At 46.0% G+C, this 70,501-nt stretch overlaps 4 protein-coding genes and 1 long non-coding RNA gene across 12 annotated transcripts; 3 read left to right on the top strand and 2 right to left on the bottom strand.

Annotated features, from left to right (window-relative positions):
- The first annotated feature begins 7,099 nt into the window (after nt 1-7,099).
- LOC120706389 (rapid alkalinization factor-like) lies at nt 7,100-7,901 on the top strand. The gene has a single exon (XM_039991023.1). The coding sequence runs from the start codon at nt 7,238-7,240 to the stop codon at nt 7,640-7,642; it is 405 nt and encodes a 134-aa protein (XP_039846957.1). The 5' UTR covers nt 7,100-7,237; the 3' UTR covers nt 7,643-7,901.
- Nucleotides 7,902-13,641: 5,740 nt separating this feature from the next.
- LOC120706388 (probable U6 snRNA-associated Sm-like protein LSm4) lies at nt 13,642-18,044 on the top strand. The gene is made up of 7 exons (XM_039991022.1): nt 13,642-13,889; nt 13,999-14,040; nt 14,122-14,220; nt 14,409-14,486; nt 16,785-16,827; nt 17,509-17,664; nt 17,756-18,044. The coding sequence occupies exons 1-7, from the start codon at nt 13,887-13,889 to the stop codon at nt 17,776-17,778; spliced, it is 444 nt and encodes a 147-aa protein (XP_039846956.1). The 5' UTR covers nt 13,642-13,886; the 3' UTR covers nt 17,779-18,044.
- A 994-nt stretch (nt 18,045-19,038) lies between these two features.
- LOC120706387 (putative beta-glucosidase 6) lies at nt 19,039-30,018 on the bottom strand. Of its 8 annotated transcripts, none has more exons than XR_005688277.1 (13): nt 29,792-30,017; nt 29,575-29,641; nt 28,910-28,962; nt 27,800-27,875; nt 27,637-27,708; nt 27,018-27,105; nt 26,554-26,806; nt 21,335-21,450; nt 20,984-21,204; nt 20,646-20,668; nt 20,400-20,538; nt 20,180-20,270; nt 19,039-19,582 (listed from the first exon to the last, which is right to left on the bottom strand). XR_005688277.1 is itself a non-coding variant. In XM_039991020.1 (13 exons), the coding sequence occupies exons 6-13, from the start codon at nt 27,858-27,860 to the stop codon at nt 19,255-19,257; spliced, it is 1,230 nt and encodes a 409-aa protein (XP_039846954.1). In that variant the 5' UTR covers nt 27,861-27,875; nt 28,544-28,655; nt 28,738-28,776; nt 28,910-28,962; nt 29,575-29,641; nt 29,792-30,015; the 3' UTR covers nt 19,039-19,254. The 8 variants fall into 8 exon arrangements, 4 of the variants coding, with proteins under 4 accessions (XP_039846954.1, XP_039846955.1, XP_039846951.1 ...); XM_039991020.1 differs by lacking the exons at nt 20,400-20,538; nt 20,646-20,668 and adding exons at nt 28,544-28,655; nt 28,738-28,776 and having other exon boundaries at nt 29,792-30,015; XR_005688279.1 differs by having other exon boundaries at nt 19,463-19,582; nt 20,451-20,538.
- A 19,162-nt stretch (nt 30,019-49,180) lies between these two features.
- Nucleotides 49,181-49,632, bottom strand: LOC120710525. Its single transcript, XR_005689920.1, has 3 exons — nt 49,534-49,632; nt 49,351-49,449; nt 49,181-49,263 (listed from the first exon to the last, which is right to left on the bottom strand). It is a non-coding gene; the product is annotated as an uncharacterized LOC120710525 (long non-coding RNA).
- Nucleotides 49,633-56,385: 6,753 nt separating this feature from the next.
- LOC120706386 (zinc finger CCCH domain-containing protein 4-like) lies at nt 56,386-66,314 on the top strand. The gene is made up of 14 exons (XM_039991016.1): nt 56,386-56,631; nt 57,226-57,412; nt 58,812-58,985; nt 59,106-59,253; nt 59,668-59,979; nt 62,272-62,418; nt 62,506-62,686; nt 63,259-63,536; nt 63,619-63,735; nt 63,935-64,079; nt 64,362-64,630; nt 64,739-64,930; nt 65,199-65,720; nt 65,819-66,314. The coding sequence occupies exons 1-14, from the start codon at nt 56,466-56,468 to the stop codon at nt 66,053-66,055; spliced, it is 3,075 nt and encodes a 1,024-aa protein (XP_039846950.1). The 5' UTR covers nt 56,386-56,465; the 3' UTR covers nt 66,056-66,314.
- Nucleotides 66,315-70,501: the final 4,187 nt, after the last annotated feature.

The raw sequence follows: 70,501 nt of genomic DNA, 5'->3' as shown, positions 1-70,501 counted from the left end.
TTGATGGTTGCGGATCATCACCTCGCCGGCCGCCACGGCCCCTATAATCCTAATGGCTGGAGCTGGAAAAATTAAAGGTGAGCCGACAGGACATGCACCGGACGGCCATTGATACTAGTTGATACCTCGCGTCGCCGATGAGGTCAGCTTGGACGGCGACGTGTGAAGGACTTGCAGGTGCTGCTGGCCCCCTACCGCTGAAGCAGATCCAACTGAAACGGACGGACGGACGGCTGCCGTTGTGCTACGACGACCGAGCCGAGCGATTACAACTAGTTAACATATTATTAGTGTCATGTTTATATATATAATGCATATCTAATGATATACACTCCCTTTAATTTGTTTCAAATCATAAGTCGTTTGACTTTTTAACACTAAGTTTGACCAATCATTTTATTTAAAAAATTTGTGCAAACATAATTAAATTTAAGTTATTTTATAAAAAAAACTTGTATTAATAAAGCAAACTATAGCAAAAGAAAGTTAAATTTAATAAAACCATTGGTCAAATTTGAGATTAAAAAAAATAAACGATGTATAATTTGGAAGTTGGAACGGAGGAAGTATAACCATATATAAATATATGCCATGCATATTGGCACGCAATCCTCCGGTCAGACAACACCCGTGGAGGCGTGGACTAACTAATCCAAACATCGGTAGGTTATTATGGGCAATCAACGGAAAAACAATTGCGGTTGGTCGTCCGTCAGAAGCGGTCAGCTCCGGTCGACCGGTCCCCTGCGCGCACGCAGAGATCACCGCGTGTGCACACGTGACAGTTTCGTCAAGAAGTTTAGCACCCTGAACAGCAGCGACGTAATGCTACCAGACGACGACATTTGATTTGTTTAAGGCAAGATTGCGAGAAGAAAGAAAGCCATTGGAAACCAGTAGTCGTCGCTCTGAACAGGCATGACCACGGCCCAGAATGACCTGCACTGGCCGGACCTGGTTCATCCAGCCACACAAGTAGGCGTAGCAAGGGGTCTATAAATTTACTTTATAAATTTTAAAGATGGAGATTGAAAACAATTGGCTCAGGGTGTGTTTAGTTGGTAAAAAAGTTTGATGTCGGTACCACGATTAGGGACACCCTAATCGGGGTACTAAGATCACCCTAAAAACACAGAACACATATTAGCCAACTAGGCCCACGAAGGCCCACGGCCTCCTTCCAATCCGAAAGAAAGGAAAGGACTCAAAGAATTCCAGCACGCGGCCCATTCACATCCCCCCTCGGATCCGTAGAGCGATCTCCGCCTCGCTCGAGGGCTCCCATCGAGACCCTCGACTGCGCCCCGCATCTCCGCCTCGCTCGAGGGTAGCGAATCTACCCTCGAGCGGGCAAAACATCTCCGCCTCGCTCGAGGGTAGCGAACCTACCCTCGAGCAGGTAACTCATCTCCGCCTCGCTCGAGGCCACCCCTCGGCGTAAAGGACAAACGGCCCTGCCGCTCACCCGCCCGTCGTATGAAGGCATTGAATGCCAACCACTCCTCCACAACGCCCAGGACAGACGGCGTCAGGCCGCCATTCCTCACAGTGGCTGTGACCGGAGTCCCGTCTGCCAACTCCGGTCACAGCTCCGCCATCTCGGATGCTGTGGCAGCACTGTGGGACCTGCGACGCGGGACGAGACGTGCTCGGCACAGCTCCCGTCACTATTCTACCAACTCCGGCTGTCCGGACTCCACCTCACCGCACGTATGGCCCCGGGCCCGCCTCCTGCTCGGGAAGGGGTCAGGTGTCGTCACGTGCCCCTCAAGGAGGGACGCTCGGCACTAGCAGCCGGAGGCCCGGACCTCCCCCCTCGAGGGGTTCGGGACCTCCACGTGACTCCCGGACCTCCTTAGTGCTCACGCCAGCACTCCGTCCGGGGGTCCGGGACCGCCACGCGCCCTGCTACTGCTGGCGCACGTATATATGCAAGACCCTGACCTGCAGGGCCCACAGAACGTCACCATGCCACATCTGGAGGACTGTACACCCTACAGCGACGACCACGCCGCCTGCTGGGGCTGGCAGGACGCCGGCGCGATCTCCGCAAGACCATGGACGATACCCAGGATGACTGCCACGCCCGACGCCATGCCTCACAGTGTACTTCCTACAGTATTCGACCACTGCACCCCCACGATTCGGGGGAAAACGACGACTTCCACGTTCCCATGCGCATGTACACCGTCCCTCCTTGTGACTATAAAAGGAGGAGACGAGCTTCCTTTAAGGGGGACGTTAGCTATCATCGCCACCTCGAACGTCGCAATCATCCCCACGCGAGCACAACGCTCAGCACTCGATATTGGCACTCGCCTCAATCGACTCCTCCTCTAGCAGAGATCTGGGAGTTTCCCTCCCTCTCTCGCCATGCCTGTATCCCCCTACTACAAGCACCTCCGGTGTAAGATAATACAGTGCCCTCGCACTCCCCCTTGCTGGACGTACGGCCCCGCGGCCGGAATCAGGATTAACCCGTGCCTTACTGTGTTGCCTCTTGCATCAACATCTGGGACAAGGAAACACGCAGCATTTACTAGTTGGGATCCGGACCGTCTGGTCGGGACACCGACATTTGAGTTTTGGTATTGTAGCACATTTTGTTGTTACTTGACAAATAATGTTCAATTATGAATTAATTAGGCTTAAAAGATTCATCTCGTGTTAATCAGTTAGACTCTGTAATTGGTTATTTTTTTCAACTACAATTAATGCTCCATGCATATGTCCGAAGATTCGATATAACATGTACTGTAAGAAATTTTTTGAGAACTAAACAGGGCCTCATATTCTATATACTCCCTTCAGATCCTTTTCCTAGCCGCCACCAGTGAAAGATCACATGCAAAATAAACTGAGAGAGAGGAAGCGTACGCTACCAGCACAGTACGCACAGTGTGTCTCATTTACGTGTGTGGTGATTCACTCAGCTTCCAAATATGAATACATACATGCATGTTGACTGCTTCACTTGCTTCTAGTGATTGGTTCTTCTGTAATCGATGATAGCCCGTCAGAGCATGGTTAATAATATTCTCTTCTCTTTTCTTCAACTCATCATAAACATACGTGGCAACAGTTTTAGCCCATTTACATCTTTCTGTTATATTTGCTCTGCACGCCTCAGCGCGCTGGTTCGTCCAATATTTTGGCGAACTGAAAAACACTAATATGATTTACAAATCGCTCTGGAAGGAGGTATTTTTGAACTAAAAGGCTTGATTCATTGCCACCCCTTGAGCCGTTGAGCGACGGGCTGACGGCGCCTCATTGATTCGACTGGCCGCCTACCGCAATTGGCGTGGAGAATCTGTGCGTCCAGTAGAAAGTAGAGAAGAAACTGGCAGAGGAGGCTGATCGCGCCATCGCGGGCACGGTCGACGAACTGGGCGCCCGATCGAGAGCAGAGCAGCTTTGACGCGTTCGACCCGAGCACGCTCGCGCCCGTGCCCCCGCGCCCGCCCGACCGGTCGGTCGCGCGTACGCCACTAGGGTCATCCGCATCTCGCCGTCGCCGGCCGGCCGATTGGTCGTCCGGGCCGGCACGCACCAACCGGTGCACAGTGCACTGGCGCCTCGTTGAATCGGTAGCACGCGACGCGGGCCACCCGGGTGTAACCACCCCTACAGCTCCCTCCGATCACGCAGCGAGCACATCGCACGGACGGGGCTGCCATGCCAGGCGCTGCTAGGCTGCTACCACTACCAGCACTTCATTTTTTTGTCATTTTTTTGACTGGGGAGAGCAGATAGGAGCACGTCGGTCGCAGGGACCGCAGTCCGCAGCACAAGCAAGCGAAAGCGGCATCTCCTGTTCTCCTGTGTCCCTTTATTTTGGCTGTGTTTAGTTTCACGAAAAATTCCTAAAATTTTTTACTGACGCATATCACATCAAATTTTATGATACATATAAATATTAAATATAATTAAAAAATATAACTAATTGTACAATTTAGTTGTAAATGACGAAACGAATCTTTTGAGACTAATTACTCTATAATTGAACAATAATTGTCAAATAAAATCAAAACGTACTACAACAATTTTTTCACGAATTTTTCGCAAACTAAACACACCCCTTGAGAGAGACCGACCTAGCAGCGGCCAGCGGGACTCGGCAGCTCCCACACTGCTCTCATCGTAGATCGAGGACCAGCTAGCGTGGCAGCAAGCGAATGCTCTGCCAGGCACGTGCAGCGCAGGGTGTTGTAGAATGTAAGGGATCCGATTAATGCTCAGTGCGGCGCCATTAATCAAAGGAATTGAATGTTGTACTGCTACTGAACTGTTGCACAAGGTTCCTTAGTCTGTCCTACGGTGTTCGGCCGGATGTGACTAAAGGTAGTGTTGAATCATTTTGTTCGACTGGCTGTGGCTGGTGACTAGTGCTGATTTGTTGTGAGAGAAAAGTATTACTGACTGGTTAGTGGCTGGTACTGATTTGGTGTGAAAAAAGCACTGCTGCTAGTTGCCAGCAGAACAGAAAAAAAAATACTATTGGTTGGCTGGTGGCTGGTGATGATTTGGTGTGATCGAAAAGCACTGCTGGTGGTTGACAGCAGAATATAGTGAGGTGTGGACGTGTGGTAACACCTTTTACTTGTGTAGTTATATGGTCGAGCACAATCCTAACCAAGGTTTAAAATCGCGAGCTATAGAATTTAGCCGGAGGCTCACCAAAACACTATAGGCGCTATAGCGGATGCTATAGCGGCAGCCATATGCAGTAGCGCCAACTGCTTCTGGACGCTATAGCGGTGCTATTTCGACACTATAGCGCGCTATTTTTTACATAATAAGCAAACACCAGGATAAGATGATGGCATTATACTTCATCACTTCATAACAACATATTCCATAAGTTTCATACTGTCATACACTCAATTATTACAGTCAAACATCCATAAACTCATAAGTCTTGAAAAGTAATAAATTGATAAAATAATAAGAAAAATTATTAAAACATTAAAGCTTTAGTTTTGGGCCACAACCTACAAACCAGAAAATAGCGCCACTCATAAGTCTTAAAAAGTAATAAATTGATAAAATAATAAGAAAGATTATTAAAACATTAAAGCTTTAGTTTTGGGCCACAACCTACAAACCAGAAAATAGCGCCGCTATATGAAACGCTAAGCTATTCCCTTTAGCGGTGCTATAGCGCGCTATAGCAGCGATAGCGCCCATAGCGCAAAAATGTGCAATATCGTTGCGACAACTGCTTCTAGCCGCTATAGCGGCGCTATTTCGACGCTATAGCGCGTTATTTTTTACATTGATCCTAACTTACTTAGGATCCGTTTGGATCAATTTTTAGCAGAAATATTATAGCGTGAAGTTATTTTGTAAGCAAGCTAAAATTAAACTATAAACTGGATGAAACTTTTTTTATTTTTACCGATGAAGCGGTTTTGGAAAAGCCCTCCTAAACAATTCCAACCAAAAGTGTTCACCTATTGCTACCACAACGTACAAAACTCCTACTTCACCTATCAAAAAAGAAAGTAAAAATTCAATTTACACCCTTGAATTATCACAAAAATCTTGATTTTCAACATTTAACATTAAACAACTGTTGAGATTGAGCAAGTTTGGTCCTTTTGGGTAGTTTTTTATTTTATTAAAAATTAAAATATTCAAATTTAAACTAAAATTTAATAAGTAATTCATTTTAAATTAGAAAAAGTATGAAACTAGTAGCAATTTTTTTCCAAAAATGTTACATATCTACTGGCACTCTACTTCTCTATTATTCAGATCAAGTTTTTTTCATGTTTCTAGTATTTATTTGCTTATAGTTATGCCTATTATTTATGAATATATAAGATTCAAATGGATCAATAATATAGATAGGTTATATTTTTAGAAAATTTTAGTACTTGATTTACATTTTTTATTTAAAATGAACTAGTTTTGATTTTTACATCTAATTAGAATTTTTTAAAATACAAAACCATCTTTGAAACCACTCTAAGTGCCAAACTTGTTCAGTTTCAATAATTGAAGGGCATATGTTATCCGGTTTTATAGTTGAAGGTTAAAAATCGGACTCGAGTGTGTAAATTGAATTTTTCCCAAAAAGAAAATCCTGCTTACAAAATAGTAGCTTGATTTTTATTTTTACTGGAATTAGTTTAGCCACTCTATTATGGTCGCTCGTAGTTACTCCATATGTTTCAAAATATAGTTAGTTTTAACTTTTTTTTCTTCATATTAAGCGTTTTAAACTTTGACTATAAATAGTAATAACATAAAATAATATTAATTACTATAAAAAATAATATTAATTGATATGTAAAATTAATTATTTTGAAGATATTATTGGTTAGATGAAAATGTTTGATTTTGACCAAATCTAAAAGTTGCTATATTTCAAGATGGAGGTAGAGTGTTATGCAAAAAAAAAAATTGTCATCAGCGCGGCGTGCTTCAGCCATCAGAACGTGCAGTAGCGTAGCTTGGCGCATGCTAAACCGGGGCCGGTAGTCACTGGGCAAAGCCGGTGTCCCCCCACATGCGCCGTGCAGGCGCAGGGCGCGGCACCCGTCGTTCCGGCCGAGGGACCAACCGCCGACGTGCCAGCCATCCGCGCACGCTGACCTCCGCCGTGCGTGTCCTTGGCTCCTAGCGTTCCTCGCTCCCTACGCTACCCCGCCCTACCGGATAACTTCCCTCGAGCACCTGGCCTCGCGATCGCTGCCTGCGCCGCTCGTGATCCGATGCGTGCGCGCGCACCAACCGCACCGCACGCCCGCCCCGGCCGCCGTCGAGGCCACGCAATCATGCCGCCAGTATATTCGTATCTGTACAGGGGAGAGGCGACAGGCGGATCGCCGACCCGACTCCATGTGTGCTGCTGCTGCCGCGCCTGCCATCAACGCCCGGCCGCGCGCGCGCGCCAATGATCAGGTGGTGACCGCGTCGCGTCGCGAGGGCGAGGCTGGGGGAGGAAGAGTGAGCAGCCAGCCAACAGTCGCTGTCACTCCCCACAGCGCCGCACCGACGCCGACGCGACGCGACGCCCCTCCCTCCCTCTCCTCGCCCGCGGCCTCGCCTCACCTACTGCCGCGCCCCGCCATTGCCATATAACCACCCCCTCCCCACCCCCTCGCTCTCCCGCACCACCGGACGCGCGCCATCGCTTCCATCTTGCATCGGCCCCCTCCTCCGCCATCACATCACCACCAAACCAAGCAAGCAAGGCAGGCCTCGCCTCCGCATTGCTCAGCTCGCCATGGCGCGCCTGCTGCTCCGAGCCGCGGCGCTGCTGCTCGCGCTCGCGGCGCTGGCAGCCGCCGCGGCGCTCCCGGCGGCGGCGGGCGGCGTGGCCGGCGGGGACCTCGGCGGCCACCTCGTGGTGCGGCGCGGCGGGCGGGGGGCGTGCCGCGGCACGGTGGGCGAGTGCATGGGCTACTTCGGCGACGACGCCGAGGGCGAGGCCGACGTGGCCGGGATGGCCACCGGCGGCAGCAAGCGCCGGGTGCTGCAGGGCGGGTCCGGGTACATCGGCTACGACGCGCTGCGCCGGGACAACGTGCCCTGCTCCCAGCGCGGCGCCTCCTACTACAACTGCCAGCCCGGCGCCGAGGCCAACCCCTACTCCCGCGGCTGCAGCGCCATCACCCAGTGCCGGGGCTGATGATCGCCTCCCTGCGCGCGTCTTCCAGCTCAAATCATGGCGCGGCAGGATCAAGCAGGCTAATCGGTTGCTGCTAGCTTCATGGTGATGCTTGCTTTAAGAGTTTGAGAGATGGGCTGTGCAGTGGAGATGTGTCGGTTCTGTTCTACTAGCTGAGCTTCGCCTTCAGGGTGAAAGTAAAAGTAATTTATATATGATCGTGTAATTCTTGTGTCTCTGAATCTACCGCCAAATGAAATTTCAGCGTATGTCTTTCGTATGTTTCCTGCATATATTTGACTGAATTTCCTGGCAAAACATGTCGGCTGAACAAACATTTCTGCATTTTCCTCGATCGACAGAGTTGTGCTCAAGAAACTCATTAGTGGCCATGTATTAACTTCGGCCAAAGTTTCAGGAGGCTTGTCAGGAAAGAGACGTCGGGTGTGTTTAGATGCCTCACAAACCCACCCAAAATCCAAATTTTACATCACATCTCCATCATATCGAAACATTAAATATAACAAATAACCCATGCATGGAGTACTAAATGTAAGTAAATAAAAAAATTAATTGCATATTTTTTATGTACGTTGCGAGACGAATCTTTTGAGCCTAGTTAGGTCATGGTATGACAATATTTACCACAAACAAACGAAAAGTGCTACAGTATCCGATGTGACTTTTTCTCCAACTTTTCCAAGGATCTAAACACAGCCGTCAATTCCTTTTGAGTTGAGCTGTCAGTTCTGACTATCAAAGTATCAACTTCAACCCCCATTTTTTTCACTTTTTTTTGGGTGATCGGCGGATTCGGATCAGACCAGGCCAATCTTTAGTCATATTTGGTCTCAAAGGGAAAACGACCCTGTCTTGTTGAAGAGATCAATTCAAATGGGGCCGTGATCAAATTAGTGTTTAGATATACTGTTTAAAATTGTTCATTTGCTGATGCCACCAACTGTGGTTGGGTTGTCATTTTTCACCTTTTGTGGAGTCAATGTACCTAGGTGCTTTATTGTTGGCATAAATGAAAGCACATTCCTTTGCTCTTCAAAGGGACATGTAACTATAGGGAAGTGATAATAAATCTTTACCATGGCCAACTGGGACCAACGACTAAATCCCTATCCATCCTTTTTCGGTGGAATTCATACGTATTGCACAAGATTGTTAGTGGTATTTTACCACGCCATTAGATGTCATAAGTGACATGTCATTTAATCACCAACATGAATCATTTATACTCCCCCGTTCCAAAATGTAGGTCGTTTTGGCTTGTTTGTTATGCATCTAGATATAATGTATGTCTAGATTCATAGCAAAATATATGAACCTAGAAAAATCAAAACGACCTACATTTTGAAATGAAGGGAGTAAGAGGCAGGTCGCTCATGAACAGGTTCTGTGGAAGTTTCTTTGCTGCTCAAACTTGTTTAACCATTCTCTTTTCCTTTTTTGCAGTATGGTTAGAAAAAAGGGGTCAAATGTGTATGTCAGGGACCTTGTCTGTTGACATCTAACATGATGATAGTAGAGATCACAGATCAGGCGGAGTAATAGATTTTGGAAACAGCCGGTTATCATTAATGATGAAGCACAAATAGAGAAACATTAAAGGAAGCGCTATATTCAAAATGTACGGATGGACAACCATTCAGAGGTGTAATATCAAGAAAATTCAAGGTAAATGCAGCTCAATACTAGAAGGAAAATTCGAGACAACTTCAATAATTCGTTGGCACAATGCATAAAACATTGTCTAGCATTGTAGTCTTTTATCAAATTCTTTTTGCAAGTAGTAATTTAGCTCTTTTGGGTGTTCCTGTCATATAAAACAAACCTTAAACAAACAAATATGCTCCGTTTTCATTAACATTTTTTTCTAAGATTAGCGCATACATAGTCTACGTGTCAAAAGAGATGGTGCACCAAATTAATTGTATGATTGGTTGTCACCAAATCAAGGTGACATCACAGCAGTTCTAAAAGATAGGTGTTTAACTTTGGATGATTGGATGAATATTTAGCATGCATTTATCAATAGGGACAAACACCACAAGAAAGAAGAAAAGACAGAGCATCTCAGTTGGAAGAACAACTTGCATTCAGTAATCCAATACGATCAAATAAACGAAGGTCATATCCCCAAGTTTATCAGCCAACACATTCATATGAGGATCTAATCCAAATAGGAGGCGGCCAGTTGAGCCTTGAATAACAGGGCAAGAAATCGGTGAAAAGACACCATTTTCATGGAGGCTGGAAGCAACAATATTGCGCTGAACTGAATTTGTGGACTCCGATAAACCCGCTGTCATGGTACGGTAGAATGTAGATCCAGTTCGCCTTCAACATTGGGAAGCATGTAACTGGAAGCAAAAATGAGCTATCGAAATCAAGGAACAGGGCATATCTGTTGGGGTCTTTGCTTGATAGATGTCCAAATATGGAGCATAAACGGAATGAAAATGACAATAGAAATGGACAATTAATTCTCTAGTAAATAACTAGAAAATTCAACCCTTCACATGGTGGAGGGGAGGGGCTATTTATACCCTTGGCATCAGTTGTGCTATCTCCAAATTGCCTCTCTCCAACTCATTTACAGCTCACAGCCGGTTTCATAGTAAATACACAAGGTGAGAGGTGCACAAATCAAACCTTCTCACGTGTTCACATTTTTCACGCACGCATGCCTTCACGAAGGTTTTAACACTCTTTGCCCATGCGTTCGGCTTCATGATTCTTAACCTTCGGGCTTCATGAGCCTCCGCAGATCTTGATCATCAAGCTTGTGTCTTTGAGTGGTTGTTTGCCTCCTTCGGTTCCGAAGGTGGCCCTTTTAGCATGCCGCACCTTGGCGAACGCCACCAAACCTTCGAGCTTGTCTGTCACCCTGTACCGGAGCCCTGCAGATAGGTTAGAAGATGTATTTTGGAGCTGGGAGTAACTTCCGGGTGCCTTTCTTGAAGGTCCAATCCCCAACAATATCCATGCAGGTCTTTCATTTAAGTGACCTTCTGGTGAACAAAGATCCATCTTGTACGCAACTAGCTTATTAGAGCAACTCCAGTGGAGTGATTAAATGGGCTTCCATATGAAAATTTAGTCGGTGGACATTAAAAATAGATCTCTAGTAGGGAGAGCAAATGGGTTTCCATTTTGATAGCCCTTCCAAATTTCTCCCCCATCCCCCAATTTGATGGCTCTCTATTTGGACTGCCAACTGTAGACCATATCGATTTTTTTTCATTTCATTTCCTGATTCCCTTCGGCCCCGGCCCCCACCCCAGCCACACCGCCGCCGCCGCCGCCCCAGCCCCGCCCCCGTCGATGCCACGCCGCCGCCGCCGCCACGCTTCTTGCCCCGCCATCACATGAACGCCATGGCGGCGCTCTCCTTGAGTGTCTCCAAGAACTGGTCCGCGGGGCGCCACCACATAACGCCATGGCGGCGCACCTCGCGCCGCCGCCGCAGGAGTGGAGGCGGAGGGAGAAGAAGGAGTCTTCCTCCGGCCCGGCGCCCACGGCAGGGCTCCTCGCGGAGATACAGGCCGTGGAGCGCGCCGCGCACGACCTCAACAGCCTGCTCGAGGAGATCGCCGAGGAGGAGGAAGAGGAGGAGGAGCATGGGATCGTCGGCGAGGAGTGCGCCGAGGAGCTGGCGGCGGCGTGCCGGGCGCTCGAGGACGGACTGGCGCCCCTGGAGCGGCAGGTGCACGCGGTGTTCCACCGCATTGTGGCATGCCGCGCCGAGGTCGTCCGCTGCATCGACCACAGCTCGCGCACTGCCACCGCAAACACAGCCGCGGCCGTGTCCGCGTCCGGCGTGCCGCCGCACTGGGGGCGACTCGTCGGCTCCTCGACCTGGGAGCTCGAGCCTCCACCACGCCCGTGAAGAAGAGGCTTCTGCCCATCAGCCCACGGTACAAATACTCTGTTTTTGGGAGTGGAGAATGAAAGGTGGAGCCCAGTTGTCAGTTGAAAAAAATAGAAGTCCAATTTACTTAGTCTGCTGGAGTGGAGGCCCATATTTAGGTGAGTAAAATTTAGAAGTGAGGTTCTAAATAGGTATTTGCTCACCCAAATTTAACAGCTCTACTGGAGTTTCTTAGTGACCCACTCATCATTCTCGTTAACATCATCGTCCCTCGAGACCTGAATGAGGTCACCCCACGGCGCTCTAACAAGTAACAACGTACTTCTTGTTTTTATATACTAGTTGACAACAACTTCCTTGAAGATGATTTTCACCGAAGGAGATGATCCACTGAAATCAATGGTGTGAACCTCTCCAATTCCCTCGTAAGGCAAGAACAGGCGGTCGTCGTCATGGTAGAAAAAAATCTTGGTAATGAGAGAGATGTTCTTCCCCATGGATCCAGGTCCGCTCGGCATCCCCGAGACCCCGGCGAAGTAGAGCTGGTCCTGGAAGCAGTGGACGATCAAGACGACGCCCTGCTCTGGTTGATCGATCTGTTGCAGCTTTTCGATGACGATGTTTGATTTAAGAGTGCAGGATACAGAGAGGTCGTACGTGCCCGCTGCTCTTGTACTGAACTTCTGTTGCAGCTTCCACGATTGAAAGGAAAAGCTCGTGAAGTTTTGGTCCCTCTAGTTTGACGCGCCCATGATTCTCTGATGCTTCAGCATTTTCCAGAGTAGTTATCGCCACGGCGATGACTGGTGAGGCAACCAACAGTGCAGTATCTGTTGAATAATTAGGCAACTGTATGATTAAATTTCGAAATAAATAAATTATGAACATGACAAGATTTAGCATGAACAATTTTATCATATTAGTAATTAGTAATAAGACGCGGCACGATCATAATTTCAGAAAACATGATTAAGCACTGAATTAAATAGCAGCGTACGTACTGAGCTTTTGCCTTCGGGATGACGAACGACACTGACGGGACGAATGCGGTTCTACGAATGGAGTGCAGCAGGCGACGATACGCCGCAGCACCGTGGCGAAGATCGTTGAGCAGTCACGCCGAGCGCTTCTCAAAAAGCTTATTCGCCCTCTCTCAGTGCAGGATCCTAAAGGCGAAAGGTTTCGGAGACCTGCTCTCCCGTTTGCCGCCGGCGCTCGGGATGGAGAATACTATGATGGCGGCACAGCAACGAGAAGAGGCGAAACCCTAACTCGAGTTGGTATGCCCTTTGGTGCAACCTATACATTAGATATATATAGGAGAGCCATATGGTCTCCTCAACTTCCAATAGTAATGTGGGGTTAAAGATTTGCACCATATAGACCTTTGAGATTTATTTGGAATAACTGAAATATTCAATGGATCAAGCCCAAATTCCAACAGTATCTCACTGATGAGGCATATATGGCTGTTTGCCTGTATGGAGAACAGGCATCGATTCTCTGAGTACAAACTGTCCAACTTCACTCCTTTCTTTTCTTCTCTTCTTTCGTTTTGTGTTCGGGAGATCGCCGCTTCGAACCAGAAGGTGGCCACTGGTCAATCTTCAGTCATCTATGGTTTCGTCGGGAAACAAACCCTGCAGTCTTGTACTAGAAAAGATCAATTCAAATGAGTTGGTGATCAGATTAGTGTTTAGATAGATGTACTCCTTAAAATTACACTATTTGCTGATGTCTCCAGCTGGATAGTTGGGTTGTCATTTTTCATCTTACGTGGAGTCAATATTACCTAGGAACTTCATTAGCATGATAAGGTCTCGTTTAGATTCCGATTGACATAGCTTCAGCTTCTCTTGGAACAGCTGGTAAAGCAGCAGCTTCTCTGTCGAAACTGAAACTGTTTTGAAAAACATTTGCCAAAATAGCTTTTTTTTGTGAAACTGGGTGAAGCCACGTTTTTTGTTTCACCTTGCCAGTGGAAACACATGGATAGCTTAAAGCTTAAGGCTAGTTCAAAAAAACTGTTTGGCATAGCTTCATGTGAAGCTGCTGGGTAGTTCTCCGAAAATTTTCTACAGTACCCATCATATCGAAGTGCATTTATTTTGTGACAGAGGGAGTACTGATTTGCGATAAGTCGAGGTCCGAATTTAATTCAAATATCAAAAAGGTAAGGGCAAGAGTCGTACAAACCCGTTTGGTGCGGTCGTTTTCTGTACTCGGCTCGCCAGCTCTTCGCCTCCTCCGCTTCTCGCCGAGAAAGCTAGGGTTTTGCTCCCGGAATCTCCTCTCCGCCGCCGCCGACCGGCCGCGCGCCGGAGGTACCACCGCATCCCTCATCCGATCCGGCCTTTTTTTTATCGCCGGATCCCGGCCAAGATGGTGCGTCTCTACCCCAGTCTCCCTTCCCTTCGCTCTCATCTCGATCCCCAAAACTGAGATGTGGTTGGTTGGCCGCGACTGACTCGATCTTTTTCTTGTTCTCGTGCAGCTTCCCCTCTCGCTCCTGAAGACTGCCCAGGGGCATCCCATGGTAAGATCCCGGAGGCTAGCTTCGCCTTCCGTCGTCTTTGGATTCGCGTTGTTTCTAATCGTTGAAGTTTTGTGATCCCAGCTCGTGGAGCTGAAGAATGGAGAAACGTACAACGGGCATCTGGTCAACTGCGACACGTGGATGAACATCCACCTTAGGGAGGTCATTTGCACCTCAAAGGTGAAATCTCGTGCCCTTCGTATTCATGTCGTAATAGGTTTTAGTGAGCACAAGATTAGTTAAGTGCACTGATTGACTTTGGGGGTAAATCACTTCTCTGAAGAAATTCAAATAGTGATATGATGGGGTTCCAGTTATTCTGGTTTATGTATTTCTTGTACAAAGGTTTAAGATGTCTGGAATTGCAGGATGGTGACAGGTTTTGGAGGATGCCGGAGTGTTACATCCGAGGGAACACCATTAAGTATCTTCGAGTTCCGGATGAGGTATGAATTTCTGTGTTAATGAGCATAGTTAGTCTCTATTTTCAGTTTGTTCAATTGTTTAGATTCTTGAGCTTTTCATTCCCTGTCATTAGGATGTGAACTTCCCTTAGGAATCATTCTTTGTGCTGCTTGAAATTTTGGTCAATATCTGCTTGTAGGCCTTGATTTGGTTTATTTGTTGGTTAAAAATTTGATTGTTTAGACTAAGTTCTATAAGAAAAAGAAGTCAATTTTGTATTACAGAAGACATGACTGCACCGAGTACTTGGTCTTATGTTGTCATTGAGGAGATTATTCAAGTAGGTAGCCTTGACAAGCTGAAACATTGATCATCTGAATGGTAGTAGTAAATCAACGAGCATTTTGTACAAGAACATTAAAAGAAGCTGCCAATTCATGTCACTAATTTTAGTTGGCGTGCATGTCTCTGGAGAAGCACTCTTTGTGCCAGAATAAAGTCTCTGCTATTTGACAGTGATTTTGGTTTCACCAAATTATGTGTATAGAAGTATTTTTATCCAAATCATGACTTGTGAAAATAATTATTTGCGTCAAGTACCTTTTATTTCCATAAAACCATTTTCCAGTTTTTGTTACCGTAAATCATGATAAGGTATAGAGGTCAAGACAAACTGGAATCATTGAGGCCATGAGAAACCTAACAGGACTTTATTTTGGTGAGCTGAGGGAGCGTTTTGGGTGATTGCGGGCTACACATGAGTTGTCGTCCTTGTATTGTTATTGTGACATTGAGTATTTGAAAAGAAATTAGACCAGTGAGCTAGTTGTGATCATTTTTTTTCATTTAAGATCATTACTAGGTATAGCACAAGTAAACTTCCTCTTGTGTTATAGTCTTACTAGATCGGTACTATTGCAAAGCTATGTCCCCCAATCAATGTTCTTACGGCGTTAAGGCGAGTTGTGGCGAGTCACCACCGCCTAGCCGCCTAGGCGGGCTAAAACGCCTAGGCGGGCCAAAACAGGGGAGCGCCTTGTCGCCTAGGCGACGCCATAAGAACATTGCCCCCAATGAAGCATAATGTTAATAAGTTACTTAGGTTATGGGAAACCATATATCTTGCTAATATAGACATCAATAGAAATCAAAGTACATGCAAATTTCTAGTGAACTGCACAAATTACAAGTATTGAGTATGCTTTTTACATAAAAACCTGATTCTGTTGGCATTTGAGGTGTAACTGTTATATTGTAGTTATGTGATACAACTCACAGTACTTGTAGTTTTTTTTTGGGGGAAGCGGAAGTACTTGTAGTTTTCTGTTACAGTGTGATGAAACTTAAGTTTTGTGCAGTACTGCAGTGCACTCTATAATGTCTTATACTGGACGTGATTAAATAAGTTGTACCATTGCATTTAACACATTTCTGAAATAGTTCTGAAGCACTCAAATTAATCAAACTGATGAAAATGCAGAATAAATTATCTATGTTCTCCTCAGTTTCCCGTATTTGGTCCCATGCTAGATTTTCTTATGCGCTTCCTTCAGTCTGTCAACTTTCATTGTTGACCATAAACTTTGGAACTTAAATTGCAATGAAATATGCTCAGCAAATCAGTTCTTTTGTAGTACACTAGGATTTTCCTTTTCTATAATTGTAATTTTTTTCTTCCCATGCCACTATTGTTTATATTCTGTTAGTCAATATCTCTGTTACGTGGATACTCCTAGGAGGTGGCGTATCCGTATCCGTATCCGATACGTATCGGATACGGATACGCCCCGGATATGCCTCGGATACGTTTCTAGCCGTATCCTGAAAAAACGGATACGTATTTGCTTGGATACGCGTATCCGATACTTTTGGGCCAGATGGGATACAGCCCAAAGCAGTAATCAGCCCACCCAAATGTTGTTTTGGTAGTAAGAGATGATACAAAATGATGAACTTGCTGCAATAGAACTGTAGAACTAGATGAGCAGCAACTGAATAACCCCTTGTGGAATCAGTTGTGCTTTTAGAGAATACTAGTTATAGAGGTAATGTTATATGGACATGCAAGTATTGCACATCTGAGTATAGGGGAAGTTACTCAAGGGTAAAATCTCACTTGCTGAATATCTATGTGATATTTATATATAATTATTAATTATCCTAGCCGTATCCCCGTATCAGTGTTTTTTGGGAAAGTGCGTATCCGCGTATCCGATACGTATCGTATCCGATACCCGTACCAGTATCCGTGTAACATAGGTCAATATACTAAGATACATCAGCATTACTCAGTTATCCAGTATGTAGCTTAATTTGAATGAGTTCATTTCCTTCTTCAGGTTATTGACAAGGTCCAGGAGGAAACTTCCAAAAGCCGATCAGGTATGAAGCAGTTAACCAATACTTTGACAGCATACATTTTTTACATGTTTCACTGTTCATTATACACGTAATTTTTTGAATTCAAACTATGTGTTACTGGTATGATCTATGAACCAGTGATTACACCATTTCATAATATTGGTCAGCTTTGATCTGTACAATCTCTAATAGGCATTTTTTTTAGTTTTGTCAGCAATCGTAGTATGTGAATGCATAGTATAATTTTTCAAAAGCATGTTCGATAACTATAGGGACCATTTTCATGTGGCTTACTGGTGTTAAGTTTCTGATCTAGTATAATGTAGACCTCAGTTTCAACATTATGCATGGTGAATGCATCTATGTTTACAGAGCAATATTTTATGGAATATGTATAATTTTATTAAAGAAAATTTTGACTCTAACTCATCTTATTGTTCCCGTCTGTAAGTGCATTCTATCATGGCATGCTTCTCGTGGTTTGTAGCGTGTTGGTATGGTTGTCTCATGTCTGTGCCTGTTTTCCATTTGTCTGTTTCATTTAGGCACACATGCAATAGTCTATTGGCTTTTATTAGTTATATTCTGTCAACAAATGGTTAAATATTGTAATATCTGTTCATGGAGTTTGAGTCATCATTGCATAGCATTTGGTTATTCAGGATATTCAGGATGGAGTTATTGATTCTGTTGTAAATGCAGATAGGAAGCCACCAGGTGTTGGCCGCGGCGGAAGAGGAAGGGGAGACATCGGTGCTAAACCTGGAGGCAGAGGCATTGGACGTGGCCAAGATGATGGAGGTAGAGGCAGTGGTGGCCGAGGAAGGGGTGGAGTTGGTGGGAAAGGCGGTAACAAAGGTATATGTGTCTTTCTTAACCACTTGAAACATGTTTATAGTTTCCCATTTCAAGAGATACTAATCTGTTGCCTGCTTTTACTTATTTGCAGGTGGAGGCCGTGGCCGTGGCTGAAGCTAGTCATCACATTGGAGAATGCCGCTTTTTAAGGCCTGTAGCTGTGTTGCATAGATTGCTTAGGACGTGAACCATGGAGCTGGATTTGGTTGGTTGTTTTCCGTGACAAAAACCAAAATGGTTCGTGTGATCTAAACACCGAGGAAGAGGCGTCAGCCAGGCTTGTCTCTCTTCCTCAAAATAGTTTACTTGATCGAGTAAGCCAATCTGTTCATTTGCTGAGAGGTATCCTGATTAAGTGGCTCATTGGTGTTGACGAGTTTTGAGATAGCTGTGCTTCTTGTGCAGGGTTATGGTCTCAGTTCATGCCGTCCCAAATTATCGCACTTTTAGCATGAGACGTTTAAAAAGTAGATTTAGAATGGTTTAATTCTCGATGCAGCAATGTTCTAGTTTCAAAGAAAATGGAAAGCCAAAGTCTAGAAGGGAAGCTTCAGAGGATACAGTTTAGGGCTTTAGGCTCGCAGGGAGCTTATGCGATCCTGGTCAATTTTGCCACATCAGTGCTGATGAAAACGGACGGAAACGGACAGAAAAATCTCATTTCTACTTCCGTTTCTATATTTTTTGGCGGAAATGGGATCGGGTTCGGAAAATACGGGTATGGAAACGGGATCGGGTTACGCGGAAGTACGGAAACGAACCAATACAGATGTTGAGCCAGAAAGAATAACGCGATCAAATATTCTCGAGTATACATTAAAAAAGTCACCAAATAATATATACGTACGAAGTTATTAGTATAATATTCACTAGTATGTCATGTGTTAACATGTTAACATACATACTTAGTGATTGGTATGTTTTTGAACATATCAATTTTTAAACATATCTTATATCTTATGTAGATTAAAAACGGGATGAAAAACGGAATAAATGTGTCAATTCCATGTAAAAACGGGATTTCTCGAAAACGGATGGAGAAACCTCATTTCTACTTCCGTAAATACGGAAACGGGATCCCACAAATACGGAAACGGACGGACAAAAATAAAAAACGGAACGAGAATATTTCCGTCCTTTTTCAACCCTACACATCAGTTTGAAGGGTTGGTATATACAGGTGCTCAGTGTTTATCGTACGCTAACGGAGCACACATTTTCTTGCGTTAGATAAGGTTTTCAAGCGCGTAAGCCCTGTTTAGCAGAGCTTCTGGGCTGATCCACCATTCCTAGGCTGATTTGCTGAACAGTATTTCTGTGGCGTAATTTCCTATCATGATACGGGATCTAATTTATCTCCCTGCATAAAATCAGTTCACCCATAGAATTTATTCTATAGAATCACTTTCCCCATGTAAGTTATACTAGAGAATCACTTTCTTCAATCACGAAGAAAGGCCAGCCTATTGAACAGAATAGCAGCACAGTTTTCACATTTTCACCAACGCTACCTCGTGAAAAACTGACAATGATTCAAACCCCAACTATCACAAAAGTCCAACTCTAAAAGCAGACAATACAAAGTGCTGCCTAAACAGAATTTGAAATCACAAGAGCATCCAGGATGCTCCAGAAAGAACCGGTTTTGCTACCAGTGCTGCCTAAACCCCTGGTCACTGCCACCGAGGAATCTGAAGATCTCCTGGCCACTGCCAGCGAGGAATCTGAAGATCTCCCAGGCATCGCGGCTCTCCTGCCCTTCAGGAAATCTGCGTACCAAATTGCAGAGCGCCTTGGATATCTCCTCAGTTCCTTGTCTGCGAAGTCCACGTAGTAGAGGCCATATGTAGAGTCACCGAGAAGCTCGTATAGATCCATGAGGGACCAGACGAAGTAGCCCTTGGTGTTTGAACCATTCCTGCGGACAGAACTTCAGTCAGGTTGTTGCCGTATCAATGGGAATTTGTGGCTTTTCGCCCCAGTGATTTTCTCGAACTGTCAGTTTATACATCTGCAACTACAAGTACTTAGGCAACGTTTTTTTATTATTATAACAAGTCATTGGTTCAGCAAATGGTGAAACAGTTTATTATCTGAGCAGAAGCAAGTGCCGCACAAAACCAGCCCGGTGATGTTTCTCCACATAACTTCAATTTAAAAGTTCTGATATCGCATTGCTGACCATTAAACCCCTTTCGGTGACTACCCACTTAATCCAGGGGGCATATCATGGCTAAAACAATACATGCACTATGATTTGTGTGCGCCTGAATGGATATATGCAGTGTTATGCAGAACAACCGGTCCATGCTTCTTGCTTCGTGCAGTAAGGCATGATCAGCTTTTATAATTGGCACATGAAACTTCTAAATTCTAATATCACCTTTGCTGTATAGTAATATTGTATCTTCACACACAATTGATTTCCATGGCATTGCAGTAAACGGTACCAACTGCCAAATCACTAATGACTAAAAGAGGCAATGTGTGACCACAAGGGAAAAAAGGATAATACCTGACAGAATCCGCTAGGCTTGTAAGGTGCTCACTCAAGAATTCCACCCTAGGGCCATCGTCAAATATCACACCCTGGTTCATTGGATAACCTAAAAAAAGGTATTTGGTGAGTCATGTAAATGTGTTGAATAGATGCATATGCAAACTTGATCTTGTAACACTGAATGATGTGTGAGAAAAATAATACTAATAAAACACAAGATGATTTATAAAGGTACCAGATCGACAAGCCTATTTATTCTCAGGATTCAGGAATGGTTACAAGTAACCATTCTCGTGGATGTAGATGGGAGGATTGCCATAATATTGCTTGAAATATTCAAGCACTCCCTGGAGACCATAAGGTGGCACATACTACTGAGTAGCACAACACGTCATCACCATGCTATCATACGTTAGTGTACAAAATAAATTTGCTTGAATACGTTAGTGTACAAAATAAATTTGCTTGAAATTTCCCTTACCTGAATGTTAGAATTATTCGTATCTGCAATGGAGAAATTATTGATTAGGCATGATAAGATGGCATGCATTAGTTAAATTACACTACTAGTATGGCGAAGTTATATTTGATTTGAACAGCTAAAAATGGCAGGTGTTGTACAACAGTACAAGCCACCCAGGCAGTAACTATTAATCAGTACCATATCGCATCATGCACAATGTACTCACAATTAGATTAGCAACGTTATGGACAGGGAAACTATCAGCATGCAGAGTCACAGGAATTTCTTGAATGTCATCAAGTAAAATACAAGTTTGTATATTCAAGTCACTGTACAAAGCCAAGTATGGAACTCACATGTTGTTTTAACAGATATATCAGCCAGGAAATCTCGTTCATTGCTAGAAGCAGCTTGTGGATCATCCTTCACGTACATTATTGAGTAGTAATTTACACCAAGAAAGTCAACAGAATTGATTAACTGTTCAGATTGATTGTTAGAGAATTTTGGCAGCTTGGAACCAGCATTCTTTTTCATTATATCTGGATAGTCTCCATGGTAAAGCGGATCCAAGAACCTAACATAGAGAAACATCAGGATTAAGAAAGATCGACTATTGCTCACCATTTCAGCGCAATATGTCAAGATTAATCTTAGAAGTCTAAGTTCACAGCTGCACAAAATCTATTGATGTTATGATCACGTACCAGCCAGTGTAGAAGGCCATTGCTCTTTCAGTTGCAGCTGTATCCTCTTTTGAGTTGGTTAAAGGTACGAAGTCATATATAAATATATTTATGCCAATAACTCCATGTTGCTTTTCCTGCAACATAAATATTTATTGGTCACTAAAATTATGTATGCTTTTTGTCACAGTTAATGGTGTTTTTTCCATTCATATATAAGGGTCCAGCTTGTTTGAGGGAATAATTGATCCATTCCTCCAATCCTAGAAGGGTGGGTATATATAATTTTTATACATGAGCCTCTAGACACATGGGCTCAATATACACCAACACCCCCCCCCCCCCCGCCGCAGTCTGAACAACCGGCGTAGCGGTGTTCAAAACTGGACAAGAAGAGAGTACAAATGGCTAATACCCCCCGCAGCCACAACTAGCCACCGGCTACGTTGAGGCTGGAGCGAAACTCCGAGAAGGTCGAGGAGGGCAGCCCCTTGGGGAAGATGTCAGCAAACTGGGAGGCAGTCGGGACATGTAGTACCCGAACATCGCCGACGGCGACTCTGTCGCGCACGAAGTGCAGGTCAATCTCCACATGTTTCGTCCGCTGATGCTGGACGGGGTTGGTGGAGAGATACACGGCGCTAACGTTGTCGCAGTAGACAAGCGTGCTCTTGGCGAGCGGGCTGTGGAGCTCCGCCAAGAGCTGTCGTAGCCAGGACGCCTCCGCCACGCCGTTAGCAACAGCCCGGTACTCTGCCTCAGCAATTGAGCGGGAGACAACCGGCTGCCGCTTGGACGACCAGGAGACCAGGTTACCGCCCAGGAAGACGGCGTAACCGGAAGTGGAGTGACGAGTGTCCGAGCAGCCAGCCCAGTCAGCGTCGGTGTAGACCACCAGCTCAGCAGAGGACGATCGGTGAAGTTCCAAGCCGAGGTCCAATGTGCCACGGACCATATCCGGACGACTCGAGTCCACAAATCCCGCTGGCTGAGTGCAGTAGACAGTCTCTGACAGAGTGTCATGAAGAAACGCATTCTTCACGTCCAGCTGGTGCACAGGCCAAGAGCGTGAGAGCGCGAGCGAGAGGACCATGCGCACCGTAGCGGGCTTCACCACTGGACTAAAGGTCTCATCATAGTCCACACCAGGCCGCTGGGTGAACCCCCGGAGAACCAAGCGAGCCTTGTAGCGCTCCAGTGTGTCGTCAGCCCAACGCTTATGCGTCCAGATCCACTTGCCAGTCACCACATTGCAACCAGACAGACGCGGCACGAGGTCCCACGTCTGTTTGGCAAGAAGAGCCGCGTACTTCTCTTCCATCGTGCGACCCCAGTGAGGATCCGCCAAGGTGTCGCGGACAGAGGATGGTGGCGGAGAGAGTCGCGGCTCTCCCTCGGTGGCGGAGAGAGTCGCGGCCTGAGACGCCATCCACCGAGTCACCATGGGATGGATATACCGAGGATCCCGATGGATGACTGGCGGGTGGTACACCTCCGGCTCGGCTCGAGAGGGAGCCGGAGGAGGCGGCGGCGGCGATGGCTCCGGTGTCGGCGTCGCAGGAGCCTCGGGAGCAGGAGGCGGCGCCGGTGTCGACGCCGAACGACGCCGGTTCACCTGCACCGGCTCCGCGTACCGCTGTGGCGCCGGGGTCGGCGCCGAGCGACGCCGGTGCACCTGCACCGGCTGAGCGTACCACGCAGGTGCAGGGGAAGGCACCGGGGCCGTGCGTGGCGCAGCGGGAGACACCGAATCCGCGCGCGGCACAACCGGAAGTCCGGGGGATCACCGGAAGCGGTGCCGATGTGCCTGGAAAACCTGCAGAAAAATGACAGACAGGTAACGGTGGCTGAACCACCGGGTCAGTCGGAAACAGAGACTCCAGCTCGGGGTCAGGAGAATGTGTGGAGGAGGTGGAGTAGGGGAAATCCGACTTGTCAAAGACGACGTGTCGGGAGATCAGAACGCGGAGAGAGGTGAGGTCAAAGCATCGGTACCCCTTGTGGTCAGGGGAGTACCCGAGGAACACACAACGAGTCGAGCGGGGCGCCAGCTTGTGAGAAGCGGTGGCGGAGGTGTTAGGGTAACACGCACACCCGAAGACCCGAATGTGGTCGTAGCGAGGAGGCGTACCGAAGAGAGCGTGGTGTGGAGTGGGAGCAGGAGAAGCAGTGGACGGAAGGCGGTTGAGCAGGTAGGTGGCGGTGTGGAGGCTCTCAGTCCGGAAGCGCGGGGGCAGAGATGCTTGGATTAGAAGGGTGCGCACGACGTCGTTCGTCATGCGAATCATCCGCTCAGCCTTGCCGCTCTGAGGAGAGGTATACGGACAAGACATACGCAGCTGAACACCCCGAGACAGGAAGAAGGACCGGGAGGTGGAGTTATCGAACTCTTGCCCGTTGTCACACTGGACGGCATTAACGGTGAGGCCGAACTGAGTGGACACCCAGGCAAGAAAGTGGAGGAGGGTGGGGAAGGTCTCAGACTTGGCGCGCAAAGAGAAAGTCCAAGAGTAATGCAAGAAATCATCAACAATGACCAGATAATATTTATAGCCAGATATGTTGAGTACAGGAGATGTCCACAGGTCACAGTGAATCAGATCAAAAGCATACGCAGCATGCGAAGAAGAAGAAGAAAACGGGAGTCTAACATGACGACCTAACTGGCACGCATGACAGAGGTGCTCAGCAGGAGCCCTAATACATGAAACATCGGTACTACGGCTGAGCTGAGCCAAAACATCGCGGCCGGGGTGACCAAGCCGGCGGTGCCAGGTGGTGGAAGAAGGCGTCACGGCAAAAGCAGTAGACGAAGAAGCTGAAGGCGAGGCAGTGGAAGCAGGAAGCCGAAGAGTGTAAAGGTACCCCGGGCTGTCATATCGGAGGAGCGGACGCCGGGAAGCCGAATCCTTCACAAGTAAGACCAGATGAGTCAAATTCGATAGAACATGAGTTGTTAGCAGTAAACTGGCGAATAAAAAGAAGGTTGTGAACCATTTGAGGAGCAACAAGAACATTAGGAAGACGAGGAGCAGAACCCACGGCGGTGACAGGAAGACAAGACCTATCACCAACCATGATAGAAGGACAAGAGGGGTGTGGGGGTCGGACAGAGGAGAGGATACCAGCATCAGGAGTGGTGTGGAACGAGGCACCCGAGTCGGCGATCCACTCGGTGCTGGCCGGCGGCGTCAGTTCCATGGTGCTGAAGGACTGCGCCAGAGCAGTCTGGTCCCACCCCCCAGGCCAGGTCGGCTGCTGGCTGGGCTGACCGGGCGGGGTCCAGGACGGCGCGAAGATTGGAGCAGTGCCAGTGAACATGGCCGCCGGCTGGAGCTGAGAACGAGGCCCCCCCTCCCGGACTCTGGAACGGCCACATCGAGATGCGCCCTGACCATGGGTTGCTGAAGGATGGCCAGGGTGTACCTCTAGGGGCAGGAGCGGGAGCGAGAGCCGGCGTGCCTCGACGGCCCCCACCCGTACCGGTACTCCCAGGAGCAGAGCCGCCAGTACCACCACCACCACGTCCCCCCCCCCCCCCGCCAGCGACGTCCACGCCCACCCCCACCCCCCACCTCCGGTCTGCCCGGCTGGAGCAGCACCAAGGAGGGAGGTGGCAGGAGCGGCGGAGGAGGCCGGAGGAGCAGCGACGAGCGAGACCCCTGGTGATCTCCTCGAGGGCAAGGTCGTCCCTGACCTGCAGGAAGGATGGGAAGGGCCTCTGGCGGGCGATCCAGCTCTTCAGGTGGTCGTAGGTGTTGCTCAGGCCCCGCAGGACATTGAGCACCAACACCCGATCGGAGACGGGGCACCCGAGGTCGTGAAGAGCATCGGCCATGCCCTTCATCCTCCGGCAGAACTCACCAACGGAGAGGTCCCCCTGCTGGAAGGTGCGGAAGGTGGCATCGAGCTGGAGGGTGCGGTGCCGCCGTGGGTCTTGACGAGGTCCTGAAGATCCAGGGAGATGGTCCCGAAGATCCAGGACATGGCGACGCTGTCGAGGCGCAGCCACACCGCGTCCCGCGCCTCGAACAGCGTGTCGAGGAGGACGTGGTCGTCGAGGGCGTAGCGGCGGAGGGCGAGCAGAACCTGGTCCCGCCAGCGTCCGTAGGAGGAGGACGTCGGGTCGATGAGGACGGTGACCAGGACCATGATGTTCTGGACGCCGGCGGCCTGGAGGTGGAGCTGAGCGACCATGTGGTCGGTCGGGTCGTGCCGGGCTCCAGATCCAGCGGGCGGGGCATGGCGGGAGGAAGATGCGCCGGGCTCGGGATCAACGGGCAGCTGGCCGGAGGAGATGCGGAGGAAGTGCTCCGGCTCGGCGACCCGGAGAGCGGAGGCGTCGGCCGTGGTGCGCTCGCGCTCCCAGGCGAGGGCAGCCATGCGGACCCGCTCCTGGGCCGCCGAAGCCTCCGACTTGGCGGCGAGGAGGGCCGCGGTGAGAGCGGCGTCGGCCTGTTGCCCGCGGAGGGCAGCGGCGAAGAGCGGCGCATCCGCGGGCGACATCCCGAGCCCGGTCCACGCGGCATCAGGCGCGTCGTCGGTGGCGGGCCGCTTGCCCGCGGCGACAGCGGCGCGGTGGGCCGCAGCGGCGGCGGCGGGATCCTGCAGCAACGGCAGCGCGGCCTGCAGGGCGGCCGGATCGGCGCCCGCGGCATGCAGCAGCTGTGCCGCGGCCCGCAGGACGGCCGGATCGACGGCGGCGGCGGCCTTCTGGGCGGCGACGACGGCAGCAGGTGCGCCCGCGGCCCTAGGGGCCTGCTGGGCGGCGGCGGCTGCTCGCGGCCCCAGGGGCCTGCTGGGCGGCGGCGGTCGGGCCGCGCTAGGGGCCGGCGGCGGCATGGGGCAGAGCAGGGGAGGAAGGAAGGGGAGAAAGGAGGAAGGGGAGAGGGAGGGCGGCGCCGGCGGCTGGGAGAGGAGAGGAGGGAGGAGAAGAGGGAACCCTAACCCTAGGCTAATGATACCATGTTTGATGGAATAATTGATCCATTCCTCCAACCCTATAAGGGTGGGTATATATAATTCCTATACATGAGCCTCTAGATAGGCATCTATACACATGGGCTCAATATACACCAACACAGGTAGAGTTCATACAGCACTACAGCAGTTTCAGATCAAGTGAAAGTATAACCAACTTTCCCCATAAGCATGCTTTAAGTTATCAGCATTAAAAAAAATTAGTTTAGAAATTTCAGAGCATAAAAATAGTTAAAAATATTATTCAAAGGAAATAGTACCTGATACTTTTTCCTGTATAATGATACGGCTGAGCTATGAGCCAACAAACTATGATGACCTACAATGTAAGGTTCAGTTACAGAATTTCCATTGGGACAATTGCCAAATGGCTCAGAACACCTCCCAGGTGGTGCAGATCCAACGTCATAGCCAAGCAATGCAGCAGCATTAGGTTCATTTAGGGTAGTCCAATTCGTAACCCTATCGCCAAATTCCCTAAAGCAGACATCTGAATATGCTGTAAAATCATCACTGGAAACAGAAAACAGAGTTAGATACAAAAGAAAGTTCAAAAGCCAGACATGATATATGTTTTACAGACAGCATATTGTTTAACATCTTGCATGGTCATGCATAACATAGAGGTCGTTCTATAATGATTAATAAATATTATCATGCCAACTACTAATGCATCTAATTTTTCATCAACGAACACAAAATGTGTAGTGAATGAAATACATACATTATTTGAGGATTCAACCATCCATTGTATTCATCTTCAAGGACTTGAGGAAGATCATATTGAAAAAGGGTAGCGTGTGGTTCGATTCCTGCAAAATCATCGGGAAATTATTTACTAGTGAAAATAGCAATTGTATTTTAACAAGATAAGCGAGGCGCAAGCATATACATATTCTTCGTTGGAATACTTCATTAATACCAGTCAACCATCTAAACCTACAGGTTGTCAAAAAATAGAAATAGTGTTCAAGTACATATATATCTACCATTGAAAGGGAAACAGAAACACAGTAAACATCTATATCTGGTTTGACCTTTGATTTCTATTGCAATATATTGTCAGTTGCTTTAAAATCAGACACATTTTTGTACACTATATATAAACACATATATAATTTGACCAATTATTGGTCAAAATTGACAGAATTTGACTTTTCAAATCAAAATATGTACTAAATTGATGGACGGAGGAGTATACACCAGTAGGCTGTGGATATGTTTAAAGCTTTCTACAGAGCGCATGCAAAAACATCTTGCAAACATCAGGAGTATTGTGCACAGTCTTCATGACGCAAACAGCTAATAAGTAAACAGCTAGGTATACGATATTATAACCTTACCATGATCCAGAAGTTCATTGATAAGATTATTATAGTATTCTAATCCTTTTGGGTTGACTTCTCCTCTGCCATCTACGTACATGCAAAAGGTAATCAGGGTTACACCTTTTTAAGAAAATCCAATCCAATTATGGCAATTTGGTAAAAGAAAAACAGATCATACTGGGAATAAGCCTTGGCCAAGAGATAGAAAACCTAAAAGCATCCAATCCAGTCTCCTTCATTAGTTTTGCATCTTCCTATAACAAATGAAAGAAATGATGAACAATTGCCATTTAACACTCAGCTTTCCTCCAGAAAAAGAACAGTGCTTCGCATTTTACCCAGATCTACTTTTCTCAGCCTGATAGAACTAGTTTCGGTACTTGTTACAACATAGCAGTTTAGGTTTATTCACAATAAAATGTAGGTCCGCTGAAGCACCTCAAAACAAGTGATAGCGATATACTGATCAAGTTTTACAGTTACAGTCTTGCGTATGGTACCATACCTTCCTAAAAAATACAATAAGCTCAACTCTAATAAGGAGTGCAATGGACTTCAACATAAATCATACAAATCTACTTCTCTGCCCGATATAACTAGTTTAGGTACTTGTTACAACATAGCAGTTTAGGTTTATGTACAATAAAATGTAGGTCCGCTGAAGCACCTAAAAAATGAAACACTTCTGGAAAACCATAACTTAAGGCTAAAGTAAGGGAAAACTATAATATTTGATTCAGAAGCCAAAATGCTTGTTCAATAAAACAATTCAACTCAACAATCCTTTAATTAAAGTTACCATCTACAAAGCACCATCTCTCATTTATACACCTCCCAAACAACCCACTCCCTCAAAAAATAGCACCATGTCAAGGCTGCCTCCCTGCTATAGCCAATAGGTTAGTTGTGAAGAGTTTCCTACCTCCTCGCAGGTCTGTAGCAGGGGCTCCAGGAGTTTCCTACCTCCTCGCCCTTGCTCCTATCTCCTAGTTGTTTTTGCTAGTGGTATGGTCTGGTCTGGTCCTAGTAGTAATCTGAGAGAAACAATTTAATGTGCATTAGGGTGTGTTACAGACCCTTCAACCTGTAACATTGTTTTGTATTGGGGATCTTTACCCTCTTTTCTTCTTCTTAATATATTGATGCGCAGCTCTCCTGCGCATTCGAGAAAAAAAGAAGTTGTGAAGAGTTTGCTCATCGATTACAGGAGCATTTGTGTCATGAGACGTCACATCACAGCACAAAAATTTGATAGAATCCGTGCATAAAAATTACTGAATCAGCATACCTTGTACTTGTGGTAACCATTAGCTGCTACATCACCATCTCCAGTGTGATGGCCTGTATTGCGGAATTAATTCATAAAAACATAGGCTGACCCAAATGCAGAACTTGGGGCAATGAAAGAAAGTGTACCTAATGTTCTTATTTCACAGAAGATCAGATCCCTAGCAACTAAAATCATTTCATCCTGGTTACTAATATTATCTGGCTACACTGCTACTTGTCTACTTGGATCAAAGCCAGAGCTATAGTCGTCTCGGTTGTCTCAGACGTGAATAGTCGCTTGACTGTGAGACCGAGAAGGCCGTGTCTGTTCTTGTCACAGGAGCACCGAGTGCCCCAATGTCTTAGCATGAGCTTGGCTCCGCTGCTGCATTAAAAACTTTCTAATTTCCTTCTTAATACAAATAAATGCAGCTCTCCTGCGGATTCGAGAGAAAAAAAATCTATTCTTAGTATATGATGCTACGAGAAAGCAGCACGTTTGCAATGATCAGCACTAGCTTTAGCGCATTTGTATAGTTAAACTTGGGGTAGAATAAGAACAAGTGCACGAGTTGCCATTTCCGGGAGAATCCGCGGAATGGCGGTCCAGCGGTCCCGCTGCGCCGGCAGATCCCAAACCTCGTCATCAGCTGCTCCGACATGCGAGCGGGTGAGGCGACGTACCGGCGGTGTGCGCGAAGGTGTCCCAGATACTGGGCGCCCTGCCGTCCTCCGCCGCCGCGCCCTCCCACTGAACCAGAAAAAATCAACGACAAAAAAGAAAGCATCAATAACCAGTTCCCAGAAATGCGCAGCTCGATCGTCAGTAAGCCAAGAAATCAATTTTGAAACCCCGTGATTAGGAATTAGCACCGATCAGCGATCGTATATACTCGGCTACTCGATACGCTGATGTGCCGGCGCCGAACACGAAGCCCCCAGGGAAGTCGTCTCTGCTGAGGCCCCCTCCGAGCTCGCCGCTCCCCGCCGGCGCTGCCGAACCCACGGCCTCAACGGCCGCCGCCGCCGCCGCGACGAGGAGCATAGCAACACGCGGCAGCAGCCTCGCCATCTGCTCTCGCCTCTCGGGCGGAGCAAAATCAAGCGCTTGTCGCTTGCTATGTGGCATGTGTGCCGCGCGCTATCCGTTAGTATCCGTATCCAGGCGCACAAGTGGTGGTGGCGTCGCGTCGTCCAGCCACTCGCGGGTCCGAGTCCAAGGCAAGGCAAGTGGAATGAAATATGCATCAAAATTCGTCAGCGATTTCTCTCGTGATGTACCGGAGTAACTTGCATCAGGCATTGCCAAGTTATTAGCGCGCACACTCAACTGATTCAACAGAATAGGACCAACCTTGATGATACAGGACTAACTTGTATGTTTTTTTAAAAAAACACGTTACAAATGAGATACATAGATTCACGTACGCACACCATTATAAATACGCGGCCTATCTCTATGAGTATTTTCTAGCGGCTGAGTCGGCAAATCTCAGGACTGATAAAGCTACCACAAACACATCGTCTACTACTAAAATATATAATAGCGCTGGTTAAATCTTAAAATAAATTTATAAAAAATATGAGCACATGTGATGGGTCAAGAAATCGAACTCGGGTGAAATATTCTAGCGCAAGGGATCTTACTAGTTCGCGGATGGTATTGTACGTTTCATCAAATAATTTAGAGGTTTAAATCATATTTTACTTATTATCATGTAGGAGTGCGAACTAAGATTGGGAAATTGTCAAAGCCTAAACTAGAGTGAAAGAAAAAAACATTTACTAGATCATTCTCAAAATTTAAAAAGAAAAACATGTACAAGAAATCTCATACGGTAGCACAAACTGGATTTAGATAGGGTTGGAAGTCGCACTTCAATCATAATTTGTGTACTTTTATTAGGTAATTTAACTCCACCTAAGTTTGTTCTAAATAAAACATTCTTCACCGTTGACTATTGTTATAAAAAAAACTTACATAGTTTGACAAAATAACATCGACATGGCTAAAATTGCTTTTTTAAAATATACTTTTGTTATACACAACTCTCTCAATTTAATTACATATTTATATAAATACTAGTATAGACGCACGTGCGACACGCATGTGATCTAAAAAAACTATTTTTATCTCTTAATTTGAAAATACATCGAATTATATATTAATTAAATTAATATTCAAATTAAATTTCAAAAAGATGTGCTATTATAGACATCACTGCTATCTCGTAGCTTATTAGGTCGATACGCACCTATTGGCTGAGCGCCCAGAAGTTATTGACCACATTACTACGGAACAGGCCTTTAATCCCTATATTTGTTCCGGCCGCTGTTGGACCCGGGATCAATGGAGGCTTTTGTCCCGGGTCAAATGGCTAGCCGGGCAGGCGGGGAGTGTAAGGGTCTTCTGTCCCGGTTGGGGGGAGTGTAAGGGTCTTCTGTCCCGGTTGGAGGTAATGGTTGTACATATCTGGAACCCATTCGAATTCACAAAATTTACCTTTGAATCAACCAGCTAGATTTTTGCGACATTTCTCTGTATAGGAGCTTTTGCTAAGCAATCCAAACACGTAACACAATCTGCAAGTGGCAGAAAAAAAATAGAAATTGATGACAGTTCAGTATTGAGGAATAGCTGCAGTAGAGAGGATGAACTTGGATTTTGATGTGGCCACCGGTGCTGGTTAGGTAGTGGAGCCGGGGAGGACGTGTGGATCTTGACGAGGGCCAACCATACCATACCATACCATGGTCCCTCCAGTCCAGGTTGCGGGGGAACCCGTTGATGGGGAGCACCATCCCTCCAGTCCAGGTTGCTGGGGAACCGTTGATGGGGAGCATCAGTGCCCCTGCATGTTCTTGTGACAGCCGTAGTCGCATTGCCGGCGCCGGCGACTTGGCGGATCCCCTCCTAACGACGACAAGAATGACGACATCATAGCTACCAGGCGCATGCGGCTTGGTGGACGGCGGGCCAAGAACCTCCAATGCTCCTCCAACAAACCGCAGCTTACTTGGTCCACCCTGCCAGCAAGGACGAGGATGACGGCGACGGAGCGCATGCGCTGCGCCTAGACCGGCGAGCCGAGATACACGAGGACCGGAGGTGAACGGGGTCACCGCTCCTGTCGCTTCTGCTTTGGTGGATCGAACATACGAGAATGGAATCTTGGAAAGGGTTGCAAGCTACAGAGAGGGGCGGCGCGCGGCAGGACCGAAGGCGTGATCAGACTATCCGTACTCATCATACTCTAAATTCATCTTCTAAAAAGAATATTATGTTCTAGTCATCGAGATTTTATCATCTATGCTCATTTCTTCAGCGCTTGTCATACTCTATATCTCATTCTCTATATCCTAGTCATCTACATTTTCTACTCAAATCTACTATACCCACCCCTTTTATAGCCACTAACAGGTGGGACCCACACTTTATCTCTCTATTGCTCTTTTCTCTCCCTCCCCTGCTCCGTCTCCCCTGCTCTGTCCCCTGCGCGACAGGGCCGGCCGGTGGCGAGGGAGGGCGGGCCGACGGCGGGGCATGGCGGTGGGTCTCGGCCGAGCGCGTGGCGGGGCAGGGCGGCCGGCGGCGGGGCGGACCGCGGCGCAGCGGGGCGGGCTTTGGCCTCCCTCTCCGGCCGGGCGCGCGCCGGCGGCGGGGCATGTTCCCTCCGCCGCGGTAGCCTGCCCTCCCTCTCCCCCGCGGCAGCGGACCTGCCTCCGCTCGCGACGACCGCGGCGGCGTGGCGAGCGCGCGGCGGCCGCGGCCTTGCCTCCGCTCGCACCGAGGAGGCTTGCCAGGGGCAGCGACGGGCGGGCGCACGCAGGAGAGGCGTGCTCCTCGCCGCCGCCGCCCCTCGCTCCCACCTCCCACGCTCCTCGCCGCCACCTCCCACGTTCTTCCCCGCCGCCGCCCCCGCTCATCGCCACCGCCTGTGCTCGAGCTCGCTGCGGAGCTCCTGGAGATTCGCCGCCTTGATCTCGAGCTCGGCCGGCGCAGGGACATGGCGGTGCGCGCAGGCGAGCCGATGTCCTGGCAGGCGAGCCGAGACGAGGAGCCACGCCGTGCCGCCACCACCGGCCCTCCTCCGCCCCCTGCTCTCCCCAGATCGGTGGCTCCAGCAAGCTCCTCAAGCGCACCGCCGCCTCCAGCCTCGCCTCCCTCCTTGCCGTGCCTCCTCTTGACGGCGGCAGTCGAGGCCCGCGCGAGGCCTGCGGCGGCGGTCCTCTCACCGCAAGGCCGGCCGCGCCGAGGCGGATCGGCAGCGGCGACCACGAGCTCGGACTCAGAGGTGCCGGCGGCGGCGGAGGCCATGCGGTAGAGCAGCGGCGCGTGGCGGGATGGGCGGGCCCCATGCCATGTCGGCGCCGTAGCGTTTTCCTGGATCTCCCTGGGAATAGGGGATGGAGCGCCGAACGGAATGATACCGGGCACCACCCAGTACCCCGCTGCAGCAGTTTCCTACACCAAATGCTACTGCAGGGCGGGGTTCCGGATGGGATTGTGTTCCCACTGCGGATAGCTTCAACACGGACTGAGGAGAGACGACGGGCGGGTAAGCGATTGTCGGGTAAGAAAAAGATTAAGTTTTTGGCAGCGTTTGGTCGCGCCATCCGTACTGGCGCGACAATTAGCCTCTGTCGCGCCAGTACGGGTGGCGCGACAGGCGTGCCACATTGGTAGGGGGTTGCAGCGAGCCACGCAGGCAGGTGATGTGGGCACGCCTGTCGCGCCACATGTAATGGCGCGACAAGATTGTCGCGCCGCCTCGCATGGCGCGACAGGCGCTATGTCCTGGGCCCGCGCAGGCCCCCTCCTCCCCCACCCTTCCTTTCTTCCCCCTCCTGCCCGAGCCGAGAGGCTTGCTCAAGCCGCCGCCGGCCATTCGCCCCCCTTCCAGATCCCTCTAAAATCCTGCGTTTTGTGGAGAGAAAAGTGGGGGAAATCGATCCCCATCCTTCCTCGAAGGTATTGCCCTATTTTTTCTTCGTTTGACCATTTACATTAGTGGTTTAGGGTGATTAGGGTTTGGATATTGATTTGAGAAATGGTGTGGTAGTTGATATTGTAGTCATGATTAAAGTTTTGGATGACACGTAGATGGTACTCTGCTCGCGATTTGGACGTGAGGTAGTACATGCATGCACCGATTAATATCTATTCTAGGATTGAGTAGAGTTATTAGAATTGAGGTCCTATTAATATGATTTTCATTCATGGATAATAGGCAACATGGAATTGTTTTTGTAGTTGCTTTCTTTGTAGATAGATGATTTCGCTTAGTTATTGCACGGAGTATGTATAAAGAAAATGGAGAGTTGGAGAAAATGAATGTGGATGTCTAACATTTAGATACTTCTCCATCGTGGTACTATGTATTGTCTTTAGGTTGATGGCGGAACGCAAGCGTAAGGTTGAGATATAGTATCCTACAGTAAGATGCGAGGATGCCCCAGTTCCTCCAGCACTACCTGTCCCAAATTGTGAATGTGGTATTCCAGCAGAGGTGAAGCAATCTAGGTGGCCGACCACAGCTGCTAGAGCGTACTACATGTGTTCTGTTAAGTCAGAAATGCACACTGTGAGTGCCGGAAGAGATACATATTACTGGATAGAGCCGTGTATGTTCTTTCAATGGATTGATGGACCAGACAAGTTTGACCCTAGGATCCGACTTTTCCCATATGATAAGAATGAGACAAAGCCACTCAATGAGTTCAAAAGGTGGGAGCCTCCTCCACCTAATCCTCCTCCAATGACCAATGAAGAAAAGCAAGCGGCAGCGTGCATCCGCGTGGAGAACCCTCCCCTTATGTGTCAGTCCCCATTTTAAATATAAACCTAAGTCGGGAAAAACAGTTTAAAATGCAAACCTCAATTCAAACCCAGGTGAAACTTCCCGAACATACCCCAAATTGATGGCACAACTAAGTCATAACAAAAGAGTGGAGACAAGGTAAATTTACGCACATGAAATGACAAGTTAAACCCCTAAATTTTCAAATACTTAAAAGCCAAAAATCCGTTTAAATAGACTGAAAAGTCAACTCTCACACCTTAGCTCAAATGAACTTTTGCCCAAAACAAAAGTTCTAGAGTTTTACAAGACAAACAACTTTTGTATTCAAAGTTTTTCAAGTTACAACATGAAATTTGGAGAAAAACCTGAAAAACAGTAGGTTTAGGGGGTTTTCATTTAAACTTGAATCCGATTTTTTAACATTCAAACCGAGCCTCAAATGGGAAAACGTCTGAAACCAAAGTTGTAGATTTTGATACGAGGAACAACTTTGGTATTCAAAACTTTTCAAGTTTAGTTCAAAAATTTTGAGTTTTCCTCGGTCAAACCTCACCCTCTCTCTCTTTCTTTCTCTCTCTCCTCTCTCGCCGCACTCAAGCGCCGAGCAGAGCAGTGCTCGCTGTGCCGCCACTGTGCGCTAGCCTGCCGCAGCTCCCTACGCACGCATGCCTGATCGCTGCCCCGTCCATGATGCTCCGTCGAGCCTGCGTCGCTGTTGCCACCACCGCTTGCAACGCCGCTGCGCTCTGCTCCGTCGAGCACGCCGCGTCACGACGGCCGCTCGCGACGGCCGCGTCTGGCCGAGCGCCGCGGCCGCTGCCCGAGCTGCCTGGCCTCCCTGCCGGCGCCATCCACTCCTCCTTCACCATGCCGCCTATAAAAGCCGAGGCAAGCCTCTGCTCGCGCGCCCACGAGCCACAGCCGCCGCCATTGCCGCCGTCGAGCGCCCCTCCACCCGCGCTCCCCCTGCAGAACCCATCCGCTCCCCATTTGCATCGCAAGGAAGCGCCCTCACCTTCCCTCTCCACTCTCCTCTCCTCCTCAAGCTCGACCGCCGCTCCCCTGCCCAGAACGCCGCTCGCCGCCCGCCATTGCCGCCGCCGTGCCCGACCTCGCAGCGGAGCCCCCATCTCCGGCATCCCTCCGCCCCAATGGAGCCCGGGAAACCAATGGAGCCCGGGAACTGGATCTCCACCTCCCACTGGTGCTCGCCGACCCCTTACCCGTCCCTCACGGCCGCCGGAGCGCCGCCGCCGCTGGTCAGACCCACCGCCGCCCGCTGTTCCTCGCCGGCGCGCCTGCTCCAGCCGCCCCAGCTCGCCCCGAGGCCACTACAAGGTCCCTCTCAGTCCCCTCTTGCTGCCCCACCCCGATCCCCTCGCCGCCGGCGATCTCCTCGCCAGGATTCCGGCCGGCGCCGCCTCCTCTGTTCCTAGCTCCGGCCAGGGGCAGATTTGCAAGCCCCCAAATCATTCCAGGGGCCTAGATGCAAGATTTCGTTTTCTTTTTTTTTTATTTTCAAAAACAGCAAACTTCTAAAATCAATATAAATTCGTAGAAAAATTAGAAAAATGCAAACTCAATTGATCTGAGTTCCTTGTTACTAGATCTATAACTTTTGTTACATGAACTTTTTCATTTGCTCAATAGTTTTTTCTTATTTAAAATACAAAGAATAGGTAGCTTTTATTGTATCTCAAGTTCTATGTATGTTATAGTAGCCATCTTTGTCCAGTGAGTTAGGAACTAGAAGTGTAGCTTTGTGTAAAAGTTTCATAGTCAGTTATCATGCCTAGCTATAGGTTTATTTAGGTCTTGCTTTATGCCTAGGTTAAGTAGATTTATTTATTCAAGTTGTTATGCTATGTTTCTTCAGCTAAAAATTCTACAGTATATCTATGCCATGATATAGTTACAGTAGAAAAATTTTGGAACTTTTTAGTTAGGTGTAACTGGCCCCATAAATTAATAGCATGAGTAAATGTGCTAATTTAAGAAAAATTGTTCCTGCACATGTAAAATTCTAATAATTTTTCTATGGGTTAACTTTGAGTATAGAACCATGCTGGTAAAATATGAGGCTCTGGAACCTGCTATAACTGTATGTAGGATTTAAACCTAATTAATGTAGCACTATGTTGTCCTATTTATCAAGCTCTGTTACTTGCTCCTTTAAATCTGAAAAATTTACAGTAGACTTACCGTAAGTTTAGGAGTACTCAGAAAAAATTGTAGCATCTTTACTTGTAGGATTTGTTCTGTATGAATGAATCTTAATCCTAGCATTAGCTATTTAATGTAATTTTAATAATTAATATGCTCAATGAAAATAGCTAAAAATTTTATGGCAGGTTTGTACTTAAGTAATTGGATCTCCATAAAAATTCCATCTTCAGAAACTATGCCTATCATTTGTTTTGAATATTCCATGCTTGCACTTGAAAATAATCTTTCTAAAATATCAAAACCCTCACTTACTTGATGAGGTTAGTCAGTTTAAGATAAACCCGATAAACGACTGCCCCAGTGAGTTATAACTAAATTGTTGTACAACTTTATTTGAGCTTGTTGGAGTGCAACCTTGTAGCGGAGTGCTTGATGTTTCTTTTCCAATAAAAACAACTCACGCATGTGCATTTCATATAGATACGCCTACTCTCGCCGACGGTACGTATGAGCTGGTGCCGAAGTCTGAGAGTGAGCAGCGTGAAGCCCAAGCTAATCTAACTGAAGCCGCCGAAGACCCGAACCAAAGTTCGGAAGAGCCCAAGGCTAACTTTGCTTAGCAAGGCAAGCCCCGGAGCATGTCCTATCTATTTTAAATTTATGCAACTGCTTATATTCCTATCTACTTATGCATTTAAGTTTGTAGGAATTGTTTGGAACCCTAGTTGCATAATCTTAAGTACCTATGTTTGAATACTAGCATGTATAGGTCGCTAGTTGGCTATGCTAATGGTTCCGTAGAAGTCGAGTGATTTCCTGTCACTCGCGAGCTCATAGGAGTTGAATGTCTACTACATGCTGCAATCATAAGGTTTACGGGCGGGGTTATTGTACTTGTGATACCCCGTCTGTTTAGTGAAAATGGATAAGGCCGCGGTGTGTGGTAGTGGTGGTTAAGCGTTTGAACGTACTAACCACATGCCGAGAATATGGTAATCGGTAAGCTTAAGTACCTGATGGAACCGGCCGTGGAACATACTCCCCACTGTCTGGTCTTTGGTCACGCACGGGTGCAGGGCACCCTAGGGCGGTGGGCCTGTTCCATGCCTAGGGAAAAAGGGGAAAAGTCGCGTGGGTGATTTCATTCCCCATGCGTGTGTTTAGGTCTGCCTGGCCAGGTTAACAAATTCGATTCGAATCGTCCGCCTCTCATGGATATTGGGACTGCTTAACCCTTTTGCCACATAGAGTAAGAAGTGGAACAATGAGGATGATGAATATGATTGAATGATGAAAAGTAATTGTTTTTCATCATGTATGCTATTGGATAGATGCTCACTTAGAATGGTCAATTGAACTAGAATTTTGAAGCAAAAATTTGAAATTAAGGATTTACTCTTAGTTGCTTTTCGGCGAAACAAACCTCTCCAGCCAAAAGCCTTACATGTCTAGGTAGTGGGCTAAGTATACCCATAGTCGGGTAAGCCTTGCTGAGTATTAGTATACTCAGTCTTTGCTTGTGGCTCAACTTTGTTTTCAGGTGATACGTCTGAAGATCAGATAGCTAGCTTGACTTGGCCGTGTACTTTACCTCATGGTTGGTCGGTGGAGTGGGATACGACTCTAGCCAATGATGACAATGCCAAGTGATGTTATGTACGGGCTTCATCATGACATCTTGTAACGTTGTTTAGAACTCGCTTTATTTCCGCTGCAGTTAAACTCTGAACTACTTTCAATTTGAATTTCAAGTACCTTTCTGAGATTTCGAACTTGGTTTGTAATAATTAAGTTAAGACTCGGTAATGTAATATGTTTGTGAAATGTTGTACTCTCTGGACTCACCTTCGTGTGAGTTGTATGTAAGGTTTGGGTTTCGAATGCAGCTCAGGTGGTTTTATCGGGACTTTACCCGACTGGACTATCGGATTACTCCGTTTGAAGTGTGTGTTAGCCGGGATTACCTTTATGGTGATGGTTAGCGCACTTGAGCCGGATTAATTCGGGCGGTTCTGCCACACCTTTGCTACTGTGGACATCCTTCCAAGCTGCAGCATCCCAACCTTGAGCTCCCTAAAAAATTCACTCCATTCTTCCATTGCAGGCTAACCACTCATGTAAGATTTTTTAGCAATGGTTTTGAATTGGTTTCGCATGACCTAATATTTAACCGAGTATCTTTGTATTGCATATCCTTTTTTCATGCAGGATGGATGGGCTTTATGTGACTTCCAGGAGTACATCTACGACCCCTAGATTAACTGGTACTACACTGAAGAGCGAATTAAAGAATTTGAGAGTGGTAAGGAGAAATGGCCGTGTGAGTGGGCTCCAAGACCTCGTTGCAAATGTGGCATTTTGGCTCGAAGGGGTGTCGTTCCAACGGAGTTGGGCTACATTTGGTATTGTGGCAACTCTTTTGGTCTCTTTTGGGTAAATGACATTTTCCCTTCTATGCTTGTTTAAATTTTTTGTTTGTCATCCAGTTGGCCAATACATTTCATGTTGTGTAGGAGGGAAGAACCTGTGACTGGGAGACCTTTCCTGGAAGGGAGGATCTTATGATTAAGTTGGGTCGTAGTGCCTAACCGTATAAGACGAGAAAGACCCTTGAAACAAAGGACAAGATAAGGCGTGAGTACAAAGTTCCTCTTCCTGACGAAAGGATACTTTTTGGTCCAGTTGCTGTTGACTTAGTTGCCAAACATGGAAATTCGGGCAAGCTTGGTCTTGAGTGTCTAGAGGAACTCATCACTTTTTGGAGGAAGAACAGGAGCAAGTACTCGGAAGAAAAGATAAGTGCGGCTAAACATCGTGCATGTGATTTTACGAAGGTTTTTCCTAAAGGAACGTGGGAACACCACTATTAGTGGAAAGAGGATTCAAGAAGGGGTGTTGACGTTAATGTGGTAAGGTTGAAAGCAAAGGAAGCCAAAATTGCAAAAGAGGCACAATTGGAGGCAATGAAAGCACTCATTGCTGACTTGGCCGGAGCGGAAGTACGTGTGAGGCCTTCTCAGATTGAGGCAATGAAGACAGTGGTCCAAGACTTGTCCATCGACACACATGTAGTCAATAACCAAGGGAATAGTGCAGTGCAGGACAAAGGGAAGAGTGCTTCTGATCATGACCACATTCCTGGTGATCGAGATGATGACGAGTGGTGGGCAATGAATGCAACGGAAGTAGAGGTCATAGTGTCCCAAATTGAGGCAAGAAAGGGGAAAGTTGTAGTCCAAGATGATGATGATGATGATGATGATGATGATGATGATGATGATGATGGTTGGGGAGAGCTTTTGATTGAAGGTGACTCTGATTAGGTAGTTTTATTTGTGGATGTATGGACTCTATGTATGGCTCGACTATGTGTGTGATGGACTATTTTTATTGCTGGACTATTTAGGTGCTTTATCTATTCATGTGGTTATCGTATGTGTATGAGACTTTATATCTACTTTCGAGCATTGTATGGTTATGAAATTTAGAATTTACTTAGTTTGTATCTTGTGCAATGTAATGATGGGTCATCTCCATTGTTTAACAACTATTTTAGGGTGCAACACGACATGTTAGATGGATCACTACATATCAAGTGACAGAACAAACACATGTTACATTCCCAACTAGAGATGCATAAGTTGATAGGGCCACATAAATCCATGTCCACCAACATTCTAGCATTATCATCTACCAGTTCTGATTCATTCTAGCATTATCATCTACCAGTTCATATTGGCTCATTCAAGAAGAGGGTGTCAAGGTAATTAGAGGATGTTGCTGGCTCTATAGTAATTGGATCGGTTATGGTGCATTTTGGAGATTTTTATGATGATCTAGCTATGTCAGTTGGTTCGGGTAATTTACATGGCCTTTCATAAAAGCTCATAGGCACCGGCATTCACTCACAATACCTTTTTTTTATGAAAGAAAGGGCTCCGGTGTATAGAGAGGGCCAAAGGACTCGTTGGTTTGGACATAGTTTCTTTGTTCCTGTGTTTCTGTTTTGCTCTCCCCCTTTTTTGCTTCTTTTCTTTAAAAAAAAGAAAAAAACAATTCTATGCGCGTGGATTACCCAAATTGGGACGACGATAAGACATTTCACTTTCTTTCGCAATATTTCTTTACTTAGATGAAGGAACCGAGTGTCGAATTGAAATCTCAACAAAGAAATGAAAGCATAACTCTTTCCTCTTGTTTAGTGATTTTGCAGACGGAGGAGAGGAAATGAAAGCAGAAGAAGTTATCGAAAACCTCTCTGGCTTATCAATCTAGAAAGCATAGGAAATGCAATTTCGGTAATCCTACACTGTCGCGCTACTACCATTGGCGCGACAGCAAAGTACTGCCGTGCCAACCTGTCGGTCAGCCCAGAATCGACTGCATTTGTGGGCCGTTGGCGTGGCAGGAAGGTTTTGTCGCGCCAAACCTTTGTGGCGCGACGGTGCCTTATTGTCGCGCCACTATCAATGGCGTGTCAAGGGCGTTCTGCCGCGCCAGCTTGTGTCGATGCCCAGAAAGGCCTGCATTTGTGTCCCGGTGGCGTGACTGCACAGATTTGTCGTGCCATCTAGGGTGGCGCGACAAAGGCCATCCAGAAACGAGAGAAATTTTTGGAGAAGTCTGTGTTCTCAGGCCGCGGTGTTCTCAGTGAACATTAAAAATCGGGTTATTGGACACAGATCTTGGCTAGCTTATTCATTTCCTAACATGTATCTGAATTACTATTCAAGCCTGGCGGCCCTTAAACTCATCAATGACAGCTAGGCAAACCTGGCTGCCCTCAAAACTGCGTCCATGAACAAACCGGAAAGTTGGGTTAAGCTTGAAATTCCGGCTCCTATGATTGGAGATGTAGAAGTAGTAACAACTCTGAAGGACAGTGTCATGAGATCAAGGATGGATGCCTAAGATCATGTAACAAGAACAACTCGATACTAGCAAGCAACTAAGTGAACACGATATTATCATGGTTCGATTAGACCAAAATAAACTAAACAAAACAATGCAATCAGTTTCTCTGTTTCAACCTACACATGACTCCCAACTCTTTTCTGGTTGCACTCCTATGCCCCCTTGATTCCTCATGCACCTGTTCCAGTCAGCCCAGTCCTCAACAATTTTTTGCCAAGCAAAACCAGCGGGTTAAAGAGAAAAGGATGTTAGAAATCTAGGCAAATTCATGTTTAATTTATTCCATAAAAATGATGCAAGAAAGATTAACATGATATCATATATGTGCTTGTCCAAATAATACATCATCAACATCATCATGAAAAATATTCCAGTGCCAAACAGCAAGACATGACATGTGATATTTCTCAATAAAAACACGTTAAACATGCTGTAGACACTAGACACAAAATTATTGATTTTCAGAATTAAATCGGCATACCCAGCGGCAGAGCCGGAAGCACCCGAAAGCGACATGGTGCTTTGTCGATGTAGTCGTCCCGCTTGGTGCAGTGCAGAAAAGTTGCTGTGAAGATCCCGCTCGTTCGCCTAGCGCCAGGAAGAAGTCGTGCCGCGCCGTCGCCCGAACAGGAAGAAGTTGACGTCGCCGCCGGGAACAGGGAACAGAAACGAGTAGTCGTGCCGCCGCTGACACTCCCCAAAAACGTGATTGCCGTCCTCACCCGAGCAGGTGAACCCAGCGGATGGAGACGTTTCGGAGGCCTACTCTTCCATCTCGTGTGCGCGCAGGAGACGGAACGGGAAAAACTCAAAGTGCAGCTGGATTGTGATTGTTGCAAGCTTTTAACTGAAGGTGGTCTACTTGACTTATAGCAAAGGAAGACAGAAGGCCAGAAGCCGCCCACAGCTACCAGAGGAGACGATAAGTCTCTCACGCATGTAGCAGCGCTTGCACAAGAGCATGCATGCAGCAATGCATGCATCACTAATTTGGTTAGTAACTCCCATAATTAGTGACCACATGCACCAGAGCATGCAGCAATACATGCATCACTAATTTTGGTTGATAACTCCCATAATTAGTGACAAGAATTAGGCCATGCCCGTCCGTTTATTTGCCATGCATGTCCACGCTCACAATTAAACCACTTAATGTGCAATATTGGACCATAGAGTTTTATTAGATTTATTAAATATTAATGGCCCAAATGCACATTATATCTAACAATCCCCACCAAACTCTAAGGTACAATGCGAAAATATCTCAGAACCACAATTCTTTTATATACCAGTGTTTCGACGGAGACTGTTAAGTTGAACATCCATCTAGAATAATAGCTACATTCAGCCACAACTGATCAATGGACAAAGCCTTGAATTGACAGTTTTGTGTGAGATGAATTTCGCTAGAATCCTTAACTGATACTAGGCTGCAAAGAGCATTCCCTCTATTTGAAGCTTATAAGTCACACTTCCTGGCCTTTTGATGAGTATTTAGAGATTACCCACATCCCATAGATTGTGACTAGCAATCGAACTCATATAGGTGTGTTCCTTTTAGGATGTCCTGTAGGTCAACATCCCTACTATACAAAGTCACTCGGAACACATTAAGAAATTAATCATCCTCCCTTACAGTATTGGAGAGACGGTGCATCTCAAATGAGCTAGACTTTATTCTAAGGAGTCTCTCCCTCGGCCATCCACTAGCTTGTTTCGCCATCCTAATTCACGGGATCTCCGATTACAAAGGACAGGTTACCACTATGGAATGGCTTCAAGTGGGTCTCAAGCCCAACTCCCTCGATGCACCTTCTATCATATTGCGTGATAGACCCTTAGTAAACTGATCTGCCAGATTATTAGATGTATGGACATAGTCCAATGATATTACTCCGGAGTTTCTCAATTTTCTGACAGTCTTCAGGCGCCTTTTCACATGCCTTGTAGATTTCATATTGTCCTTAGAACTGTTAACCTTTGTTATCACGGTTTGGTTGTCACAGTTCATGGATATAGCCGGTATAGGTTTCTCGACAACCGGCAAATCCATAAGGAGCTCACGTAGCCACTCGGCTTCAGCGCCAGCAGTATCCAATGCCGTCAGTTCTGCTTCCATTGTAGACTTCGTTAAGATAGTCTGCTTGCAAGACTTCCAGGAAACAGCGCCACCTCCAAGCAGGAACACATATCCGCTTGTGGCATACAGCTCATCAGCATCAGAAATCCAATTAGCATCACAATAACCTTCTAGTACCCTTGGATACCCGGTAAAGTGAATGCCATAACTCATTGTGCCTTTTAGATAGCGTAGTACTCTCTCAAGAGCACCCCAGTGAATATCTCTCGGATTTGACACAAACCGGCTTAGCTTGCTCACAGCAAACGAGATATCAGGCCTGGTCGCACTAGCCAAATACATGAGAGAACCAATTATTTGTGAATATCTCAGTTGGTCTCTTGCAATTTTCCGATTTTTCCTCAAAATCACGCTTGGGTCATAAGGAGTTGGAGCTGGTGAACAGTCATCGTACCCAAAACGATTTAACACCTTTTCCACATAGTGGGACTGCACAAGAGTAACCCCACCATTTCCTTCTTCTCTCAAAAGCTTAATGTTGAGAATAACATCAGCCTCACCCAAGTCTTTCATCTCAAAATTATTAGACAAAAAATTCTTCACTTCTTTGATCACATCGACATTATTCCCGAATATCAAAATGTCATCCACATATAAGCACAAAATGACACAATTACCTCCACTGAACCGATAGTATACACATTTATCAGCTTCATTCACCACAAAGCCGGCTGATGTTAAAGTTTTATCAAATTTCTCATGCCATTGCTTTGGTGCTTGGTTTAGGCCGTATAAGGATTTTAGCAGCTTACACACCTTACCCTCTTGACCTTTTGCCACAAATCCATCAGGCTGATCCATATAGATCTCTTCCTCAAGCTCTCCGTTCAAGAAAGCTGTCTTAACATCCATCTGATGAATGAGAAGACCGTGTGAGGCAGCCAAGGATATTAGCACACGTATGGTGGTCAGTCGGGCAACTGGTGAATAAGTGTCAAAATAGTCCTCTCCTTTCTTTTGTGTATAGCCTTTAGCAACTAACCTTGCCTTGTACTTCTCAACAGTACCATCATGCCTCATTTTCTTTTTGAACACCCATTTACACCCCACAGGTTTACATCCATAAGGACGATCAACCACTTCCCAGGTCCCATTAGACATAATAGAATCCATCTCACTTTGCACTGCTTCCTTCCATAAGTCAGCATCAATAGATGAATATGCCTCGGCAATGGTTGTGGGAGTGTTTTCCGCGAGGTATATAATAAAGTCATCACCAAAGGATTTTGCAATCCTTTGTCTCTTGCTTTTTCGAGTGACTGTATTATTGTCCTCCTCAGGAGTTTCCACATGAGTTTCAAAATCATCATTATTTATCAGTTCATGGACATCCTCAGAAGAAATAGAATTATGACTAGAAATGCTAGGTGTATTTTTCATGGGAAATTCATCTTCAAAAAATGTTGCATCTCTCGATTCCATGATAGTACCCTCATATATATCCGGTATTTTGGAATTTATTATCAAGAATCTATAACCCACGCTGTGTATAGCATAACCAAGAAAAACACAGTCAACGGTTTTGGGTCCAAGCTTTCGTTTCTTGTTAATTGGCACATGCACCTTTGCCAAACAACCCCATGTTCGCAGATAGGAGAGATTTAATCTCTTTCTCTCCCATTCCTCGAATGGTGTAGTTTCTTTGTTCTTTGTGGGCACCCTATTCAGGACATGACACGCTGTCAAAATCGCCTCACCCCACCATTCCTTGGATAGTCCCGCAGTTTCTAACATGGCGTTAACCAAATCAGTTAGAGTACGGTTCTTCCTCTCAGCAATCCCATTGGATTGAGGTGAGTATGGTGGTGTCCTCTCATGAATAATTCCATGCTCCGCGCAAAACTCAGAAAACTCATTTGAGAAATATTCTCCACCGCGATCAGAACGTACCCGTTTAATTTTCTTTTCAAGCTGGTTTTCTACCTCAGCCTTATAGATTTTAAAATAATGCAACGCTTCATCCTTTGTTTTTAACAGATACACATAGCAAAATCTAGTGCAATCATCTATAAGCGTCATGAAATATTTCTTGCCACCTTTGGTCAATATTCCATTCATCTCACAAATATCTGAATGAATTAATTCAAGCGGTGCCAACTCTCTCGCCGCAGCAGCCTTGTGAGGCTTGCGAGGTTGTTTTGCTTCAACACACACATGGCACTTTGAATTTTTGACCACATCAAATTTAGGAATTAAATTCAAACTAGCTAAGCGAGACATGCAACCAACATTAACATGACATAACCTCGAATGCCAAATATTAGTCTCAACATTACTAACCACATTGTTCACAGATTTAAAGCAAGTATCAACCAAAGACAAGCGGAACAAGCCTCCGCTCTCATAGCCTTTTCCAACAAAAGTTCCATATTTAGAAACAACACATTTATTGGATTCAAATACTAGCTTATAACCTTCACGACAGAGTAAGGAGCCACTAATCAAGTTCTTCTTTATTGAGGGGACATGATGCACGTTCTTGAGCTGCACGGTCTTTCCCGAAGTAAGTTTCAGATCGACCGTACCAACACCATGAACAGCTGCACGCGCTCCATTCCCCATCAGCAAGGAGGCAGCCCGCCCGGTCTGGTAAAAAGAAAACAAGGAAAAATCAGCACACACATGAATATTTGCACCGGTATGAACCCACCAATCAGGTGAATAACAAACTGAAAATGCAAAAGGTAAAAATTTACCATACCCAGAAGTTGCAGCTTCAGTCTCAACAGTGTTGACTGATTTCTGTGCAGGAGGCTTCCATTTAGCCTCAGGACACTCTCTTGCAAAGTGCCCAGTCTTGCCACAGGTGAAACAGTTCATCTTTTCCTTAGTCATCTTTTTTCCCTTCTTGAAAGAAGTGGAGGGCTTCTGCTTAAGCTCTTGCTGAAATTTCTTTTTATGTGGTTTGGGACGATTCTTTTGCACCACATGTGCGCTAGAACTCCCCTCAACAATCTTCTTGCCTTTGACATCTTTTGCTCTAGCCTTGTCCTCAACATCAAGAGTCCCAACAAGCTCAGCAGTGCTAAATTCTTGCCTCTTATGTTTCAGAGAAGTTGCAAAGTCAGTCCAAGATTGTGGCAGCTTTGCAATCATGCAACCCGCCACAAACTTGTCGGGAAGCGCACACCCAAACAGCTCAAGTTCCTTCACCAGTGCCTGTATTTCATGAGCCTGTTCGACTACCGGACGGTTCTCAACCATCCGATAGTCATGGAACTGCTCCATGACGTACAGCTCAGAACCGGCGTCAGAAATGCCGTAACGGGCCTCAAGAGCATCCCAAATAGTCTTACCAGTTGGAAGCTGAATATATGCATCAATGAGAGAATCTCCAATGACGCTCAGCAAGCCACCCCTACAATTGGTGTCATCATGATCGAACTGACGTTGCTCATCAACGGTTCGAACAGTGGCAGGTATCTCAGTCACCACATAAAAGCAACGCATAGAGGACAACCACAGAATAGTTTTCTGGCGCCATCTTTTATAGTGAGTGCCCTCAAACGGCGGTGGTTTCAACATACTCGCAAAGCCAACAGAGGAAAATTGCCTATAATCACGTTTTTGGATTGTTAGAAATCTAGGCAAATTCATGTTTAATTTATTCCATAAAAATGATGCAAGAAAGATTAACATGATATCATATATGTGCTTGTCCAAATAATACATCATCAACATCATCATGAAAAATATTCCAGTGCCAAACAGCAAGACATGACATGTGATATTTCTCAATAAAAACACGTTAAACATGCTGTAGACACTAGACACAAAATTATTGATTTTCAGAATTAAATCGGCATACCCAGCGGCAGAGCCGGAAGCACCCGAAAGCGACATGGTGCTTTGTCGATGTAGTCGTCCCGCTTGGTGCAGTGCAGAAAAGTTGCTGTGAAGATCCCGCTCGTTCGCCTAGCGCCAGGAAGAAGTCGTGCCGCGCCGTCGCCCGAACAGGAAGAAGTTGACGTCGCCGCCGGGAACAGGGAACAGAAACGAGTAGTCGTGCCGCCGCTGACACTCCCCAAAAACGTGATTGCCGTCCTCACCCGAGCAGGTGAACCCAGCGGATGGAGACGTTTCGGAGGCCTACTCTTCCATCTCGTGTGCGCGCAGGAGACGGAACGGGAAAAACTCAAAGTGCAGCTGGATTGTGATTGTTGCAAGCTTTTAACTGAAGGTGGTCTACTTGACTTATAGCAAAGGAAGACAGAAGGCCAGAAGCCGCCCACAGCTACCAGAGGAGACGATAAGTCTCTCACGCATGTAGCAGCGCTTGCACAAGAGCATGCATGCAGCAATGCATGCATCACTAATTTGGTTAGTAACTCCCGTAATTAGTGACCACATGCACCAGAGCATGCAGCAATACATGCATCACTAATTTTGGTTGATAACTCCCATAATTAGTGACAAGAATTAGGCCATGCCCGTCCGTTTATTTGCCATGCATGTCCACGCTCACAATTAAACCACTTAATGTGCAATATTGGACCATAGAGTTTTATTAGATTTATTAAATATTAATGGCCCAAATGCACATTATATCTAACAAAGGAGTGCCTTACAAGCACCAGTAGTCCATCACAAGGTCAATAGTCCATTACAAGCACAAGTATTCCTTACAAACTTAAATAATCCATTACAAGCACTAATAGTTCATCACAAGTTCTAGTTGACATGTTTAGAATAACTCGAGGCACATAGTGCAGCTATTGCTTCATCTCCGACAGCGGCGCTGGTCGGGAGGGCTGAAAGGATCGTTGCGGCGCCGTTGCCGTCCAGGGGCTGTTGGGAGCACGTTCCCGCTACCAACGTCGGTGTGGTCACGAGAGCGGCGTTGTCGGCGAGGCAGAGGAGCATCTTGTGGTGCCCACAACAATAATTTAAAGTTCCGAGGAATCTTTAAGAGCAATGTTTTGTACATCATGGAGTCTAAGTTATATGATTTGAATTAATCATGCTGACTTGGCTCGATTCACCCTGAGTCTGTGTTGCTGGGGGAGCGTCAAACATCTGTGACATCCTGAGCACCTGGTAACTTGGGTCATCATCTTCTGAGTTCTCTTCCTGGTCAGACTCTTCACTAGATTGGGGTGATTGGATAGCTTTTCCCCTTGATCCTGCACGTGACGCTGTCCTCGAAGTGGACCGCGACTGACTTCTGGAAGCAGAAGGCAAAGGAGTAGTAGTGGTCACGTTACCGTAGTGAATCGGTGTTCGTGTGCTAGAACTAGGGCCACGTGCACTCGAAGCCCCTGCACCAGGTGCCTGTGGACCGAACTCCTCATCAGGGCGAGCCATGCAATTAAGCTTCGCGGCCATCCGCCTGCAACTCTGGCGGACCCTCTGTGTTCAGCCAATAAATGTAAGACAATACACATACGAAAGTATTACAAAGATGGTGACAATATGAGTAAACAAAAAGACGGTTACCTCGACAAATGCCCTAAAGTGGCCCCCTCCATTGTCTCCTTCACTTGAATGAGCCATTGCCACGCCTGCCTCATTAGCGAGACGCCCGAGTTGTTGTGCCTGATACGATTGAGTTAGTCCTAACATAATTGAAATTGTGAATATATTTGTAAGAACCCAAAACATTGAAATAGCATTATGTACCATGTAGTTCTGCAAAGGGCCCCTTTCGGGCTGCACTCCACCGCGAGTGATGTCATCGTACTCGTCGATGATGTCATCATCATCGTCGGTGTCCGCATGGTCTTCTATAGGCTTAGTTGATCGTGGCGGCTTGATTGAAACTCTAGTGACTGAATGGAACCAACGAAGGTATTCCTTGTAATGGTTGTGCCTATGTGATGGCCCACTTTCCAAATCTATCCTTTGCCTCTGTTCCCACTGCCCCAGAGGCACTGCGTGTTTGACACACCAATCATTCTCTGTGTACCGTTTCTTCCTGTCAATTCTGACATAGGAGCGGTATATTAGTGACATCATATTTGGTAGGACAAATATAATTCGAATTAAATACAACATACCGATGCAATGCTTGGGATGTCGAAATAGCCTCCGGAGGGAAGTCTTGCAATCTTGAGAACTGCCTCTTAACACGGTGCAGTAAGTGGAGCTCGACTACAAAGTAGAAAATCAAAGGCACACAAGTCCTCCACAATTCTGCATCTCTTCTGCAAATGTCACTAAGTCCCAAATCCTCCAGCTCGTCTCGACTATACGGTGTCCAGAATATCTATGTAACACGCAAGCATTAGATATTGTGAGGACTAAAGTATTTATTTAAAAACCCAGGATGCAGATTAGTACCTGATTTTGTGTGAGGCAGTCTAGGTCGTCCATGTAATGCATGTAGCAGCGCAAAGGATCCCCTCTGACAGCTCCAAAGTTCTTCCAACAGTAAGCAACGATGGGCCTTGACCCAGGATCATGGTGCGGCCATGGCTGCAAATGGAGAAAAGTTAGGGTTCAGAACAACAAATAATGTGCACTAAACTCAAAATTAAATTGTAAGCCAAGAATTACCTCTAGTTCTCCACGGTATGGCCGGCCGACTGGAAACCGCTCCCAAATCTAGATTTGCAAGAGGTATGCACAACCTCCTAGGTTTGAGTCGTTGCCAACACGCCGACATGCGTCACAAAGCTGCCGGTAAAGCCAAGCTAGTCCTGCCGACCCCCAGCTGTACTGAGCAATGTTCTCCCACTGCTGTCCCAGAATTGGAAGGACCATCCATGAGATGGTGTTCCCGAAACCATCAGGAAACAGGAAAACACCTAACAGGTGCCACAACCACACGCGAGCATACCGCTCTACAGCCTCCTGAGGTGCTCCATGAGGACAATGGTTGAAATTCTGCTTCAACCAAGCCGAGCTAACCCCTGAAGTCTTCCTATCCTTGACTCCCTCAGGTGGTTCTGGAGGTCGAATCCCAATGTGTGCCTCCACCATATCCCTCCAACCATCAGTCTGAATCATGCCGATCACTGCATTGCCCTCTAAAAGTAGCCCGAGAATCATCGCCACATCTTGCAAAGTGATGCTGACCTCCCCGCAAGGTAAATGGAATGAATGTGTCTCTGGCCTCCATCGGTCCACAAAAGCAGTCAGAAGAGGGGCATCCATAACTGGGAGCCCCGCACAGACAACACGCGCAAGAGGAAGCATCCCGGCCCGGCGAAGGTACGACACGTACTGCTCATCCCACTGAAGTGGGGAGTGGGTACGTGCGCAGAGGGGCTGCAGCGCCTGATAGCATAGCAAACGAGTCGTTAGAGGGCAGGAAAAAATTATATAAATTGAAGTACTTGGTAAAACAAATACTAACCTCCCCACGGTCAACTAGGACGTGTGCTCGGTGCTTGGAGTCGTAGAACGTCTCCAGTAGGGGGAACCTGGGGTACGCCATCCTGCAGTGACAAATCAAAACTTGATCAGTTAGAACCAACATAAAAATGAACTCTATTTTAAACAATAAATATAGGCGATCAATAAATATTATTGCAACAACGATTGTAGAGTAACAATAAACTCTAATTAAACTTGTATTGCTAATTATTATTCATACTAAGCACAAACCTGTGTTCTATGCCTTCTTCTCTTACTCGGGTTAGGTTGGGCCGTTCTTTTTCTTTTTGATTTCTTTTTCTTCTTACACTTGCACTGAGAACAAAATCTATGGCACTTGGAGCAACGGTTCTGGCTCCTGTCCTCATCGAAATCACCGGTGCCATAGTCTGCACTAGCCTGACCTTGCGACTCGTCCATGTCACCTTTGAGCCTTTTCTTCCGCCTCCTTCCTTTTTTAGGTTTCAATAGCGACGCATCCGGCACGTACTCTAGTCCCTTGTACTCGGGCCATTGGGACAGATCGAGGTAAGGCTCAAAACTGGACTCCCATATGTTGATTGTGTTCGACCGAGCATAGTACGGACTCAAATAAGTGGGGATTTTGAAACAAAGTCCTCGACCTTTACATGCCGTTATTAGGTGGGAGCATGGAAGGTGTAACAGCTGTGGTGTCATGTAAGTGCACTCGCCAGATCTGAGGTCCACTTTGTAATGGCGTCCTCCATGACTCTCTCCTCCTATATTTGTACCACCTGCACCTCTAACACCATAAATCATTCTTTCAGGGCCGTAAGGTGCTGCAAGTTGGTTCACCGATCTATCCTCGGCATCCTTCAGGTGTTCCTCCACTATTAGTCCCCATTGTTCACCCTTATCCAACAAACTCCGGCCTTTACCCCATCTATTGACGAAGTACTCATTCAACTTCTCGAAGGAGTACTCTACAATGCCTGCAACAGGTCTTGACCGAATACCCCTAAATATATTGTTTAATGACTCAGCGTTGTTCGTGGTCATGATACCATATCGCTTCCCACCTTCATCATAAGCAAGAGCCCATTTATCCTTGTCAACCACCTCGCCTTTCAGCCACTCCTTGGCCGTGTCATTCATTTCCTTCTATAAATCTGCAAGTTTTTCTTCAAAAGCTTTCTCCATGCGCACTGAACAAAGCAACTTTAGTTTCCCAATTAGTTCCTTCTTTTTCTGACGCCTCCACATGTTTGCTGCAAAGTGTCGCATGCACCACCTATGAACAAGAGGGGGAAATCCATCCATGTGCTCTTTAGCGCAGTTTAGGAGGCCATGGTGCCGATCAGAAATCATACAAACTTGCCTGGAGGGACCCAAGACATACCGCCGCACCAGCTTCATGTACCAAGACCAGCTGTCGTTGTTTTCTCCTTCGGTCAAAGCAAATGCTAACGGAACTAGTTGTCTCTCTGGATCCACCGCAACTGCCATCATTAGTGTCCCCTTGTATTTACCCGTCAAGAATGTGGCATCCACGAGGATCACAGGTCGGCAATGCTGGAATGATTCGGCACAATGGGGAAAGCACCAGAACACCCTTTGTAAAACGTGCTTGTACACTCCGTTGTGAGAAAGCATCATGGTTCCCGTGTGTATGAACCATCTAATCCCTGTATTGTATAGGGACATGCCCGTCAAGACTCTGGGCACCCTTGCATATGACTCTAGCCAATCTCCCCAGCAAAGAGCTATAGCATGCTGTTTTGCACGCCATGCTTTCGAGTAGTTCACCCTGTAAGAACACATGCCGAAAATTAACTCCATAAGCGAAGGAACTGATGTGTCGCTGTCCTTCCGAACAATACCAAGAATGCTATGTGCTAGGTAACGTGGCGTGCACTGCGCATGAACTTGCTTCAGTCTCGAGGATGCACATGTGTGAGGCTGTATTACTCTGGTGATTTTCCACTGACCTGTGCCCCTAACAATCCGTGACCATACACCCCATAGGCACCCCTGCTTGCATAGCACATCGTACCGTAAGCTCTTGTCCGAATGAACCACATTAAATGGACGATGATGACGCACTGCATAATCAGCCAAGAAAAACTGCAACTCTGGAAGTGAATTGAACTTCATGCCCTTGCGAATCTCTGGACTGTCACTATCAATTACAGACTCGCTTTCAAAGATATATGAGTCACAAATGACTCTATGGATCCTACTAAGATCCTTAGCATTTGAAACCGCCGGGACTTCAACGTGGGCTAGCTTCATCATGCGCAACTCTTCAGTGGTATAACTAAATCGTGCCTCGGCATTATTAACAGCCTGATCCATTGCCCCATCCCTACACTCCTCATCACCCCTTATTTCCTCATCACTAGGGCTGGCGCAACTCTTCAGTGGTATAACTAAATCGTGCCTCGGCATTATTAACAGCCTGATCCATTGCCCCATCCCTACACTCCTCATCACCCCTTATTTCCTCATCACTAGGGCTGGATCCGTCGCCATCATCATTTTCATGCTCTGCTTGGGGCGCCCTAGCATTACCCTCCGGTTCTTCTTCCCCAGTGGCTTCATCATCGTTTTCATCATCACTACTATCGTATTCATTGTCCTCTGAATCTAAAGAAACATCATCATCCTCTCCAGCACCCCTGTCATCCTCCTCCTCGAAGGTACCATTGTCGAAATGATCGCAAGCGACGGCCATATCATAATCCGCAACAAATTCACTAGCACAAGTGAGATTTGGGACATCTTCTACAACAGTAGACTCTTGAGTTATATTCTCAATACGAAATGGAACTTCATCTACTATCCCAACTGATTCTTGTGATCTAGATGTACGGGTTATTTCAACAACAATCTTCCAACAAACCACATTTGCACGCGCAACTATATCCTTGCACTTCCTCCAATGCATCTCCGATTCCAATGTCAGCATAACATAATGTGCTCTAGTTTTACCGTAGTCAAATCTGCCCCTCAGAGTTATTTCATCAATGCCACAAGAATGCTTTGAAACAACTCGGTCTACCAAATCCTTGAACGATGGAGAACTATCGAAAAGTTCTACATCCTCTATCATATTCTCAAACTCTCCATTTTCCTTAACCATACCCCCGTGAAAGAACCGAACTAATTCGTCCATGTCTAGGTATATTAAGAGATCTAAAAATATGAGACAAAGCCACTATTAATTACAGCAGCAACAAGTACTCTATAATACTATGTGCCTAAATATATCGACAGAAATGTGCTCATTAATCTTATATATGAAAAATCTAAGCTCAACAAATATTTACAGCCTACATCTGCTAATGCTTAAGTTGCTAAAGAAAAATCTTAGCTCAACTCATTTCATTTGTGCCCAAATCTATGCAAGCACCACAAAATTTCCAAGCTACTTAGTGCTTACTACAAGTTTTGCGAGCATTCACATGATTAAAGAGGTTGCAGTGTGCAAACAAAATGAAGAACTACTACAATGTACACATGTAAAAATTCATGAAGTAGTTAATATTGGCATCACAAAGATATTATTTTTCCCTCTACTCAATCCTACAATACCTATTAATCGGTGCATGCACGTGCTACCTCACATTCAAATCGCGAGCAGATAAACATCTACATGTCATCCAAACATCTAATCATGACTAACCTATCAACTACAACACTTTTCCTTAAGTCAAAAACCTAACCCTAATCACCATGAACTGCAAATATCTACTAATGTGCATGGTTAAACGACAAAATAATTAGGGGAATACCTTCAGGGGAGGTAGGGGAACGATTCCCCCCACTTTACCCCCTACAAAATAATCTGGGGGGGCGATGCCGCCGGCGGCCTCTCTAGAGGCGGAGCTGTCGGGAGGAAGAGAGGGAAGAGAGGGGGGTGGGGGAGAAGGGGCTGGCGCGGGCCCATGATATTAGCCTTGTCGCGCCAGCCCGCACGACGCGACAAGACTTGTCGCGTCACCGCCTGTGGCGCGACAGAGCCGAACACATCAGCGCCCACGTGGCGCAGGTCCAGGTCGCAGCGCCAGCGTGGCACGCCTGTCGCGCCACTCGTACTGGCGCGACAGAGGCTAATTATCGCGCCAGTACGGATGGCGCGACCAAACGGGCTATGCCGTGCAAATGAAACGGCAGCCGGGTTAAAATTAAATATTATTAAAAAAGGTTAAAAATAAAAAAATCAGAAACACGCTTCAATTCGCGGTTTTTACGGGTCTTCCCTCCCTCCCACCCCTCAACCCCGGGTCGTCCAGCGTGAGGGGTAGGGTGAGCCCAAATTAAGTGAGAAAAGTTTTCACAAGTTTTCGATTTTTATAGTATAGATTACTTAGTTCAAGTGTCAATTGGTTAGGTTTCCTAGAGTGAAACAACCATTTGAGTTCAAGTTCTACGCTCAGCATAAGTACGCATATACTTTATGATTTATTTCATGAATTAATGGTATTTTTTAGTGATAGGTTATGTGCGAGTTATCTTTGTTGATTTCATCAATCTCTAAACCTGTCAATCTAATCTTTTAAAGATGTCTATGAGTAGGGTATATAATATGGTTGTCAAAATCACGATTTCATTTCTGATTTATGTATTTGTGATCCTGATTCTCAATAGAACCTATGTTTTTACGTTATCGATATAAACATGATTCTGATCTTTTGAGACCATGTCGATATATCAGATGAAAAATATAATAACTTCATAAGAAGGCCGTCCACATGCTCTTGTTTTGTGTAAAAATCAGCAAAAAGATGCGGAAGCGGGAACAATACCGGAAAGATGGGCGAAGATGGCAACAAATAGAACAGAGAGGATCTCTCATCTTATCTGTCCTGTAACCTCCAGTCATTTGACCAAAATATTCTGGTTGACCACCAAACAACACGCGTCAAACTGACACAGGGGGCCCACAGCACGACCCCCGGGCCCCTCGGTAGGACGTGCGCGGAAACCCCTCGCCAGCTGTGTCCGGGACTACCTACCCGGACTCGGTCTTGGTGCACCTATGGCTCGCGCCCCCTCCCCTCCCGTGCTCACGTCTCGTGGGGCTGGTCCATGCACCGGGGCCGCTGGTCCCCGGACGCATCGCCCCCTGGCCACCACTTCCCTTTAAAAAGGGAAGCAAAAACACTGCCACGCAAGGCGCGAGCCATTGGAGTCAAGCCCAAAGGAGGCGGAAAAGCTTGCAGGCGAAGGCGCGGCGCGGCGCCTCCGGAGGAGCCCCCTAGCCGGCGGCCATGGCGCCGGGGGTGGTGGTGGTGGAGGAGGAGGAGGAGGGGGAGCAGCAGCAGCAGGGAGCGCCGCCGCGGCGGCCGCCGCTCGCCGTGGAGGCGCTCCGCGACAAGATCGTCGAGAAGGTGAAGGCGAACCGCGTCACGCTGATCGTTGGCGACACCGGATGCGGTAATCTCCGGGGTTTTCCCTGCTCCCATTCCCTCTTAGATTGGCTTTACTGTGCGTGTCGCTGCTGTGCTTTTTTGTGCCTTTGGGTTTTTGTTGTGGCCTGCGAACGGAGTATATTTTTAGATTTTATTCCATGGGCTTTTTTTTTGTCTTCATTCTGCTATGGTTTGCTTCTACTCGCTGATCGCTGGTTATTTTAGGTCTGATGATGATTGGGGGCGGCATTGGGGTTTTGGATGGGGTTACCGTCGGATTGGGGATAAACGAGAAGGGTTTTAGCAGTCTGAACTTTTGTTCAGGTTCCTTCCTCAGTTCTCTGTTTATTAAGGCATTTGGGGAAAATGCTGGGCCTTGAAATGGGATGGTGATGGTTCTTGAGATTTGTACTAGTGTGGTTCTCTTTTTATATTTTGACGCCTGTGTGATGTTACCTTCTACTGTGCGATTATCAGATTCCCGAATTTTTTGTTGCCTTACTGGGATTTCAGTAGCACCGATGCAGAATGGAGGAGCGTTGAGCAAGATGCGATTTTCTTGTAAAATTGTTGGTTTTATTTAATCTATCAGTGTATTCGGTTTTCTGTTTCGTTGCAGGAAAGAGTTCTCTAGTCCCCCAGTTCCTTCTAGAAGAAAATATGGAACCCATCCTATGCACACAGCCTAGAAGGTTTGCTGTAGTAGCCATTGCTCGAGCGATTGCTGAATCTCGCAATTGGCAGCTAGGTGAGGAGGTTGGATATCATATAGGCCATTCAAATGTGTCGGATCTCAACTCTAAAAGGTACTCAACTCACAGTTACCCAATGTCATTTGTCCTAGCATATATTTGACTGCTCTCAGTTATCACATAATACTCAACTAGCTTTATTGAGTATTTTTATATTTTATTTTGATCCATCCATCTCAGCTAATTGTTCGGAGTACGCTAGTCTGCTGATCTGGTAGGGGCAAAACTGGTGTGTCTAGTGTTACGTTGCTTCTCTGGTTATCATCATACTTTATAAACGCTTTCTTATCATGCATGCATTAGCTTAGTCATACCTTGTGATCTGGTTGTTGGATTTGGACACGTGCTCCAATATGCCATGTGCTACTCAGTTCCTTCATGGAGGGCCAAAGGATGTCGGACCAGTTGGTCACGGCAGTCCGGCGGCACCCCGCAGGTTGTGGGTTCGATCCCTGGTCGGGACGAATTTCCGCCTGCGGGTAAAAAAACCCCCTCGCCTGCCTCATGTCCAAAGCACTGTGGAGCCCGGCCTAACTCACAAGGTGACAGGCCCCCGTGTACGGGTGGGGCAGGGGTTCGCGAGTTTTCTTGGCCTGCCGTGAGAAGGTCATTCTACCTCTCAAACAATGCCGTGGGGGCGGTCTTACCCCCCGCAGGTCAAGTTTTTTTTCAGTTCCTTCATGGAGGATATCCTGCACTTTAAGCATTTTGGATTAGTGCTGGGTGCTTTAAGTGTGCGTCGGTCCCCCAGGTTTTGTCCCTCAAGCTTCTGCCATGAATGCAAACTTGATTGAAGTCTTGTGGTCACAATTAATCTTATTTTACCTCCCTACCCTTTTCAACTGTCAATTAATACATTATCCTTGCTAGAACTCTGACCCCTGATCCTAAAAACATTGCTTTTGGACTCAACGTTGCTATGCACAGATTGTCCCAATCTGCATACCTTGATTCCTTCTTTTAGTCTTGGCATATCTTCTGATACTATTTTTCAAAGACCACCACAGGCTTCATCAAAGACAGGTGGGACCTTGGTTGCACATGTCATCAATATACTGAGTGGTATTTCTCAGTGTTACATGGGCGTGGGTGCAGGTGCCGCCGACGCGGATGTCGGTGTCTGATTCGGCAGATCTTTTGAAGCCAGGCCAAAAAGCACTTAGAATCTGACACGGTTGTTGGTGTCTGACATGGTTGCAATATCAGTGGATGTTATTTAATATTGTTCTTAACATATTCACTTGTCAATATTGACCACCACCATTGACCAACATTGACCACCACCATTATTGCAAGCTACCTTGCTCTGAATTTTCAGTGGCTTGTCTTCTTACTCTCTTGGTTATTTGCTCTGCCTCAACTGGACAATGCATTTTACCTACATACAGATTCTTCATTCAATCCCGTTACAATACATGATTGACTTTCGAAACTTATTTGACATGTGAATCAGGTCAAAAATTGTGTTCAAAACAGCTGGTGTAGTATTGGAGCAAATGTGTGATAGGGGAATTGCTGCATTGAGGTACAAGGTCATTATTCTTGATGAGGTACATGAAAGATCTGTGGAGTCTGATCTTGTCCTTGCTAGTATCAGGCAGTTTTTGATGAAAAAAAGTGACTTAAGGTAAACACCTTAGTAATCTCCACTAGGGCACACTACGATATGTTTGCATTTAGTAGTAATTGTTGCCATCTTACAAATTGATAAGTTTGCCTACCTGCTGGTTGATTTGTCTCTTGGCAGGTTGGTTTTGATGTCTGCCACTGCTGACATTACAAGATATAAGGAATATTTTAGAGATGTAGGAAGGGGTGAAAGGGTTGAAGTAATTGCCATTCCCAGCAGTCCACGTACAAGCATTTTTCAGAGGAAAGTCCTATACCTGGAGCAGGTAAATATTGTGTTTTTTTTTGTCTTAGTTCATCATGTATCATTAAACTTACAATGAACAGATTTAGATGGTGTGTCTTGAAATCTTAATGTCTGATCCCATGAGATGTTATTTGTTTCTGTATTTACAAATTACAATGACTCTCCAGCATTTTATGATGACCTACCATTGTATTGTTGATCCAGCAATTTTCACAAATTATATCATTGACCCGCTAATAGAACATGTTGATGTGTTTTGTATTTGTGTCATTAATTCAGTTTTGTACTTTGCCAACTTCATTTTTGCCATGAGAGATTATTTTCAGTTCCATCTCCCAGTTTGTGATTTTTAGATAGATGGTAATCTATATTCACCTCCTCAAGCTTGTTTCCTCATCATTAATTATTACTTTTGCAATCTAATGCTTTTCAGATTGCTGACATTCTCAAGATAAATTCTCAATCGCTTTCAACAACATATTGCTCTGGTCTGGATGCTTCTGCTGATGCTGAAATTACTTCCGATGTTTATGAACTTATCCACAAGTTATTGTTGCATATACACCAAAATGAACCTGACATTGGCAAGAGTATTTTGGTTTTCCTCCCTACATATTATGCATTGGAGAAGCAATGGATCCGTTTGCTACCTTATAGTTCAACCTTTAAGGTGCATATTCTTCACCGGAGTATTGACACTGATGAAGCTCTTCAAACTATGAAGATATCAAAGTCTTGCCGCAAGGTACAGTCCCCTCTATTTCTATCATAATATCATACTTGTATTTCTTAACTTTAGAAACTTGCTTCTATTTCTAAAGCTATGTGGTGCCGGTAGCCCTGAGGCATAGTGATACGTTTTTATGGATTTTCTTTTTTCTACTCCCTCATTTTCTTTCCATTATAAAGTGCACACATATTTCCATACTCAAACTTCAGATCTTCCACCTAAAATTTTCTCAAGAGTTTGTAGATTGTGAGATATAAAGTAAGTACCATTGTATTCAGATATACATTTACTTTCAATATTGTGTCAATTTTGTGGTCATGCGCCATATATTTTGAATGGAGGGAGTAGGTGTTACTATCATTATTTGCTAACTGGAATAGCTTAAATCCGAGCAGAGATACCTCTCTTCCCTGATCTCATTTATGCCTCAATTAAATGTCATTCCTGGTTAGCTGTTGAGATTTCTTGCATATCTTAATTTTTGCACCAACATTTTATCTGTTTCTTATCCTGTAAAAGGGTATGGGGGAACTACCCAAGTCTTTGGTCTCAAATATAAGTCCATCTAGATCTAGCATCTCAGAATTCACCCAATAGAAGTCCAGCAATTCCAAAGCCCCTTAATTATGCCAATGATTGAGGGGTATCATAACCGTTTATAACCCACCTTAATTCCCGTGCATTAACTGGAATTATATCGGAAGGGGTACCTTTTACAAAGGAGAATGTGCTTGAACCAATGACCTCAACCGTCGTGATCTTGGGCTTTAAGAATTAAGTCTAGGCTACATGGGAACCCCATAACACTTGCATTGCACTTGAAAGGATGAAACATAATGAGTTATAACCGTACAAATTGTCGGTGTTCCGACCCGGGGGGCCTGAATCCCAACTAGTAAATGCTGCGTGTTTCCTCGTCCCAGATGATGATGCAAGAGGCAACACAGTAACGCACGGTTTTATCCTGGTTCCGGCCGCGGGGCCGTACGTCCAGCAAAGGGGGTGTGCGAGGGCACTGTATTATCTTGCACCCGGAGTGCTTGTAGTAGGGGATACAAGCAAAGCGAGAGAGGGAGGGAAGCTCCCAAGTCTCTGCTAGAAGTGGAATCGGTTGAGGTGAGTGTTCAGTAGTGCTGAGGCCTTTCTGAGGGAGAAAAACCGGAGAACCTGCTGCCAACCCCGCCTAAGGAAGCCCACCTCCTCCTTTTATAGTCACAAGGAAGGGCGGTGCACATGAGTGGGGATATGGAAGTCATCGTTTCCCCTTAAATCGCGGGGGTACTGTGGTCGAACACTGTAGAAAGTGTACTGTGGGAAGGCTGCGCGCGTCGTTGTCGTCCTGGGTTCCGTCCTTGGTTCCGCGAAGATTGCGCCGGTCGTCCTGCAGTGTCCCGGCGGTAGTAATGGCGTGGGAAGGTCCCGGACCCCCTGGTCGGAGTGCGGGCGTGCACACTAGAAGGTCCAGGAGCGCGTGGAAGTCCCGGACCCCATAAGGGGGAGGTCCGGGGTCCCTGCCCGTGCGTGCAGAGCGCCCCTCTCGGAAGGACACGTAACATCGCCGGACCCCTTCCCCAGCGGGAGGTGAGTCCGGATGGTTGATGTCGGCAGAACAGTAACGGGGGCGGCGCCAACTTGTCTTGCCCCGCATTGAATGTCCACAGTGTTGCTACAGCGACCGGGGTGGCGGAGCGGTGACCGAGGTCAGCGGATGGGACGTCGGTCACATCCACCGTGGGAGCGGCAGTCTGGCGCCGCCCGTCATTTGAGCCGTGGCGGAGTGGCTGGCCTTTAATGCCTTCTACGGCGGTCGGTTGGGCGGCGGGGCCGTTTGTCCCTTGTGCCGTGAGAGGGCCTCGAGCGAGGCGGAGATTAGTCACCTGCTCGAGGGCAGATCCGCTATCCTCGAGCGAGGCGGAGATTAGTCACCTGCTCGAGGGCGGATCCGCTACCCTCAAGCGAGGCGGAGATTGCCCAGCGGGCCCGAGAGGGACCCTCGAGCGAAGCGGAGATCGTTCTTCTGGTTCGAGGGGGATGGGAATGGGCCGCATGCTGGGCTTCTTTGAGTCCTTTCCTTTCTTCCGAATAGGAAGCAGGCCGTGGGCCTTCGTGGGCCCAGTTGTCTTAACAGGTATTCGTGTTTTAAAAGCGATCTTAGTACCCCAATTAGGGTGTCCCTAATTGTGGCACCCGACACAAATAACTTTTTTGGATGTGTTTCGTATTTAGAGGATTGAAACCATCTCCTGTTACTAATAGAGTGAATGTATGATCCTTTTCTGAGTTCGTTTTTTCTTTTCTTTTCTGCAGGTGATACTGGCTACAAACATTGCTGAATCATCTGTTACTATACCAGGAGTTGCATATGTTATCGATTCTTGTAGATCATTGCAAGTCTATTGGGACCCAATTAGGAAAACCGACGCAGCTGGCCTTGTTTGGATTTCCAAGTCTCAGGTAACTATTTTGCAGATATTCAATATTTTTTGTGTTTAAACTTTTCCCCCTGAAACTCTTTGTAACTTTTCTTTAATCTTTTCCTAGGCTGAGCAGCGTAAAGGCAGGACAGGCCGAACCTGTGATGGTCAAATTTATCGTCTGGTGACTGGAACATTTTATAACAGTTTAAATGATCATGAATATCCTGCCATTTTAAGATTATCCTTACGGGAGCAGGTGCTCATGGTTTGTTGTGCAGAGCCCAGATTTATGAATGACCCTAGTGGTAATCCTTATTCCTGCAGATAAGCCACCTTTTAATCCCTGTTTTAAAAAACGTTTTAAAACTACGTTTAATCTTGATTAAACTCTAAACTTTGGCCTAGCGTTGCGTTTAATCACAGTGTCGTTTAATTAGAAAAGACGTTTAATCTACGTTTAATCACAAAAAACTCTAAACCATAGGCTAGCGTTCACCTAGCGTCTAGCGTTTTTTAAAACCTTGCTTTTAATTCATGTTTATTCTTGTGATTATTTTGGGTCATGTTGTTCGTTGTTTTTTTTTCTTTAAGTAATCTTGTCTATGATTGTCTCTGGTGAGTTCATCACTGCCTTTTTTTAGTTCTTTCTAACTTCTCACACCTTCGAAGCATAACCTTGACTGTTGAATTTCAAAGTTCTGTATTTTTATTAAGTCGCACAAAATATACTACAACATGGAGGTACTTTTGATGAAGAATTTACTAATAATACTTTATACTCATGTAATTATCTCAAAACTTCTGTGCATATTTGTGGTCCAAATTTTGCTACCTATTTAGGTTAAATATGAAACTCTCACTATGATTTTCTCCCCAGCACTTCTGCAAAAGGTTCTCAGCCCACCAGATCCAGATGCTGTTGAAGATGCGCTAGAATCGCTTGTTCAAATTCATGCATTGGAGAAGACAAGTTCTGGACGCTATCAGCCCACTTTCTATGGCTGTTTGCTCAATAGTTTGCCGTTGTCATTCGATTCCTCTGTTCTTACCCTAAAATTTTGTGAGCTTGGTGCTGTCCATGAAGGAATTCTTATAAGCATTATGCTGGACATCCAGCCGCTTCCTATCCTGCAACCTTTTGGCTATCAAGTACTGGTATGTTTTAGTTGCGTCATGTATGATCCTTATCTCCAATTCGCAATGTTGTGGTAGTTATTCCCTACTATCTGATTTACAGTGTCGGAAGTATAGAGACAATTACTTCAAGGAAAATGGCATTGTACAGATTGGCAAAAAGGAAGCTACTACTATTGGAAATCTTTGTGCATTCCAATTTTGGGAGTGTGTATTTAAGGTATATCTTATCTGTAATAATCTTTGTGCATGCGTTGGTCATTCAATCATTTGGAGGTGTGCTTTTTTTTGCCAACATTCCATGTGGCACTAAAACATTAGAATTTTTTACTTCAATTGTCTTCGTCAAAGGATAAAAAGTATACCTGAAATTTTTATTGCATGCTACCTGGGATTAGATTTCTCATCTTATGTTTCAGGACAAGCATCGTCTGGATTATCTAAAAGTTGTGGCGAACGCTCAAGAACCAGAAGAATCACATACCTTCCTTGCTAAACCTGAAGAGGAGTGGTGTGCAATTCATAATCTTGTCCCTGCAGCGTTTAAGAACATATCTGAAATTTGTATGTCCTTTCCCTGTACTTTTGTGATTTTTAGAGTAGGCACTCCTAGTACAATAATGTTTTATGACATATTGTAGTGTCTTAGTTCTTGCCCTTTGTATTTCCAATGTATATTAGAAAATTGTACAGGATATAGTAGAAAAGGTAGCTTACTGTTCTGTGTGGAAGTAGCTTTTGTTCAAACAAAGTTTTACGTGGTGTGAGGATCTACTCATAGAAGTGCAAGATATTTCGGTACAATAGTGACATTTGTCAGCTGTAGCTAACTCCTTTTTTTAACAGATGATGATGTTATGAAGCAACTGCACCGTTTTAGGCCCAGTTTTCTTGTCAAAATAAATCCTCCAAAGTATCTTCAGCCTTCTAAATTCAACCACACGTGTCTCCATAATGAAATACTGGACCTAGAGGAGGATATGGATTCACTCTTGTTAGAGGCTGAGAATTCTCACTGCGATTCACAGAAACAGTGTGCTGCAACTCCGTATGTTTTGCAAACAGATTTTGGGACAACTACCATTGCTGAAATGCTGAAGATGCTTGTCAAGGAGGTGTGCTCTAGTCAATGAACCAAACACACCAAATGAGTTAATCTATATGTAAAATGCATTGCAATTTATTCTCCGTGCTACCCATAACGATCTTTATTTACTCCACAGATGAAGACACAACATGTTGAGGAAAAGACAGTTTCTTACATGGGACAACTTGGTCCTTATGTGAAGCCAACCTTGGGAGCTGAGGCGTGTGTGTTCTTTGCTAATGGATCATGCGCTCAAGGGGCTGCATGTCGCTTTTCTCATTCATCCTATGCACCGAAACCAGTATGCAAGTTCTTTCTCACATTACAGGTATGATTTTGCATATTTTATGTTAATGGTTGTTGGTTGATCTTTCACATTTTATTGGCTCATGTTAAGTTTCTAGCCTTAGTTGTCAATTTAGGTTGTTTTCATGTGCTTCTGATTGCAAGGATTTTGCCATAATATTGCTGTATGAATGAATTCAGTGCAACAAACTGAATAAACTACAAATGATGCTGTTTCATCTTGTGTAGATTTGTATTTGCTTAAATGGGCACCTTACGATGTTTTGGTTTCTGATGTCTTCTTGCATCAGGGTTGTCGAAATGGTAGCTCTTGTCCGTACTCACATGATACTGGCTCCTTGATTTCTGAACCTATTACATCTGGAATATGCTCTCAAGAAGGCAGAGCCACTTCACTATGTTGTACAAGGTTGTTTCCTGCTGATGGAGATGGGCATATTCTTATACTGAATGATAAAACACTGCAGTTCTCTAGTAAGCTTAGCCAATTTTACGATGCATGTAAGATTGTTGCTGGGACACCTGGCCTGCAGTCTGTTGAGTCTTATTCAGTTCCAAAGGGCCTCCAGATACTCCAAAATTTGTCCGATCCATCTAGTCTAATCACTGGGCGTGAACAGAAATTACCAGTTCCTTGGACAAAACTAAAGCGAGTTTTTTGGTTCGCTGATTTTGATAACGATGAATCAGCTGGTGAGCAGGCTCTCTTGCAGAAGTTCTTTGAGAATATCGCCATCAAGATCTTGTCAGAAAGGCTGTCTGGCCTGGAGGTCTTCTTGATCATGAAAAACACAAGATACATTCAGCTACAGGTACACCATTCCTCAAGTTTCATTCGAAACTTCAAAATGTGCTTAAACTTTGCATTACACTAGTGGACAGCTGACCCTATGCTCCGCTTATTTTTCAGGTGGAAAGATTGGCGAGGGAATGCTTCTTTTTCCTCAGCGAATCATTTATGTTTGATGAAGCAACTCTGGGATGGTTCTCGGACATCTCCAGACATCCAAGAGGGATGCAAGTCTCAGCACCAGTCACCTACGTCTTCAAGATGCATCCTCCTTCCATGGCCCAGTTTGGTGACTATCCAGCTGAGCTGCGTGAGGCGTTATGCAAGAATGAGTTGCGCCAGGTTATCCGCTTGTGAATAGCTAGTGACATCAGAATGTCTCAGTAGTGAACCTTGTTCGTGGTATCGGCACTGAAGCCCTTTTTTTCGTTTTTCTTTATAAAACCCAAGTCCTTAACACGTTTTATGTTAACTCCTACTTTATCGTTTGCTTCGATGTCCTGAACGCCTAATCAGTTGTCAACTATCCTCTCTTGTCTATACGTTGCTTGCAAATACTCGTTTGCAGGCGTGAACTGCTTGACCTGGTAAGTTACTTAAATTTATCATTGCCCAACTCGATGCTTAGGGGCTTGTTTGTTTGCCTCTTAGATTTTAGAATTTAGCTAATGGTCCAAGGACAAGTTAAAGTGCACCCGGACCATCAAAATAATCTGAAATAAGCTGTTCTAGCCTGACTTATATTTCAGATTCTTTAGATGGTCCAGCATAGTCTTTTACCGTATTACCCTTAAATCATAAGTTAGATTGTATAATACAGGGAGGAAACAAACATGGCCTACGGTGATGGTGTAAACCTGAGGAAATCTTGAACGATGCCTTTTGAGGAGACACTGCTGATACCTGGAGCCTCTGCTTGCTTCAGCTTTGAATTCATAAAGTCTAATTGTTGGTTATGGATTTAATAAGCTGTGTTCTTCATTTTTTTTTGCGCATGAAAAAGCTGCATCAGTTAAGTTGTAACGTTGTGTACCTCATCTGCAGTGTGGTGTGGTGCACGCAAAATTACGCTCAAACAAAATTACCATGTAACCAAATTAATGTCCATCCTTTTGCTGTATGTAAACAAAATTACCATGTAATCCTTGAAGTTCGAGTTGATATGAAATTGTCGTGCTGTACCAGTGGTTGACCCAAACTTATCACACATCCTTGCAAGGGCTTGTCCCGATCTAGTTGGGTCCAATTTATTATTATGACGTGGCCAGAAAATATGTTCATTTTTTCCTACTAACCCAAGTTAAATCAGGCTCACATCAGAAAAAAAAAATAGACCATCTACCCTTTCTAGATTCTCCAAAACCTTCAATTCTATTATTTCCTGCTATGATCTTCTGGATTTAAGCATGACCGGTGGTAAATTCACATGGTCAAACAATCAACCCCCCCCCCCCCCCCCCCCCCACTTTGGAAAGACTGGATAGAATATTGGTAAGCAAAAGTTGGGAAGACCTTTTTCCAACTGCTCTTATCAATAAACTACCTAGAGAAGTGTTTGATCACAACCCTCTAATCCTATCAAACTATTCATCAACAACCCTTGAAGAACCTCTCATTCAGATTTGAATTATCCTGGTTGAAAGACAGAAATTTCAGACCTTTGGTTGAGGAAATATGGTCCCAACCCTGCTATGCTGAAACAGCATTTGATAGGATTCAAGCAAAGTTGAAAAGAGTCGAGCAGTTCTTTAAAGGTGGGGCTTCAATAGACAAGGAGAGCAGAGAAAAATGAAGATGACCCTTCAAAATGAGTTGTTGGCAATGGAACAGTTGGAAGAAATTCAGGACCTCACCTAGTTCAAATCCAAAGAAAGATGGATGTGCATAGGAGAATTCTTGAAATTCTTGATGAGAAGGAACTCTACTGGTTCAAAAGATCTCACTCTACTTGGCTTCATGAGGGGGATAACAACACTGAATTCTTTCATAGGATGGCAAATGGAAGAAAGAGAGCTAATGCAATTGTTTCATTCATGGATGGAGGCGATAGCATTGAGGGTGATTCAAATATGATTGAACATGCCACTAACTACTACAAAAATTTATTTGGGCCTGCTCCAGGAAACGCTTTCCCTCTAAATGTTGAGATTTGGGATTCCAATGAATTGGTCACAAATGAGGAAAATACTGAGTTGACTAAACCATTCTCTGAAACAGAGATTAAGGAGCTCTGAAACAGAGATTAAGGAGGCTCTTTTTCAAATGGAGAAAAATAAGGCTGCTGGACCAGATAAAATTCCCATAGAATTCTTCCAACATTGTTGGGAAATAATCAAAGATTATGTGATGAAATTATTCGAAAATTTTCATGAAGGGAAATTAGATGTAAGCAGACTGAACTACGGGATCATCACCCTCTTACCCAAGGTCCATGATGCTGAAAAAATCCAGCAATATAGACCTATCTGCTTACTGAATTGTCTCTATAAATGGATCACCAAAGTCCTCACCTTGAGATTGGAAAAGGTGGTTGAAAAACTTATACTGGACAACCAAACTATCTTCATGAAAGGAAGAGATATTATGAATGGCATTATGGCTTTACATAAAATTCTTCATGAAACCAAGAGAAAAAAAAGGAAACTGGCATTATCCTGAAGTTAGATTTTGAAAAAGCATATGATAAGATGTGCTGGGAGTTTCTCTTTGAAAACCTCAAAACTAGAGGCTTCTGTGAAACATGGTGTGCATGGATTAGACAAGTTGTGACTGGTGGCACAATATGTGTGAAGCTAAACAACCAGCTGGGTCCCTATTTTGTGAGCCATAAAGGAGTCAGACAAGGGGACCCACTATCACCTATACTGTTTAACTTTGCTGCTGATTACTTGACAAGAATGGTTAGACAGGCACAGAGAAATGGGATGATAACTGGTTTGGCTGATAATATATTCCACATGGGGTGGCCATTTTACAATATGCAGATGATACTATTGTTTGCCTCAAAGAGAGTATTGATATTGCAAGAAACATGAAGCTGCTCCTTTACATCTATGAACTCATGTCTAGACTGAAGATTAACTTCTCCAAAAGTGAAGTCATCATGCTCTATGGGGATGATAACATGAGTATGCAGTATGCTGAGTTGTTTAACTGTCAAATTGGAACCTTCCCTATCAAATACTTGGGCGTACCAGTGAGTCCAGGGAGGTTACATGTTAAAGACTGGATGCATCTTGAAGAGAAAAATGAAAAGAAATTGGCAACTTGGAAAGGAAGATCTTTATCCATTGCTGGAAGAGCTACCCTTATCGATTCTAGCCTATCTAACTCTTTTGTGTACCAAATGTCCATGTATCTTCTCCCCAAATCCAAAACTGACGAGTTGGACAAGCAAAGGAGATCTTTCTTCTGGCAAGGGGGTGGACAGAAAAAGAAATACCACCTCCTAAGATGGGAGATCATCAACAAAAGCAAAAAACATGGTGGTTTGGGCATTAAAAACAAAACATTCAGAAAATGAATATTAGTCTCCTTTGTAAATGGTGGTGGAAATTGGAGAATGGTGATGGTCTTTGGCAAAAATTGATCAAAGGAAAATACTTATATCAGGAGGTTGTGGGGACTGTGACACACAGACTCGATGACTCCCCAGTCTGGAATGACCTACTTAAAGTAAGGCATATATACTTAAAAGGGAGGAAGATCAAAGTAAAAAATGGGAAGGGCACTTCATTCTGGGTAGATGCCTGGTTGAAAAAGAAACCACTTTGCATTCTCCATCCCGTTCTCTATGACTTTTGCACAGATAAAAACATCTCTACCTATCAATTTTTGCTTCGACATGGCCAATTGGGGTTCACTAGATGGCTGACCCCTCTTCTATTTGCTGAATGGTTGGGGATTATGTCGGTACCCTAGAGTAGGGATACCCACTTCTACTGCAATAAGGCAGGACTCGCGTAGTTATCTGTAACTATGCCATAAGGGGCGGAGCAGCCGGGCCCCACAGGTCAGGCTCTTACCTCACCGGGCCAACGGCCCCGGACCCGCTCCCCGCTATAGGGCGGGTCCGGAGACGCCACGTGTCCCTGAGGAAGGGAAGCTCCGAGCCAACAGCCGAGGCCCGGGGTCCGGGACCTCCCGCGTCCATCCGGACCTCCCACACGTGTGGAACCAACATACCGCAGGAGGGGTCCGAAGCCGCCATGTGACCCGCAGACGTGGGCACGGGCGCGGGTCTTCCGCTGGAGGGCTCGCCCACCCACCGCATTCAATGCAGGTGGTTGAGGTGTGCTCTGCCGCCACGGCTCGCAGGGCAGCATTTGTCAGTCCTCACTGTAGACTGCATATTACCGAGGTACACAGTGCAGCCGCCTGCGCCGCATCCGCGCAGAGCCCGTCTGCCGCATTAATTGGATACGACGGCATGACACTTTTCCATCATGCCGCCTACGCCGCAAGCTACACGGCCGTTCGGCTACGTTACAGGCGACGCCGCACGCTACACCCTGACGCCGTTTCGACAAGACAGGGCAAAGCATGCCGGTCGGAAGATTCCCACGGACAAACCAGGGAAATCCTGGCATGAGATCTCCTTCGCCTGCAACGCCATAATGTATGAACAATACGTTATTTTGTACTGCATCGTTGGGCCCATCTGTCGGGGACCCAACGGCCATGTACGTGCCTCCCTTGAGATATAAAAGGGAGGCGCTCACTGTACACACTCAAGCACACACGGACGCACGCTGGACTCAGCTCCAGGCTGACCCAGACTCAAGCAAGACAGCACACAAGTGG

The sequence above is a fragment of the Panicum virgatum genome, chromosome 5K (assembly GCF_016808335.1).
Source record: "Panicum virgatum strain AP13 chromosome 5K, P.virgatum_v5, whole genome shotgun sequence".
NCBI classification, from domain to species: Eukaryota; Viridiplantae; Streptophyta; class Magnoliopsida; order Poales; family Poaceae; genus Panicum; species Panicum virgatum.
The sequence above is the reverse complement of the archived record's forward strand: the minus strand, read 5'-3'. Positions and strand labels throughout refer to the sequence as shown.

Bases quoted from the DNA above. Each gene is read 5' to 3' on its own strand.
- LOC120706389 (XM_039991023.1), top strand. From the start codon at position 7,238: ATGGCGCGCCTGCTGCTCCGAGCCGCGGCGCTGCTGCTCGCGCTCGCG.
- LOC120706388 (XM_039991022.1), top strand. The intron at 16,828-17,508 runs GTATGAAGCAGT...TTGTAAATGCAG, and splicing joins AACTTCCAAAAGCCGATCAG to ATAGGAAGCCACCAGGTGTT. The intron at 17,665-17,755 runs GTATATGTGTCT...ACTTATTTGCAG, and splicing joins TGGGAAAGGCGGTAACAAAG to GTGGAGGCCGTGGCCGTGGC.
- LOC120706387 (XM_039991017.1), bottom strand. From the start codon at position 29,962: ATGGCGAGGCTGCTGCCGCGTGTTGCTATGCTCCTCGTCGCGGCGGCG. The intron at 28,963-29,574 runs GTACGTCGCCTC...TCCGCAATACAG, and splicing joins CACCTTCGCGCACACCGCCG to GCCATCACACTGGAGATGGT. The intron at 21,451-26,553 runs GTACTATTTCCT...TTTATGTTGCAG, and splicing joins TATACAGGAAAAAGTATCAG to GAAAAGCAACATGGAGTTAT.
- LOC120706386 (XM_039991016.1), top strand. From the start codon at position 56,466: ATGGCGCCGGGGGTGGTGGTGGTGGAGGAGGAGGAGGAGGGGGAGCAG. The intron at 62,687-63,258 runs GTAATCCTTATT...TTTTCTCCCCAG, and splicing joins ATTTATGAATGACCCTAGTG to CACTTCTGCAAAAGGTTCTC. The intron at 65,721-65,818 runs GTACACCATTCC...CTTATTTTTCAG, and splicing joins CAAGATACATTCAGCTACAG to GTGGAAAGATTGGCGAGGGA.